The 72,089-nt window shown below is 41.6% G+C and overlaps 2 protein-coding genes and 1 pseudogene across 6 annotated transcripts in view; 1 reads left to right on the forward strand and 2 right to left on the reverse strand.

Annotated features, from left to right (window-relative positions):
* The first annotated feature begins 2,326 nt into the window (after window positions 1–2,326).
* LOC112073142 (N-acetylgalactosaminyltransferase 7) lies at window positions 2,327–34,664 on the forward strand. 2 transcript variants are annotated; one of them, XM_024140488.1, is made up of 12 exons: window positions 2,327–2,628; window positions 3,638–4,086; window positions 24,509–24,675; window positions 27,762–27,892; window positions 28,101–28,180; window positions 28,543–28,725; window positions 29,910–30,027; window positions 30,279–30,401; window positions 30,944–31,162; window positions 32,928–33,026; window positions 33,116–33,244; window positions 33,494–34,664. In XM_024140488.1, the coding sequence occupies exons 1-12, from the start codon at window positions 2,506–2,508 to the stop codon at window positions 33,629–33,631; spliced, it is 1,959 nt and encodes a 652-aa protein (XP_023996256.1). In that variant the 5' UTR covers window positions 2,327–2,505; the 3' UTR covers window positions 33,632–34,664. The 2 variants fall into 2 exon arrangements, with proteins under 2 accessions (XP_023996256.1, XP_023996255.1); XM_024140487.2 differs by lacking the exon at window positions 28,543–28,725 and adding an exon at window positions 28,883–29,065 and having other exon boundaries at window positions 2,328–2,628.
* Window positions 34,665–36,195: 1,531 nt separating this feature from the next.
* Window positions 36,196–37,531, reverse strand: LOC112073143 (high mobility group protein B2-like; annotated as a pseudogene).
* A 5,323-nt stretch (window positions 37,532–42,854) lies between these two features.
* The window catches only part of LOC112073144 (scrapie-responsive protein 1), a 35,008-nt gene continuing 5,773 nt past the window's right edge, over window positions 42,855–72,089 (reverse strand). Inside the window, exons 1-3 of one of the 4 annotated variants that reach the window (XM_024140489.2) lie at window positions 55,513–55,848; window positions 44,540–44,797; window positions 42,855–43,851 (exon numbers count right to left, since the gene is read on the reverse strand). In XM_024140489.2, coding sequence (XP_023996257.1) covers window positions 43,797–43,851; window positions 44,540–44,787 — 303 coding nt within the window. In that variant the 5' untranslated portion in view covers window positions 44,788–44,797; window positions 55,513–55,848 and the 3' untranslated portion in view covers window positions 42,855–43,796. Of the gene's footprint in view, window positions 43,852–44,539; window positions 44,798–45,414; window positions 45,525–46,692; window positions 46,809–55,512; window positions 55,849–72,089 lie in introns of those variants that run through there. The other 3 variants (XM_070440047.1, XM_070440048.1, XM_070440049.1) reach the window with 3 other exon arrangements.

A 72,089-nucleotide genomic window follows, 5' to 3' on the forward strand; every position in this document is an offset into this window, starting at 1 on the left:
TACCACGGCCAAACCGGAACCCGGATGACACAGGGTCAATTGTCGCCACTATGGGACTCCCAATCAAACCCAGATCGAACACCGAGGTGAGCAGATCTTGGTGACACTGTAGCACTGATGATCAGTGCCTTTGACCGCTGCTGTGCACTCGAAGCCCATTGATGCCCATTCCGATTTGCTCTGTCTCCATGCCATTATTATGAGCGTCACTGCCCTCAGCAGCTTGCACCTATCTCATCTCTGGCAACAACACTGACGTCAACAATACGTTACACCGCCAGATATTTAAGCAGGTCTACAGTATGCTTTTGAAAAAGTTTCACATCTCAAATTCAGTGCATGTTATTTTGTGCGTAAATGGAAAATCCGGCTTGCAGTATATGACTGAAATAAAAAATTCATGTCATATTTGAAACAACCATTAGGCCCCAGAGCTACCAAAAAAAACATTTTTCAAAAGGCAGCACTGTTCAAAAATGGTGACGGTAAACTAGTGAATATCAGTGAGGTTGGCATTCACATGTTCAGTTATGTTGCCCCTGGTTGGTTCCATGCATGATGGAACAATCTGTAATGGTTAGTGCAATCCTGGGACGTGCCTATCTTAAACCAGAACCACAACCCTTACCAAACAACCCCAACCCTGAATGTAAAGATTGAGATGTCATATTCAATGAGGTGACGTAAGCGTTGGGACGTGCCAGGATCCTGGACATCAAGGACCTATCTGTAATAGCAAAGACTTGTATCTGTGGTTATAGCCTASCGAAATGTGGCAATGTTTTATAGCTATGCAAATACGATCCGCTAATCAAACAAGCCTGCGGCTTCCTGGTTTTGATTGCTCCACATCCGTGTGTCACTCTACCTTTTCAACCTGCGTTCTAATTTCTATAAGATAGAAATCATAGGCATGTCTTACATTCAGTGTTGATTTTAGCATGTGAATCTTGGTGGGGCAAAAAAATACAAATGTGGGATGCATGCCAGAAAAGCCACTACAAAACACAACACAAAAAAATACATGAATTGCACTATAACGGTGACAAACTGTTAGGGCCTACATAAAGCTATCCCAACAGCAGAGTCCCAACAGCAGTCCCAACACCTTACCACTGTTACACCTGTCTATCGGCGAAGCCTTGTCTGGCAGCGAAACAGTTCATTCAGCCTCATTTACTGCCTTTAAAAAAAACATAGATGATATGGCTGACTTGCTTAAACTAATGTGGTTTTTACTGACAATTGAGATGTACAAACTATGGCATAAGGGGACAACAAGCGGATAAGAGGCCATCCGTAATTTCGATTTAAGACATTAATGAGCGAGCTATTTTGTTTAGCACTTTTGAAATGTACAGCAACAGAATTCAGAACATGGGCCGTTCTTACAGTGTTCTCCCTGTACACCAAGTCAGAACCGTAGGATAAATAAAGGAGGCATATAAGCAGACAATGAAAGCTCTTACAATATTCAATGATTACATTTCTCAAGAACAGGTTATAGGCTACATGTTCACCACCAAGTCAGATCAGTAGGTGAAATTAAGAGGTGAAAATAGATCAAATTATTAAGGTGAGGCACATGGGCTACTAACAGCTTACTACACAACACTTAGTATTACTTTCTTAGCTACAGTATACATATCTCACTGGCATATTACATAGTTTATTCAGCAGCATACAATACATTTTTGGACTTACCTTGTTGTGCTGTGCTCACTTGAACAGGAAGGTGACGCGTCGGTCTTTCGTGGGCAAATTTTGGCATCAAACTTTGTCATCAAAGTCTGGCATTCTCAGTCCAATCAAAGATACTGTAGATATAATGTGATTTGACGTAATTTTATCTGTGGCCAGTGACCTTCAGCCTTCATGGATGGGCACTTCTAATGTAACTCTRTGGCAGCACCCAAGGAGCTTGAATTTTCTAGCTCTACCTTTAGACTTGGCTGTACGTAGTGTCCCCATGAGTGACAGAACACTGAGCCAATCACGGCGCAACGCTCCGTATTTTCTGCTGGCTTGCCCCACCACCATAGAAAGCACTGAGCTAGGCTGAAACACCTGCATTTTGGAGCTGCTTTACTCAATAAAACAAAAAAGAGACCATGTTTGTATGCGGCTTTATTAACTCAATGATATATATATATATATTTCTTTTTAACTTTGTTTGCAAACTGATATGTGACACATTAATGCCAAATATCATGCAAAACAGGAAAGCCCCCCAAACAACAACAAAAATGTGAAGCTCAAAAGAGTCCCACCTGCCCTGAATGACGGGTCGCCACTGCTTATATTATAACTTTTGCTCGCTCGCAGTAGAGGGGTGTGACAGACAGACAGAGAGAGAGCGCAGATAATGGTACATGCCGACGAGAGGGATTCAATCAGGAGAGGCGCACGGTTGGCTCAATTTGGGATTCGAACTGGTTTTGGCAGGCAGGGGTGCCACGAAGTAACGAGGTTAGCTAGCACCTTGTAGATGGTCTTATTTTCAAAATGAGGTTAAGAGTTGGATTTATTCTTCGTAGTGTAATAGTTATTGCCACATTCTTAGGGYTTGTGTTGCTTTGGTCTTCCCTTTCGCCGAAAGAGCACGACGAAAATCCCTTTGCTAAACGGGTAAGTTTTCAATTACAACCAGCTTTCTATTGGTCAAACGTTATTTTATATGTTTCATGTGTTTTGTTGTAGCTATGCATTCTATAACATTTTTGGCATGTAATTCTGGCTAACGTTACCTAACCATGTTGCTAAAGTCGCTAACGTCAGCTAGCAAGCAAGTMTGAGTCGTTGTCATGGAGATTGTTAGCGTTTGGGTCTATTTTAGYTAGCTACTGTAACGTTAATAGAGTACAAAAATGTCATTGGGACTTGATGACAGTCTTGCTAACTACCATTTGCTTATACATTTTGGTATCTAACGTGAACTAGTTAATCAGCCAGCTAACGTTAGCTAGCGTTCCTGCATTGAACCCCACTCATTCCTGAATGTCCGCCTGCGTTAGGTCATATTTAAATGCTTTGACGACAATATCAAACATAGCCGGAGGGCTTTAGTCTGGTAGCTGTCTCTCGTTCAAATTGTCTCCTGTTGTTCACGAATTCGACAATAGCGATCATTGTATGAAAAGAAATCACCAMGCTTGTAAAAACGTTATGTTGAAATGACACGTAGCCAGCTGGCGAAACGAATGCCTGGGAAGCTAGCCATCTACGTTAATGCATACCTGAAGCTAAACTCACACCTGTCAAGACTCGCACCGAAGCTGTAATTGCCTTTGTCGAATAAGTGATACTGTGTTAAAACAAACAATGCCGTGTAATTTCTTGGTTARCTATGCAATGTTCCTAGCTATGTTTACTGTGAACCACATAAACGCATGTGCATACCGTAATGTGGCCAGTGAAGGAATTCGACTTTAAGCTAATTGCTGGGGGACTAGTTAGCCAATTGAGCTGTCAAGTAGGGCAGATTAAGACCTTTGCTGATCCTGCAAACCTAGATGAAGAGCATGATCATCTAACCCTTTTACGCTTTGTAAAAGCTAGTAGCTACCGCTGTCAGCTAAACCAYTTTAGGCCTTGGAAAAGCAATAGGCCTAGCTAACTTCTTTCTGATTCTATGTAGGAGGGAGATGCCCCTATCCTCTTGCCTAAGAATGACATTGCTGACCAGTTCAAACCCGTGGTCCCCTGGCCCCATGTGGAAGGGGTCGAGGTGGAYCTGGACTCCATCCGACAGAAGAACAGAGGAGACGACAAGCTGGTTCCTGGCAAACCAGCCGGYGGTGCTCAGAACCAGCAGAATATCATCCAGAAACAGTATGTCACCTTCAAGCCCCACACCAATGTATACTCGGCACCCGTCCTAAGGAAGGGGACCCTGGGAAACTTTGAGCTCAAGGAGCCGGAGCCCCACGGGGTGCAGGATGGGGCTGGGGAGGGGGCGAAGCCGTTCGTCCTGGGAGCGGAGTACCACGAGGCCGCCCAGGCCAGCATTAAGGAATTTGGCTTCAACATGGTGGCCAGCGACATGATCTCCCTAGACAGGACCATCAGCGACATTCGCCATGAAGAGTAAGTAGTATTAAGGCCWRRGCCCAATCCAGGCAGATAGACAAGGTGCTGGGTCATWGTATMMWTTTTTTTTAGACCTAGGCCTATTGGAATGGTTTGTGTGTTATGGCATTTGAATTGGAATGAAGAAGGAATCTGTGACATTCACCATAAAGAGTARTTACAGTAGYAGGCCKTAGAGCCCAGGTAGATGGYTACTGTATGKATTGGTGGTACTGTGTTGTATAGACTAGTAGTCGTCCCTATTAAGGATGTAGCTAGGCCTATCGGAATGGTACGTGTGTTAAGGAACTGTCATCAACTTAATGTTTTTTTCTCTTCTAAATATGTCTCACTGGGTGTTCCAGTTGAATGTTACTTCATCGTTCCTTTCACGAATGTTACAAATGTATTTTTTAAAAGATCATAATGTATCCATGGCTTGACATTAAGGTCTGAAAGGCACTTGGAAGTCAGGAGTCTTTTTTTTCGTTTTTTTGGCCTGATGATTATGATCACTTGCCTGAAAAATGTGAATGAACTATTTACACACAAATGCCATACTAGCTGCCCTTTACCGACACAGGGGAGGAATCAATATAAAGTATAGAATATAAAGAATTTTAGTTATCAGCAAAAAATAATTATCAGAGCAGGCTCAACTTGCCATAAATTGTCTGTCATCTGCCATAAATTGTCTTTCACTTAAACAATAGGGGGGAGGAACCAGAAAGATCAGTTAGGCTATTGGAATTATTTTTACAGTTTTGGTTTCACCTGCTCAATATGGCAACCTAAAAGGAGGCTCAACTTGCGTCACTGTTCAGAGTTCCCTAGTCAATGGGGCAACCCTTTATGTCAATCCYGGTACATGTCATTTAGCAGACACTTTTATCCAAAGCAACTTTGTCATGCGTGCATACATTGGAATCTAACCCACTATTCTGGTGTCGCAAGCACAATTTTATACCTGAAGSGCTGGTATGACAAGGGTGYGGGTCAGGCTTTTAAAGGTTGGTTGTGCAATGTTAACAGAACAAAGGCCTACCACCAGACCAATAGAAAAGCAATTCTTTGGTAGTCAAACTATTCAGTTGGTCCATTATCAAAACTGTATATATTGTGTGTCACGAACTCACACCTTGAGATCCGAGGCGTGGCTTCTCTATTCTGTTTGTAGTGTTTGCGTCATATTGACATTTATTTTGAGAAGAGTTACCAATGCTTACATTTACACACACATTAGGCTATAGGCCTAGGTGTTCTATTGAAGATGTGTTTATCAAGTAAAGTCTGTATCAGCCACATTCTACCAATTTAGAATGTGGAAATGTAGCATCATTCTTCTAATAATGGTAAGAATTTWATTTTTATTTATTTTATTTAACCTTTTATTTAACTAGGCAAGTCAGTTAAGAACAAATTCTTATTTACCAAACCACATGACCTTTGTTTTGGAGGTGTTCGGAACACGGTTAAGGKTCGAGAAAGCTTGTTGGACACTAAGAAAGCTTTGTTGTAGAGCATTTAACACAAAATCCAGGGATGGGCCAGCTGCGTATAAGACCGTATCATCTGCATAGAAATGGATGAGAGAGCTTCCTACTGCCTGAGTGAAGAATGCTGGCTTTCTATGCAACACCTTGATTGAGTTATACACTGTAAGACGCGTTGTCTGAAATGTGCTCCTCAATTTATGACGAGGTAAGCCTATTATACATCACAAATTATACGCGTGGTCTGATGGCTTGCAAGGTTTGTTTCTACTAGTGTTAATTTTGGCAGCAAATGGTGACTGAAATATTCTTCAAACTATTTTTCAGTGGCAATTGACAAGACTATAACTGACMAAAAAAAATGAATTTCAGTTGACTAAATTGAGAATTCTCTGACTACTAAGTGGACTGGGAAAGAGTTTTTGGAGTGATCGCTTCATCTTCGCTAACCTGCCTTTTTTAAGTAGCTACCCTTTGCCTGGTTGAGAAACACAAGCCCAAAAAACAGCATTGAGTTTAATAATAAAATGTTCTAGGTGTGTTTTTCTCTGCCTTGAGTAGGCTATAGAAGAGTAGGCCATCTTTGAATTTGTAGTCTCGCTCAGCCCTCCCACCCTGGGACTAGCCCCTCCCTCTCCAACTGCATCCTGGACTTCCTGACCTGTCGGCCCCAGGTGGTGAGGGTAGGCAACAACACCTCCGCCAGGCTGACCCTTGCACGGGGCCCCTCAGGGGTGTGTGCTTTGTCCCCTCCTGTACTTCCTGTTCATCAACGACTGCGTGGTCGTGCACGACTCCAACACTATCAAGTTTGCTGAAGACACAATGGTGTTCGGCTTGATCACTGATGGAGAGGAGTCAGCCTACAGGGAGGAAGTCAGACTTAGCAGTGTGGTGCCAGGACAAAACCTCTCCCTCAATGTCAGTAAGACCAATGAGCTGATCGTGGACTATAGGAGAAAGGAGAGAGCACGCCCCCAGCCACATCAACGGAGCTGTTGTGAAGTGGGTTGAGATCTTCAAGTTCCTTGGCGTCCATATCGCTAAGGACTTAACATGGTCCGCACAGTCGTGAAGAGTGAACTGCAGCGCCTCCCCCCCCCCCTCAGGAGGCTGAAAAGATTTGGCATGGGCCCTCAGATCCTCGAAGTTCTACAGCTGCACCATCGAGAGCATCTTGAATGGCTGCCTAACCGCTTGGTATGGCAATTGTACTGCCCTTGACCGCAAAGTGCTACAAAGGGTGACGCGGACAGCCCAGCACATCACTGGGGCTGAGCTCCCTGCCATCCAGGACATCTATACTGAACAAAAATATAAATGCAATGATTTCAACAATTTTTTTGTTATTCAGTTTTACAGTTCCTACAAGGAATTCAGTTAATTGAAATAAATTCATTGGGCCCTAATCTATGGATTTCACATGACTAGACAGGGGCGCAGCCATGGATGGGCTTGGAAGGGCATAGGCCCACCCACTGGGGAGCCAGGCCCAGCCAGTCAGAATGAGTTTTTCCTCACAAAAGGGGTTTATTACAGACAGAAATTGTTCTCAGTTTCATCAGCTGTCAGGGTGGCTGGTCTCAGCCGATCCCACAGGTGAAGAAGCCGGATGTGGATGTCCTGGTCTGGCATGATTACACGAGGTCTGCTGATGTGAGGCTGGTTGTACGTAATGCCAAATTCTCTAAAATGACATTGGAGGCGGCTTATGGTTGGGAATTCTCTGGCAACAACTCTGGTGGACATTCCTGCAATCAGCATGCCAATTGCACACTCCCTTAACTTGAGACCTCTTTGTGTTATGTGACAACTGCACGTTTTAACGTGGCCTTTTGTTGTCCCAAGTACAAGGTGCACCTGTGTAATGATCAGGCTGGTTAAATGAAAACAAATTTGTGCACACAATTTGAGAGAAGCTTTTTGTATGCAAGGAACATTTCTGGGATATTTTATTTCAGCTCATGAAACTTGGGACCAGTACTTTACATGTTGCAATTATATTTTTGGTCAGTGTGTATATATCAGGCAGTGTCAGAGGAAGGCCTGAAAAATTCCCAAAGACTCCAGCCACCCAAGCCATAGACTGTTCACTCTGCTACTGTCCGGCAAACAGTATCGCGGCATTGTCTCTTGGACCAACAGGCTCGGAGACCGCTTCTACCCCTAAGCCATAAAACTGCTAAATAGCCAGACTACTAAATAGTCAATTAATGGTAACCAAACCATCTCACACTGTCATTCTCACACCGACACAACACAAACATACACACTTTTACACTCATTTGCTGCTGCTACTGTTTTTTTATTAGACTCTTATCTATCCTGATGCCTACCCTGCCTTAATGTACATATCTATGTCTAATACCTCTTACCTCTCGTACATTGACCTGCTACTCCCTGTGTATATAGCTCAATTCTTGTGTATTTTATTCCTTGTTAGTTACTATTCTTTTTTTAAACTCTGCATCGTTGGGAATGGTTCGTAAGCTAGTATTTTACGGTTACGTCTACACCAGTTTTATTCAGTGCATGTGGTAAATAAAATTTGATTTGATACATTGAATTTCAATCTACAATGTTCATACTTCTTTCAGTGGAAYGTGGCCCTGTTAACATTACCAGTGGCCTATATGCGAACATTTTGGTGGCACAGAAAGAAAAAGGTTCACAAATCTTGCTGCTGTGATTGCACACTGCTATTTCACCCAATACATATGGGAGTTATCAAATTTTGATGTGTTTTCTAATTCTTTGTGGGTCTGTGTAATCTGAGGGGAAATATGTCTATGGTCATACATTTGGCAGGAGGGTAGGAAGKGCAGCACAGTTTCCACCTCCATTTTGTGGGCAGTGTGCACATAGCCTGTCTTCTTGAGCCAGGTCTGCCTACGGCGGCGCCTCCCAATAGCAAGGCTCTCGCTCTCTGCACTTGTCTGTTTTTGTATGTAATGTGCAACATCTATGCAGGCTGAATTGGGAATTTACATAGGCAGATAATTCGTATATAATATTATTCTTACTGTATGTGTTTGTCATTTCTGCTGTTGGGAAGAGAATAGGAAGTTATGCAGAAAAATGTTGGTAGGACAAAGCTATAGGTTTGTGCACATGAAAGTCAGTGATTTTATGTTTGCTATAAGTTAGCTCATTGTGCAAATGTATTTGTTTTCAATAAACATTGGAGACYAAATAGTCAACAATCTAAGCCAACCCGGGCTGTTTTGCCCGATTTAGTTGCGGTTTTGTTGCTTAACAACCAACCCGTCTATAAGGAATGAGGGGAAAATATATCAAAGTTGCTTGGCGACATGGACAAAAATCCATATCACAATAAATTGACTGAATTATCACTAAACGATGAGTTGAACGATAAATGTATAACTTTTTTACATTTCCATGAACTACTACTTTGAATGCTGTAGCTATCAGTTGTCCCGTGTTTAGCAATCACCCGTGTTGGGGTAATGCCTTAACCTGTTATATATGTAATCAGACTGATTTTTATGAGTAACGGAGTGAAGTAACGCATTTTCAAATTGGGTAATATTGTTAGTTAATTTATCAAACAACGCCTGCGTTACTTTCAGAATCATATCKCTACCGCGCGTGTTTCCATGATCCRATCTCGACTTGTTAGTTCTTATGCGAGCTAAGAGGCTGTTTGGAGAAATGTCATGACAGCTGCTGTCCGTAGAATTGTATAGAGGGCGCACCTCTGATCTTTGCCATTAATCGCTTMTGTGATGGCAAWGCCCATAGCGGGTTTTCCTGTCTAGTGGAAATGATCCCCTCTATACATCTCTATTGGTCTGTGGCTGTGCAGTCCTATAACCAGACCTGGCTGCTCGTGAGATTTTGACTGTAAATACAGTGCATTTGGAAAGTATTCAGACCCCTTTTTCCACATTTTATTACAAATATTTACATAAGTATTCAGACCCTTTACTCAGTACTTTGTTGAATCACCTTTGGCAGTGATTGCAGCCTTGTCGTCTTGGGTATCACGCTACAAGCTTGACACACTTGTATTTGGGGAGTTTCTCCCATTTTTCTCTGCAGWTCCTCTCAAGCTCTGTTGGATGTTGAGCGTCGCTGCACAGCTATTTTCAGGTCTCTCCAGAGACGTTAGATTGGGTTTAAGTCTGGGTTCTAGCTGGGCCACTCAAGGACATTCAGAGACTAGTCCCGAAGCCAGTCCTGCACTGTCTTGGCTGTGTGCTTTGGGTTGGTGTACTGTTGGAAGGTGAACCTTCGCCCCAGTCTGAGGTCCTGAGCACTCTGGAGCACTTTAAAAAAAATCAAGGATCTCTCTATACTTTGCTCCGTTCATCTTTCCCTCAATCCTGATTAGTCTCCCAGTCCCTGAAAAACATCCCCACAGCATAATGCTGCCACCACAATGCTTCACTGTAGGGATGGTGCCAGGTTTCCTCCAGACGTGACGCTTTGCATTCAGGCCAAAGAGTTCAATCTTGGTTTCATCAGACCAGAGAATCTTGTTTCTCATGGTCTGAGAGTCTTTAGGTGCTTTTTGGCAAACTCCAAGCAGGCTGTCATGTGCATTTTACTGGGAAGTGGTTTCTGTCTGGCCACTCTACCATAAAGGCCTGATTGGTGGAGTGCTGCAGAGATAGGAGAACCTTCCAGAAGGACAACCATCTCCACAGAGGAATTCTGGAGCTCTGTCAGTGACCATCAGGTTCTTGGTCACCTCCCTGACCAAGTCCCTTCTCCCCCATTTGTCAGGGTGGCCTCGGGTACGCGCAATGCCGCCGGGGGTACGCCAAATAAAAATGTGATTCACATTTTCAAACATTCCATTTAGATTTTCCAACGGGGCAAAACATTTGGGTGACTTTTTTAATTTTATTTTTTTCACTGCCAAAAATGAAATGTAACCATCTAGTGTTCAGCTAAATAACAACACAATGTCAAAAGCAGGTATCCTAGTCAAATAATAAACATCCAATCACATTAACCATTACTCTCTCGTGGGAATTCCACTAACAGTCCGTATGTAGCTGCTGCTCATTCCGTTTGCTCAAAAATGTATAAATGGTTAAGAAAAGTAAGGCCATAGAGACACGTACCAGCTCTACTGGTAGTACTGCTACTACCAGCAGTACTATACCTGCACCACTATACCTGCACCTGTCGACGACACAAGTTGTTCTGCTTCCACGTGCACATCCAATGCTAACACCAGTAATTCTACATTTGTTGTTAGCCCAGCTAGCATGAACGCTGACAGTTGTGAATCTGATGCTGCCGATGAGCTACTGCCCCCTTACCCGGGAAAGCACCGAACAGACAGGGACGTTGGACCATTGAAGAGGCGCAAATATGATAACTACATTGATTTGAGGTTCACTTATATTGGGAGTAGTGCCTTTCCTCAGCCACAGTGTGTTATGCGTTTATGGGGGGTCAATTTTAAGGAAGACATCCTCTTCTGGAAACCACGACAACAGGAGAGGATACTTTTAAAGTGCTGGACAGCTTTGTGACATCAAATGGACTTTGGTGGTCAAGATGTGTTGGTATCTGTACTTATGGCGCAAAAGCCATGACAGAGAGACATAGTGGAGTGGTAACGTGCGTGCAAGCAGTTGCTTCCGACGCCACTTGGGTACACTGCAGCATCCACCGAGAGGCTCTTGCTGCCAAGGGAAATGCCTGACATCTTTGTTAACCTGATGAGGACAGAGGGCGCTGTTTTCACTTTGGGGGAAATTCGTGCCCAATTTAAACGGCCTCGTACTCAATTCTTGCTCGTACAATATGCATATTATTATTACTATTGGATAGAAAACACTCTAGTTTCTAAAACCGTTTGAATTTTGTCTGAGTAAAACAGAACTCATTTGGCAGCACACTTTCTGACCAGGAAGTGGAAAGCTGAAAATGATGCTCTGTTCAAGGGCCTGCCTATAAATGGGCATGATACGTATGACTATACGTGCACGTCATACACCTTCCCCTAGATGTCAAGAGGAAGTGAGAGAAGAAATGAAGTGTTTTATCTTGGTCTGAGGTGGAATAAATCCTCTTGGAATGACGTGTCCGCCATTTCCTGTTTTCTGAAAAGCGCGAAGTTGGACCTGGAATTGCCTTCTGGAAAGCTGTCGTTATAGGCGAATACTATCTCCGGCTTTGATTTTATTTGATACATGTTACAATATCATCGTAAAGTATGTTTTTCAATATAGTTTTATTAGATTATTGAAATTTTTTCGGGACGTTAGGCGTGTTGCGTTGTCTGTTTGTTGACGATGGAGAGCTTCGCGCCACTTGGCCAGTGTGCTTGCTAATTCAAGAGGGAAAAACAATGTTCTAATCCAAACAACGACTGTTCTGGACAAAGGACCCCTTGTACAACATTCTGATGGAAGATCACCAAAAGTAGGACCCATTTTGTGATGCTATTTCATATTTTGTCGAACTGTGTACTAGTAGTTTTGCGCCCAGGTTTTGGACTCTCTCGCTATAATGTAAGCCTTATGTCGTAATGAAGATATTTTTAGAATTCTAACACTGCGATTGCATTAAGAACTAGTGTATCTATCATTTCTATACAACATGTATTTTTTTGTAATGTTTATGAATAGCTATTTGGTCAGAATAGGTGAGAGTCTAATAGAAATATCCGCACATTCTGGGAAAAAGATGCTACGTTAGCATAATGGATAACCACTGATTTCAGCTCTAAATATGCACATTTCGAACAAAACATAAGTGTATGTATAACCTGATGTTATAGGACTGTCATCTGAGGAAGTTTATGAAGGTTAGTGATTAATATATTTTGCTGGTTTATTCGCTAACGTGCCTATTGCTATCGCTAACGTGCCTTGATGAATGAATGCGGTTGTGTGGTAGGCTATTGTAGTAAGCTAATATAATGCTATATTGTGTTTTCGCTGTAAAACACTTAAAAATCGGAAATATTGGCTGGATTCACAAGATGTTTGTCTTTAATTTGCTGTACACCTGTATTTTTCAGAAATGTTTTATGATGAGTATTTAGGTATTTCACGTTGGTCTCTATAATTACTCTGGCTGCTTCGGTGCTATTTCTGACGGTAGCTGTGATGGTAGCAGCAATGTAAAACTGATTTATACCTCAAATATGCACATTTTTCGAACAAACATAGATTTATTGTGTAACATGTTATAGGACTGTCATCTGATGAAGTTGTTTCTTGGTTAGTTTGGTGGTTCTTGTTAGTTTGGTTGGTTTCGTGCATGCTACCTGTGCTGTGAAAAATGTCTGTCCTTTTTTGTATTTGGTGGTGAGCTAACATAAATATATGTGGTGTTTTCGCTGTAAAACATTTTAAAAATCGGACATGTTGACTGGATTCACAAGATGTGTATCTTTCATTTGCTGTATTGGACTTGTTAATGTGTGAAAGTTAAATTTCTAAAAAATATTTTTTGAATTTCGCGCTGWGCCTTTTCAGTGGAATGTGGGAGGAGTTCCGCTAGCGGAACGCCGGGGCTAGAAAGGTTAAAGCAAGGCCCCTTGACTCTCGTATTTTCTGCATTATGCAATGATATGGGCAGCGATCATGTAACGCTTTTACAACGTACAGAAGTGCGCTGGTTATCAAGGGTTAAATTATTGACACGTTTTTTTWAAATTGAGAGATGAGCTGAAATTTTTATTTATTTTACTGACCATATTTTTCACTGGTCTGACTGTTTGCGTGATGACAAGTTTCTCACACGACTGGCCTATCTGGGTGATGTTTTTTCTCGCCTGAATGATCTGAATCTAGGATTACAGGGACTCTCCTCAACTATATACAATGTGCGGGACAAAATTGAGGCTATGATTAAGAAGTTGGAGCTCTTCTCTGTCTGCATTAACAACAACACACAGGTCTTTCCATCATTGCACACAAAAGAAAATCATACAAACTAACTCAAGCTTACGGACAATGTCAAATGTGATATAGCGAAGCACCTGAGTGAGCTGGGTGCGCAATTACGCAGGTACTTTCCCGAAACGGACCACACAAACCACTGGATTCATTATCCTTTTCATGCCCTGCCTCCAGTCCACTTACCAATATCTGAACAAGAGCGCCTCGTAGAAATTGCAACAAGCAGTTCTGTGAAAATGTCATTTAATCAAAGCCACTGCCAGATTTCTGGATTGGGCTGCGCTCAGAGTATCCTGCCTTGGCATATCGGGCTTTTAAGACACKGATGCCCTTTGCAACCAAGTACCTATGTGAGAGTGGATTCTCAGTCCTCACTAGCATAACTAAATACAGGCACAGACTGTGTGTTGAAAATGATTTAAGACTGAGACTCTCTCCAATACAACACAACATTGCAGAGTTATGTGCATCCTTTCAAGCACACCCTTCTCATTAACCTGTGGTGAGTTATTCACTATTTTTGATGAACAAATAAGGTTTTGTATGTAAGATGACTAAATAAAGAGCAAAATTATTTATTATTATTTGTTCCCTGGTCCTATAAGAGCTCTTTGTCACTTCCCACGAGCTGGGTTGTTACAAACTCAAACTCATATGTTTAATAAATGTATCGAATAGTGTGTGTGTGTGGCAGGCTTACAATGATGGCAAAAAAACATTTGAGAGTGCGCTGACCTTGGTGCTAGAGGGGGTACGCAGCTGTAGCTGTTCAAAGGAGAGCTCTACGGACAATTCCTTCGACCTTATACGTGTGTGTGTGTGTGCCTTTCCAAATCATGTCTAATCAATTGAATTTACCAAAGGTGGACTCTAATCAAGTTGTAAATATCTCAAGGATGATTAATGGAAACAGGATATACCTGTGCTCAATTCTGAGTCTCCTAGCAAAGGGTCTGAATACTTATGGTTTTTTTTTTATATACATTTGCAAAAAAATCTAAACCTGTTTTTGCTTTGTCATTATGGGGTATTGTGAAGATTGAGGAAAAACATTTAATCCATTTTAGATTAAGGCTATAACGTAACAATGTGGAAAAAGTGAAGGGGTCTGAATACTTTCCGAATGCACTGTAGGTAGGAGCTCCCTATGAGTGTCAAACAAATGGTGAGATTTTGTTTTTTTAAATGAAAGTAATGCAAAGTAGTATAGTAGTAACGCATTACTTTCCACACAAAGCAATATTGTAAAGTAGTTCATTAAACAAAAGTAATGTAATGAGTAATATTACTTTTTCAAGTGACTTATCCTATTAGCTGCTGCATTTAATTTCAAACTTCATATTTCTCTACTTTAGTGTAATTATCAATATCTGTAAAATGCCCTCTAATTTATTTCCAGCTCTTATCACACTAGGCCTATGTATACTGAACAAAAATGTAAGCGCAACATTTAAAATGTTGGTCCCATKTTTAATGAGCTGAAATAAAGAATCCTGGAAATTTCCCATATGCACAAAAAGCTTATTTCTCTAACATGTTGTGCACAAATTTGTTTACATCCCTCTTAGTGAGCATTTCTCCTTTGACAAGATAATCCATCCACCTGACTGGTGTGGTATACAAACAAGCTGTTTTAAAAAGCATGATCATTACACARGTGCACCTTGTGCTGGGKACAATAAAAGCCCAGTCTAAAATGTGCAGGTGTGTCACACAACACAATGACACAGATGTCTCCAAGTTGAGGGAGCGTGCAATTGGAATGCTGACTGCGGGAATGTSCACCAGAGCTGTTGCCAGATAATGTAATGTTAATTTGTCTACCATAAGACGCCTCATGTCGTTTTGGAGAATTTGGCAGTACGTCCATTCAGTCTCACAACCGCAGACCACATGTAACCACGCCAGCCCAGGACCTCCATATCCGGCTTCACCTGTGGGATCATCTTAGACCAGCCAGTTGATGATACTGTGGGTTTGTACAACCAAAGAATTTCTGTACAAACTGTCAGAATCCGTCTCAGGGAAGCTCATCTGTGTGCCTGTTGTCCTCACCCGGGTCTTGACCTGACTGCAGTTTGGCATCGTAACCGACTAGTGGCAAAATGCTCACCTTCAATGTCCACTGGCACGCTGGAGATGTGTACTCTTCACAGATGAATCCTGGTTTCTACTGTACCAGGCAGATGGCAGACAGTGTATGGCTGTCTGCCGTGTGGGAGAGCGGTTTGCTGATTGTCAACGTTGTGAACAGCGTTCCCCCATGGTGGGGTTATGGTATGGGTAGGCATAAGCTACAGACAATTGCATTTTATTGATGACAATTTGAATGCGCAGAGATACCGTGACGAGGCCCGTTGTCGTGCCATTCATCCTCCACCATCATGTTTTAGCATGATAATGCACAGCCCCATGTCGCAAGGATTTCTACACAATTCCTTGAAACTGAAAATGTCTGCATACTCACCTAAACGCGTCACCCATTGAGCATGTTCGAGATGCTCTGGATCGACGTGTACGACAGTGTTGCAGTTCCTGCTAATATCCAGCAACTTCACACAGCCATTGAGGGGTACAACAACCTTCCACAGGCCACGATCAACAGCCTAATCCACTCTATGTGAAGGTGTCGTGCATGAGGCAAATTCGTGTTCACACCAGAGACTGACTAGTTTTCTGATCCACGCCCCTACTTTTTAAAATTGATCTGTATTTCCAGTTGTGAAATCCGTAGTTTAGGGCTTAATTTATTTCAATGAACTGATTTCCTTTTATATGAGCTGTAACTYGGTAAAATTGTYKACATTTTTGCATGTTGCATTTTTTTATATTTTTGTTCAGAGTTTATCATAGCATTGGTAAAACTATGCGACGTGATGGGAATCCCTGTAGCAACACTGGTTAGTAATGCATTGATGGAACTCTTAAGGTCATGTGACGATGTAATAATATGAGGGGCAGTCTACAGTCAGTGGGAGCCCTACCATAGAACATCAGCATACAGTGGGGCAAAAAAGTATTTAGTCAGCCACCAATTGTGCAAGTTCTCCCACTTTTAAAAAGATGAGAGAGGCCTGTAATTTTCATCATAGGTACACTTCAACTATGACAGACAAAATGYGATTTTTTTTCTCTCCAGAAAATCACATTGTAGGATTTTTAATGAATTTATTAGCAAATTATGGTGGAAAATAAGTATTTGGTCAATAACAAAAGTTTATCTTCAATACTTTGTTATATACCCTTTGTTGGCAGTGACAGAGGTCAACGTTTTCTGTAAGTCTTCACAAGGTTTTCACACACTGTTGCTGGTATTTTGGCCGATTCCTCCATGCAGATCTCCTCTAGAGCAGTGATGTTTTGGGGTGTGCTGGGCAACACGGACTTTCAACTCCCTCCAAAGATTTTCTATGGGGTTGAGATCTGGAGACTGGCTAGCCACTCCAGGACCTTGAAATGCTCTTACGAAGCCACTCCTTCGTTGCCCGGGCGGTGTGTTTGGATCATTGTCATGCTGAAAGACCCAGCCACGTTTCATCTTCAATGCCCTTGCTGATGGAAGGAGGTTTTCACTCAAAATCTCACGATACCATGCCCCATTCATTCTGTCCTTTACACGGACAGTCGTCCTGGTCCCTTTGCAGAAAAACAGCCCCAAAGCATGATGTTTCCACCCCCATGCTCACAGTAGGTATGGTGTCTTTGGATGCAACTCAGCATTCTTTGTCCCCAAACACGACGAGTTGAGTTTTTACAAAAAAGTTATTTTGGTTTCATCTGACCATATGACATTCTCCCAATCTTCTTCTGGATCATCCAAATGCTCTCTAGCAAACTTCAGACGGGCCTGGACATGTACTGGCTTAAGCAGGGGGACACGTCTGGCACTGCAGGATTTGAGTCCCTGGCGGCGGAGTGTGTTACTGAGGTAGGCTTTGTTACTTTGGTCCCAGCTCTCTGCAGGTCATTCACTAGGTCCCCGTGTGGTTCTGGATTTTTGCTCACCGTTCTTGTGATCATTTTGACCCACGGGGTGAGATCTTGCGTGGAGCCCCAGATCGAGGGAGATTATCAGTGGTCTTGTATGTCTTCCATTTCCTAATAATGCTCCCACAGTTGATTTCTTCAAACCAAGCTGCTTACCTATTGCAGATTCAGTCTTCCCACCTGGTGCAGGTCTACAATTTTTTTCTGGTGTCCTTTGACAGCTCTTTGGTCTTGGCCATAGTGGAGTTTGGAGTGTGACTGTTTGAGGTTGTGGACAGGTGTCTTTTATACTGATAACAAGTTCCAAACAGATGCCATTAATACAGGTAACGAGTGGAGGACAGAGGAGCCTCTTAAAGAAGAAGTTACAGGTCTGTGAGAGCCAAAATCTTGCTTGTTTGTAGGTGACCAAATACTTATTTTCCACCATAATTTGCAAATAAATTCATTAGAAATCCTACAATGTGATTTTCTGGATTTTTTTYCCTCATTTTGTCTGTCATAGTTGAAGTGTACCTATGATGAAAATTACAGGCCTCATCTTTTTAAGTGGGAGAACTTGCACAATTGRTGGCTGACTAAATACTTTTTTGCCCCACTGTATATACAGAAGAGCAGTCCAGCCAGCCAAAACACGCGCAACAACATAAATCCAATTAACCTGCATTATGGCTTTAGTTTATATCAGAGCAGATTAGAGAACAGTCATAGCAGAACAAATGAGGAATGGCGGCTAGGCTGTCCCATGGCTAGGTCAACCCAAGGTTCTCAAGCTGAGGGGAAACCTTTTGGATTTCATTTGMATGGAGTTGTTTTGGATTCMGTGTATAAAGGAACGTATCAGATCGCCTAGTCCTCCCAACCCTGGAAGTRGAATGYAGCTACAGATTCWTTTCATTACTGGAGATGCGTGACTGATAGCCTATACTATTGGGATAGGGACATGTTGCCAGTGGTCTGGTTCTTGATAAGACTGTTACSTAGGTTTTATTACTGTACACTAGCTGATTACAGTATTCTGTAGAGTTGTTTGTGTAGCAGTACATTTCAGGTACTGAGTGAAGTTTGGTATAATGAATATCCAGCTGAACAGAAAGGAGCAGTCGTAGGGCAAGTCAATCGGGTTTATTACAAGTTGTAACGGAGACGCCTCCAGCACAGAGTAGAGAATGTCTAACTGGCCTCTTGGAGACAGGCCCTTTTTTCTTCTAATCAGACAACACCAACTGTTCTGGAAACACCAGCCCGAGAGGCTCGCAGTTCAAAACCAAGGCAGCGGCTTTGTCAGCTGCTACAGAATCGGTGTCCCCAGAAGGTCATCAATACAACCGTGAATAGTCAGTGTGTCCTTGTACCTCCAGTCTGGCGTCAATCACTATCAACCGATATGAGCATAATCCATAACAAGTCTAGTGACCAACCCCCACCTTGAGTGTCACAACTAGAACACTGGAAATGTGTGTTACAGAAATATGCTAAACATTGTTTCACAAGCATTTCGCTACACCCACAAGCATTTCGCTACACTCGCATTAACATCTGCTAACCATGTGTATGTGACAAATAAAATTTGATTTGATCACTCTTAACTAAATATGATCTTTAGTCTGCTTTTAATTTTCCAATTTATATATGGCCAAACCAGGGGAGAACGACTGCCCCCTCTCATTGAAGCCATGGAAGTTCAAGGCCAACAGTGGTACGGCAGGCATTGTTAGCAGAAAAACGGATTCCCCAATATAGTGAATGTGGAAAAATTGCCATCTTTGTAATTGTTTCTAATACACCAAATGTATGTTCTTGAACTTTTTATTTTATTTTTTTATCGCACACAGAAGTTTAAGGGTAATTKAGTTGCTAATGGCAGCCTGCAGTACCCCGGTCGGTCTTCAACTTGAGTTACTCGATGAGAGGGAGCAGCGTCACTTCCTGGAGTAGCTCAAACGTTTCAGGTTATGTCTCCATGAGACGCCGTCTTAACAGATTTGAATTAGCTTCAATGCGCTATTATGTCTTCACATAGGAATGAAAGGTGGCACCTCATCGTTTTGTCTGTGTGCACATTGGGCCACACACACTCACTGATTAACTCACAATGGACTAATACTGTGTGGAGAACAAACAGGCAAAGGTGTATTTCTCCAGCCTTTCATCTGGCTGCAGGGCCCAGTGGGAACACAAAGGGCACCTTTGAACAGTCAGCATGAGACAGKACAGGCATCCCTGGTTGGACGCTACAGTACAGGCTTTAGGTTATGTGGCTGGGCTGCTGACATCCACGTGGACTTTACTATAGCCTAGTCAGTATGGGAGATAATGGATGCTAGACTAAAGAACATGATGACTGATTGTGGCTGGGCCCCCTTTTTGGTTTGGTGCTTCCTAGGAATGTAGGACAACATACTGTCGACTGATTACATTAACTGTAGTAGGTGTGAGACTGTTGCTGCACCCAGACCAGGGGTGTAGTGGAGGGTGAACGTCTCTTTTGCAACTTTCTATTTGTGAAATGGCATTCACGCACTTTAACCACTACATCACTGCCCCAGACCTAACTGTTGATATTAGACTGCATGTCTAGACTGCATTGCCTAGTTTGTCTACATATCATGGAACGGTTTACATATATGGGCAGCTGTACATTTATTCTGTCAGTTTGAGGCTGTTGACAGCCATGTGAACTGCACCGTGTTAGGAAAATAGAACTTGTGTGGACTAACCAGTTACTGACAAAGTGCATCACTTGTAGTGACTTGAGCTGCTCTATACAAAGACGGTCCTGATTGGCACACTGCTATTCACGCCTTTCTGTGGATCAGTGCACAGCAGATGTAGGCAAAGGTGTCACTCACTCCATTAGGGGGGGCTCCCGAGTGGCGCAGCGGTCTAAGGCACTGCATCTCAGTGCTAGAKGCGTCACTACAGACGCTCTGGGTCGAATCCAGGCTGTATCACAACCGGCCSTAWTKGRSWSYCMRWTASGGCGRCRCACAATTGGCCCAGCGTCGTCCAGGTTTGGCCGGTGTAGGTCGTCATTGTAAATAAGAATTTGTTCTTAACTGACTTGCCTAGTTAAGTAAAGGTTACATAAAAATGTAAATAGTGTAGAGAGGCTTTGCCACATATATATATATATATATATATATTTTGCCAAACATTACACATTACCAAACATTGTAAAATATTTATCTGGAATAGAAAGCTGTTTGGTCAATTTGAACATTATTACCCTTTTTAATAGATGTTCACGATCATTTGTCAATATTTATTTAGCTTAATCTGTGTTTGATTACAGAAAACCCATGTGGCTGAGGTGGATTGGTTGTACTTCAGTTGTGCAATCAGGATGTGAATGGTCTCAACACAGGATCTGTAGTTCCTGTTTTGGCCACAAGATGGCCCRCTGCAGTCATTATTGAGCAGCCTTGTCCATTACACTTAATTTTAGCCCCGTTCAGGACATTGGGTAAGACTGCAATTCAGTGGCAGGAACTCTCTTGAGTTTCATGGCAGATAACGTTAGACATTCTCACCTCTCTGCAGAGGGGCTGAGTTGTGTTGCCTATATGTGCATGCTTGGCCCCAGTCCCATAACACGGTGGGAAGAAGCCAAGGATGTTCAGTATTTTCACCACAGCTCCGGCTCAGCTGCCCTCCTCCAGGTGCTGTGTGAGTAAACAAAAACAACTCTCTGATGAAGCGCGAGCCTGTATCAATTAGACTAGTCCCGAGACACAGCCGTAGGTCTACAGATAGGACTAGTTGTCAGCCTGGTATAAATAGTGAACCGGTTAAGCGCTCAGTCTTTTCCGCGCTGAACAGTTCATATCGTGTTTCTGCAAAATCTGAACGTATCCAATATCCACACATGACACTAGCACTACAACACTGTTAAAAGTTATTCACTTCTAGAATTTTTGTAAGCCTTATAAAAACATTGACGTTACACCCTTAGCCTCCTCCTTAAATCACGACTTTAAACACTTAATCGTTTTTAGGCTGTGATTTTCATAACTTCTCTGTTGACAGATCATAGCCCTTTTTATTTAGGATGCGTGTGGTACTTTACATGTGACTTGGCCGTGGCCTACATGTTCCAGGCTTCATGTTTGTGTGTGTGTGGTTGAGAGGTAGGTTAGTAGCTATCTGTCATACATTAGTGTTTCTCTGGGAGGGTGACTGGGTTAGAGCTGCCTAGCGTGGAGGGATCTTGTCAGCAGAAATATGATGAAACGGTCTCCATTTAAGATTTCTGCGAGGCGCTTCACTTCAAGGCTGCGGCGGTGTTTTATAGGCAGGAAGATGGCTGACCTTCGCGCAGCACAGGACCCTCTTTCCCTCTACACACACTTGTTTTAGCTCTAGATCTCCTTCCTATACTRTTTGTCAGGCGCACACACACGTACTGTAACTCACACGAAGCCCCAAGAGCGACAAGTTACCTTCACAGACTGTGAGTTTAGGCACCAGTGTTATTCATTAGTGTTGCTCTTATCTACCCCTCCGTAGAGCTCAGCACAGGGAGAACTGTTGTCTTTATAGACGCGTGATGAATGTTTCCACACACAACGATCACTCTTCAAGCCTCCAGTCTGCATCCTGACAGATATGTTGGCTAATAATCTAAGCTAAATTTTGCGTAATTTATGTTTACGTCGTCTGTCCACGAGATGAGTTGGCGAAATGCTTGCAAAATCCGTATGGAAGTTTTGCGGTTTGTAATTCCATGTGGAGAAATTCATGACCTTTTACCAAGAGTAGTGAGTTCAGTGTGTTGTCGTGCTGAGAACTAAAGTCTCTGGAACAGACCTTCCCTCTCACACAACAACAGCAGCCCAAGCCATTCAACTGTGCCCGCTCCCTTGAGTTAATTAACATCAGGTCCAAGACCATCACTGGATATGTTTCTATTTGTGTCGTTTCAGATGGGAATGAGCGAGGCTTTCGTGGAAACTCATGTAGGCTAACCGCTGTTCTGCAATGGATTCCTGTTGGACTTTTTTTCTCTCCAGAAAACACTCCGCACTGTCAGAGCAAATTACCCATAGGCCTGGTGAATATTCATGAAATGAAGTGCAGCAACTTCAAAACTGTTCTCAAATGCAGTAGATTTGAATACAGCCATAGAGCTTACCCCATGTGTGGACTATTGCACAGTGTTTACAAGAAGCTGATATGACTAATGCTTTCCTCCCCTGCCCTTCTAACTCATCTACGCCTCTACTCAAAACACAAGCCAGCATACTGTAGCTGAAGGATAAGCCATTAGTTACACTGTTAAACACGGAGATGGGTTGGGGGATGGTAAGAGCACTGAATCCCAGTTCAGTAGAAGATCCCCCTCTAATCTTTTCTTTCACAACTTTCTATAAGCCTCTCCAGGGAGACTTCTTAAGTGGCACCCTATTCACTATATAGTGCACACATTTTTTTGACCAGAGCCCTATGGGTCCTGTTTAAAAGTAGTGTACTATATAGGGAATAGGGTGCCATTTGAGACGCTACACGTCTGTCTTTAGTGCCTCCCTCTTTTGGCCTTTCCTAGCCTTTATTTACTGTTGAAGCTTTTTTTGTGCAGGTCATAATGACGTGGCAGTCCAAAACCTCCCTGGCTGTAGAAGTGAGTGACGTGAGGAGGTGCCTGAGGATCTTAATCTGTTTTGAGGCCTGGGGAGGCTGAAAGACACTTTCTCTTAATGGAGCTGTGAGCTCTCGGGTTATATTAAAGGTTTGGTCAAACAGGACTGTAATCTGAGGTGTTTATCTGAGTTTTGGTGGGTGAGAACCAGGAGGACAGGCCAGAACAGGAGCCGTTACTGCAGGGGAGATGCGATGGGAGCAACACACACACTAACACAAGGATTAACATTTGCAATGCAAAACACATCCAAAACATACACACGTCACAATGCACACAAACCAGCCAGGMATTTCTTAGAAAGAGAACATTTTACATGCCAAATGTTATTATCATCCTAAACAGGAAGGACGGGTAGGCAGACCTGTGCGATTCACCATAAATGAAACCTCCCAGAGATGCTCTGTAAACTGTTCTCAGTTCAGTCTCTAAGCCTTAACAACCCCTCCCAGGTACTCTAGATCTGCTGTGCTGCAAACTGTTTTCAGTTCAGCCCAGACCTGACCAACCTCTTACTGCTCACTCTGTCCTGAATTCCGCATATCACTGATAACGCTGAAAATTCTTGGGTCAAGTAACCTCAGACGCCTCGACGCTCCGTCTTTTCCTTTCAGGTTGTCCCCGATTGCTTTGCTAGTGCCAAGGGCTCAAACCAAGGCTAAAAATAGACCCTCAGAATGCCACACCAGTGTCTGGCCCGGCCTCTCGCTCTCKCTCTCACACACACACTCAGCTGTATTAACAGGGCAGTTGGATGGCTAGTTGTAGGGCAATTGGCTGGCTTGAAGCTGATACGTAGGCATGGCATGTGGCAATGGAAGGTAGTGAGTACTGTTGTTTTTGCAGTAGAAGAGCAGCAGAGACCTATAGTGAGTGAGTACGCTGAGAATGAGGAAGTGAAGTCCAGGACACACACACACACACAGCGCACTCTGCCAAAAGGAAACCACACAAAGCAGGGCTGCCTTCCTGCCTCACAGATGGTCTGCCTGTGGAGGAGGAGGGGGGAGGGGATTGGGGGTTGTGACAGAGGCCTAGAAGAGCTCTGGGTAGACACAAAGGAGAAGGAGCTAGGCAGCTGAGCTTAGTGCTATCATGTGTTAGAATTGATCTAGCTAGCAGCAATTGCTGGTGAAGCTAAGCTAGCCAGGTCTGTGTCTATTCTGATGTCTTCAGATTGCATAGTGGAATCTGTTGCGCCTTTTGCCTCTTTAAAAAAAATATTTAAGAAATGTGTACAGTCCTATGTCACTCCAAAGCAGTATTTTCTAAATGTATGAAATGCTATACAAACTTGGTCAAAAGATGTTACTTTCCAGCTTCTGAACATAGCCTAATCTATATAAATATTCCCTGTTATCCACTACATGTACAGTATGTATGTGTGTATGCCTACAGCCATTTTAATTCTTCCTCTCCTCCTACTGTAGGTGTAAGTACTGGCACTACGACGACAACCTGTTGACTTCCAGTGTCATCATCGTGTTTCACAACGAGGGCTGGTCCACCCTGATGAGGACGGTCCACAGCATCATCAAGAGAACGCCCAGACGATACCTGGCCGAGATCGTCATGATCGACGACTTCAGCAACAAAGGTAGCATTGGTTTGAGTACAAGTAATTACAACACAGGGCTGATAGGGTTTTGTCTTTGTACCAATATTGTCTTATGAACTAACGCTCGCCCCCTTACTAACTCTGACTTTGCTGACAGCTACATTATTGATGTACTTACTGTGACGTGGTTGTCCCACCTAGCTACCTTAAGATCAATGCACTAAGTCGCTCTGGATAAGAGTGTCTGCGAAAATGACTTGCATGGAAATGTTTGTTCCATTTTGAATTAGCCAATCAGGTTAGACTASAAGGCTTCATGACATCACTCTACTGCAGTGTACCAGCGCTTCACTGCTGTACTTGTACATTTCCTCACAAGCCTTAGTGCATAACATGTCTATTCTTGGTTTAAGGTTAAAAGCACCCTGCTTTGTTTCAGCTAGGCTAGTAGATAACTACAGTTGGCTGTAAGCAGGGGACCCCCACTCCAATTACCAAGTAAAACGCCCAGCAATTGAATCAGCGCTCTGCAACAACACTTTGCCATTGTCATGCTAAATTATCACCGGCTATGAAAAGCATTGGAGTGGAACAGCCTTTCGCCCCCAGTGTCTCCCTTAGTCTTCCATTGCTTGGGCAGGGCCTCACAATGCAACACCATTCAGTTGTACTGTGAGTGCCTAGTCCACCATGCAGTAGAACTGTGAGAGCCTAGTCCACCATTCAGATGTAGAACTGTGAGAGCCTAGTCCACCATTGTGAAAAGCTGGCTGAGTAATTCCCCTGAAGCAGGGGCACCACAACACCAAAAGATACGTAATGGACACTGACTTCATGAGAACATCAAGAGCTCAGAGAATTCATCTCGTTAAGCATGCAGCCTGCCACCGATTGCTATTACCAACACCTGTTAGCATGCAGATGGTTTGAAACACTATCACAAGCACTTCATTGCCAGTAAAGCTAGTCTGGCCATTGGAAACAGGGTTTTGAAGGAGAAAGATACCACGTTATTGCTCAGGTTTCACATCAGTTGTTGCTCATTTTGTTCTACAGCAGGCAGCCACAGCCAAACATTACACAAGTAATTATAAAGTTTGTGACTAACTCACAGACCGCAAGCAATATATAGCGATGCCAGGGGCTCATCGTCTTTGCACTTCTGATGTTATGGAATTAAACTCAAGGTTATTGTTTAAAATAGTATTCTAGGGTCGATACAGAAATATCTCTGTATAGTTAAAGCATGAAACCGTCTTGCTGCAGATAGGTACTTATCACAGTGGTAGGCCATGCCTTTTCTTACTACAACAAAAGCGGTACCTGCTGCGTGCCGACCCGGTAGCGACGAACCTGCCGTTTTTACTTGTAGAATTGCAATTCTCGTCAGTGGCCAACAACTTGACTTTGAGCCAATCAGAGAGCACAAACCCCCAYGTGGGAGAGCCGACAGGAGTGACAACAAAGATGGGAAGAGGGCGTTTTCTACGTACAGCCACAGTTAAGTGTCATGAGCCAGTCACACTTCATATGCAATGTTAGCTAGCTAARTGCACAGACTCAATGCACACAACACTAAATATTTCCTGTAAGCTAGCTAACCACTGGAGCAATATTGACATAAGGAAATCACAATGGATTAGTTTCCATGAAACCGCTGCCTTTGTTAGCTGCAGTGTCCTTAGCTAGCTACACTAAATTACCAGAAGTATATGGACACCTGCTTGTCAAACGTCTCATTCCAAAAACATGGGCATTAATATGGAGTTGGTCCCCCCACATTGTTGCAATAACAGCCTCCACTCTTCTGGGAAGGCTTTCCACTTGGAACATTGCTGCGGGGACATGCTTCCATTCAGCCACAAGCATTAGCTAGGTCAGGCAYTGATGTTGGGTAAATAGGCCTGGCTTGCATTCCAATTCATCCCAAAGGTGTTCGATGGGGTTGAGGTCAGGGCTCTGTGCAGGCCAGTCAAGTTCTTCCACAACGATCTCGACAAACCATTTCTGTTTGGAACTCAGTAGTGAGTGTTGCAACCGAAGACAGACGATTTTTACTCACTTCAGCACTCTGCGGTCCTGTTCTGTGAGCTTGTGTGGCCTACCACTTCGCGGCTGAGCTGCTGTTGCTCCACTTCACAATAACAGCACCTACAGTTGACCAGGACAGCTCTAGCGTGGCAGAAATTTGATGAACTAACTTGTTGGAAAGGTGACATCCTATGATTATGCCACGTTGAAAGTCACTGAGCTCTTCAGTAAGGCCATTCTACTGCCAATATTTTGTCTGTGGAGATTGYATGGCTTTATGGTCAATGTTATACACCTGTCAGCAACAGATGTATGTTGCACCAGCTTGCAAATATGCTGACATTAGCTAGCTAACGAAACGGAGCTAGCTAGCTATGTTGCATCATCTAGCGAATATGCTAACGTTAGCTAGCTAGTTAAACTTTTGACCATGGGCTGGTACTAGCTGTATGGGATTATGGAGAATGAATTTAATTGTTTCTTCGTCATCTTGCTAGGTAGTAATCTAGCTCTGGCTAGTATCAACAAGGGATTTCTGCAAAATTGCAGCATTAGCACAGCTAGCTAGCTAACATTGGAATCTAGGCCATAAACTTAGCAACACACTGACATGCAGTGTCAAACAACGCTTCTGCCACCTTCTGGTTTAGAGTATTTTAACAAGGCTGACGACTTCAAGGTCTTTGCTGTGTGAACAGGAGATTGACTGCCGACACTCTGTTCAGAGGTGCTAAGTACTGTCGGMCGGCAAACGTTTGATAATCCTACCGGTGTGTCGGCTATAAACTTCTAGTGACGATTGTAGTATATAATCTGCGCGACCAAGTCACTACCCACTTTATATTTGTAAATACAGTCATAGCACAATAATGATCTAATACTGTGGGATATCCTATGGTGTACATATCAGGCTATTACTAGGAATACTACCTCTTCTATTACTTGTTATTGATTTGAGTCTTCTTGATTTATTGTACTGCGATGTTCTGGGGCCTAGCACACAAGCGTTTCACTGCACCTTTTGTACCTCCTGGTAAACTGTGTACATGACAAATAAAAGTAGGTTTAATCTCACTGTCCCTGTCGGTCTCCAGTGCACYTGAAGGAGAGACTAGAAGAGTACATTAAGCAGTGGAACGGCCTGGTCAAACTGCACCGCAATGAGAAGCGAGAGGGCCTCATCCAGGCTAGGAGTATAGGAGCCCATGTAGCCACCCTGGGACAGGTAGGTTACAGCTACTCCATCAYCTCTACACTTACTGTGTGTGGATGAGACAAAGGGGAATGAGTRAATGGATTGATCTGGAGCCACTAATCTAGATTGACATCCATATAGATGGAAAGATATGGAATGGCAACAACTCCTCTGTCAAGCAACTGTTCTCTCCAGTGTCTGACGTGTTTGGCCGCTGTGTGTGTCCTGTCGTCTATAGGTTCTTATCTATTTAGACGCTCACTGTGAAGTCGCTGCCAACTGGTACGCCCCTCTGGTGGCCCCCATATCCAAGGACAGGTATGAGTGGTCTGCGGCTGTGATTTTGAATATTTCTACTTCATATGTGATGACTTGTTCTACTGTAATAATGAAAAATATTCTGACCCATCCATCAATGAATGGTGCAGGTCATGAATCCTCTCCACCAGAAACATCTCTGTATTATGTCACAGCATAACTAGTGATATACATTGACGTATATACAACCTAATTCATGTGCAGATGATTGTATTGAAAATGTATAGATGGGTGTATCCATCCATGCTGAGTATGCAAAGCTGTTTATCTATGCTAAATATTGATCAGTAATTAATATCCATTTAGTGCAGTGGTCTGCCCCACTGTAACATCTTGTGTGTATTCTCATTGCCTGTTTCCAGAACGGTATGCACTGTACCTCTGATAGATTATATAGACGGCAGTGATTATACCATAGAGCCCCAGCAAGGTGGTGATGAGGACGGGCTGGCCCGGGGAGCCTGGGACTGGAGCCTGCTGTGGAAGAGAGTGCCTCTCTCCAGCAGGGAGAAGGYTAAGCGAAAGCATAAGACTGAGCCTTATCGGTAAACATCCTGCTACCATCCATGCCTTGCATGTCCATCTAAAACCCAGATGTATTGTTTGTTTCCCCCCTGTGTGTGTGTGTGTGTGTGTGTGTGTGTGTGTGTGTGTGTGTGATGCATGAAACCCTCCATCTCCCCACCGGCTGTCCCTATCCAGAACGGTGTGCACGGTCCCTCTCATAGACTCCATAGAAGGGAAGACATTCCAAATTGACCCACAAGGGGGAGGGGACGAGGATGGCTTTGCCCGCGGAGCATGGGACTGGAGCATGCTCTGGAAGCGTGTGCCCCTCAGTAGCAGGGAGAAGGAGAAGAGATTAACTAAAACTGAGCCCTATCGGTAATTTTATCGCACTAAAAAAAATCTGCCCTGCTTGCAACATCAACCCCTAACTGAGGCACAAATTATGCACTAGAGTATACAATATGCTGTCTGCATGTACAGTACTATTTGCTTGGCCTTGGCTTGCTCATACTACTGCTTGGCACTTCTCTATAGTGTATAACTGTATGCTGACTATGAAACACAAGTGCTACCTCATAATGGTCTGTAGATGTAGCAATAATCAGAAAGCTATGTAATACCCATGAATTACCAACTGTAGCACTCAATGTGGTTTATTAATTTCTCTAACTTGCTCTAGTCCCAAATTTCATGCTCTGGTCCAGGCCAAAGGAATCGCCTATGGCCTGGACCAATTAAAAGTATAAATTTGTCCGAACCCTGAATGCTAGCAGTCTCTGATACCTGGAAGGAATTTTGACAGATGCCACTGCTTGTGCCTTAGAAATCAACGCTTAAGTCTTTGAAATTAAACTCTTTGAAATCTCTCACTAATGTCCTGCATTCTCATTCTGTTTTTCTTGGTGTGATTTCCTCACCAATAATCTCTTCGGTCTTCTCCACAACTCGGTATCCTACCATGTTATTCTATTGTTTGAGAAGATAAGTCAGTAATGTTTCACCTTCGATGGCTAGCATGATATTTGGTCATTTGACAGTAAGGATKGTTTGGGAGCACTCTTTGGGTCAATGTTCTTGTTCACTCTTTTTGTCATAATGCTTATTTTTCTCCCTATTTCATCATGTATCCACCTTCTTCCCTACTACATTTTTAGCTCTTGTCCCCCTCTGGATGAGACTCYTGTGGATTGTGGGTAATGTAGTTTTGGGCCTTTCTCAGGTCTCCTGCCATGGCTGGGGGGCTGTTTGCCATTGAGAGGGACTTYTTCTTTGAGCTGGGCCTCTACGACCCAGGACTGCAGATCTGGGGAGGGGAGAACTTTGAGATATCCTATAAGGTAAACATTAAGACCACCTAAAGCTCTCAATCATCTACGAAAGATTTCACATCATAATAAAATACTTGGGCTATTGTTTGGTCCTGTATTGATACTGTTACTAATCATGCATAATGATTAGTAGCTGTTATTTATTTGCTGTGAATTTCAACTATGTTATCTCTATTGTACTGGTATACTATTGTATTTTCAGCTTTCTATGTACCATCTGTGTAACTCCAGCATGTTCTATTGTCCTGATCTGATCTCAGATCTGGCAGTGTGGTGGCCAGCTGCTCTTCGTGCCGTGCTCCCGCGTGGGCCATATCTACCGCCTACAGGGCTGGCAGGGCAACCCACCCCCTGCCCACGTTGGCTCCTCGCCCACACTTAAGGTCAGTGTGCCAAGTCTGTCAAACTAAGCTCCCAGGCTGCCTCTCTTAGCCTGCTCCCAGATCTGCATTCAATCTCTTTCCAACTCCTATGGTGATTGTCACAATGACTGTAAGAGTTGGCAGGGCAACACAAACAGATCTGGGACCAGGCTAGCCCACTCTGGCAAATCCCTGGCAGCTTTTCTTGGCTCCTTTGAGCTGACCTGGCACCATCTGCTTATTTACTTGGATTCATCCATGTAAACTAATATGGTTCAGCCAGTTTCAAATGTCTACAAGGGTGACTAGATTGAATGATATATTGTGCTAAGCACAGTTCATGTAGGCCTACAGCCGTTTATCAAATGGTCAGTAGTGGATTAATTATATGGGTATCATCATATGTATCGGTCATCTRYATTGTATCATAAAACATCAGCAATCTTAKGGAAAAACACCATATGAGAAGTAGCATATGGATTGACTGACTGATGTCCTYCAAGAGGTGTTGTCCTTCATGGAAACGAATAATTGGTGTTTTATTCTGATYCTCCCTGCTCCAGAACTAYGTGCGTGTGGTGGAGGTTTGGTGGGACGACTACAAGGACTACTTCTACGCAAGCCGGCCGGAGACCCTCACCCTGGCCTAYGGGGACATCAGCCAGCTCAAGAAGTTCAGAGAGGAGCACCGCTGCAAGAGCTTCAAGTGGTTCATGGAAGAAATTGCCTATGACATCCCCATGAACTACCCACTGCCCCCCAAAAACGTGGAGTGGGGAGAGGTAGGCTAAAGTATTGTCCATATTTAGTTTTTAGTTTATTCATACTACACAATGGTAGCTAACATCTGAATTGTAGTCTTACTTCATTAAAATATCAACATATGCATCTGTTGAAGAGTAGTGTGTTACTGTCTGCTACATGACCAAAAGTATGTGGACTCCTRCTCGTTGAACATCTCATTCCAATTTCATGGCCATTTAGTGGAGTTTGTCCCCTGCTTTAACAGCCTCCACTCTTCTGGGAAGGCTTTCCACTAGATGTTGGAACGTTGCTGTGGGGACTTGCTTCCATTCAGCCACGAGCATTAGTGAGGTTGGGTAAATAGGCCTGGCTTGCATTCCAATTCATCCCAAAGATGTTCGATGGGGTTGAGGTTAGGGCTCTGTGCAGGCCAGTGAAGTTCTTCCACATCGATCTCGACAAAACATTTCTGTATGGACCTCGCTTTGTGCACGGGGGCATTGTCATGCTGAAACAGGAAAGGGCCTTCCCAAAATTGTTGCCACAAAGTTGGAAGCACAGAATCATCCAGAATGTTGTATGCTGTAGCCTTAAGATTTCCCTTTACTGGGACTAAGGGGCCTAGCCCGAACCATGAAAAACAGCCCCAGACCATTATACCTCCTCCACCAAACTTGACAGTTGGCACTTTGYATTTAGGCAGGTAGTGTTCTCCTGGCATCTGCCAAACCTAGATTTGTCCGTTGGACTGTCAGATGGTGAAGCCTGATTCATCGCTCCAGAAAACACGTTTCCTCTGCTCCAGAGTCCAATGGCGGCGAGCTTTACACCACTCAAGCCGACGCTTGGCATTGCGCCAATGGTGATCTTAGGCGTGTGTGTTGCTGCTCGGCCATGGAAACCCATTTCACGAAGCTCCCGACGAACAGTTATTGTGCTAACGTTACTTCCAGAGGCAGTTTGGAACTCGATAGCGTTGCAACTCGCCGGTCCCGTTCTGTGAGCTTGTTTGGCCTACCACTTCGCTGCTGAAGTCATTGTTGCTCCTAGAAGTTTCCACTTCACAATAACAGCACTTAGTTGGCCTCCCGAGTGGCGTCACTACAGWCCCGGGTTCGATCTCAAGCTGTGTCACAGCCGGCCGTGACCGGGAGACCCGTGAGGCAGCGCACGATTGGCCCAGCAGGATTTCCTTGTCCCATCGTGCTCTAACGAATCCTTGTGGCGGGACAGGTGCCTGCAAGCTGACGTCGATCGCCAGCTGGACAGTGTTTGCTCCAACACATTGGTGCGGCTGGCTTCCGGGTTAAGTGGTTTGTCAAGAAGCATTGTGACTTGGCTGGGTCTTGTTTCGGAGGACGCATGGCTCTCGACCTTCGCCTCTACCGAGCCCGTAGGGGAGTTGTAGCAATTGGACAAAACTACCAATTGGATATCACGAAATTGGGGAGAAAAAGGGGTTAAAAGTACAACAAAAAATCAATATAAAAAAATGTACTTGCAGAGAAGTACGGAGAAGCTTACGGAGAAGCTCTAGCAGGGCAGAAATTTGACTAACTGACTTGTTGGAAAGGTGGCATCCTATGACAGTGCCATGTTGAAAGTCACTGAGCTCTTCTGGAAGGCCATTCTGTTGCCAATATTTGGAGATTGCATGGCAGTGTGCTCGATTTTATACACCTGTCAGCATCAGGTGTGGCTGAAAGTCAAATCCACTCATTTGAAGGGGTGTCCACATACTTTTGTGTATATGTAGTGTATGTGCATTTGGAATGTATAGTGAACATTATTGCTTTGTTCCAGGTCCGTGGATATGAGACCAGCTACTGCATTGACAGTATGGGCCACACCAACGGAGGCAATGTGGAGATTGGACCCTGTCACAGAATGGGTGGGAACCAGGTGAGAAAACCCTTTGTGTCATTTGGGATTATAGACTTTATTTATTCCTAAACATTATTCCTCATTTACTGATAAAACACCTTTTGTAGCTTTTCAGGATAAATGAAGCCAACCAGCTCATGCAGTATGACCAGTGCTTGACGAAAGGACCAGACGGGTCGGCGGTGATCGTTACACACTGTAACATGAACGAGAACACAGAGTGGAGATACTTCAAGGTATGCAGCTGCATCTAACTTCATATATAAGAACCTCCTTAGATTGGTGCCATTGTTTCAATATATGATTGCTTCATAAGATGTGGTAAACAGTTGGAAAGAGAATCCAGCCTTGTTACCAATACAGTATTATGAGTTTTTTCCTATCGTGCTCCAGCTTGAGATGGTACTGCTGAACATAGCTTATTAGCATGTATGTGTGAGGGTATATGTAGTGTAAGTGAACTCACTGTTTCGTTTCCCTCCCAGGACCTCCACAGGTTCACCCACGTCCCCACGGGGAGGTGCCTGGACCGGTCGGACGTCCTCCACAAGGTCTTCATCGCAGACTGTGACACCAGCAAAAGCACACAAAAGTGGGAGATGAACAATATTGTAGCGGTTTAAAGCTACAGAGGGTACTTTACTCAACAGGAAAGGGCATCGAACACTGCACTTCAACTGTCTGCTGCATTGAGAGGTTGTGTACGTCTGAAATGGCACACTATTCCCCTATATAGTGCACTACTAAAAATGACACCAATACCTAAGGGCCCTGATCAAAAGCAATGCACTATATAGGGGATAACTGTTCTCTCTCAACCATGTCCCACGGAAGATACGCCTCCGTACACACACTTGGATAATGGACCTTTTTTCAGTTGTAGATGTTTACATGTTCTTGCTCTCTTCTCTCGATCTTTACATCTTATTGGGGTATTTGGGCTATTACTCAGGGGTCTGAGAATTTTTCTAACTTTAAAAAAAACATTGGTTGAGGATTCATTAATCAATGTGCAGAATTGAASATTCAACATTTTAAAACCACTTCTAGTAGTCGTGTAATAGGCTGCCCACTAGCTAGGTTTTTAAGAATCCTGTTTTTGGAAACTGCAATGGATTATAACCTGGTCTCAGATCTGTTTGTACAATGACCCATAGGTGTTTAATTGGCAAGAAAGCACAAACAGATCTAGGACCAGGCTAGATGGATAAGTCCACTCATGAGTCTTGGTCAAGAATGAACACTGGATGTTTTGAAAGGACTTACTACTTCAATGATGTTGGTCTTAGGCACAGTGAAATTCCAAAAGCTTGAATWGAACATGTTGGCTCTAACTGGTGAATTTCAAATGGCTATATAAAGAAAGGGTTTGTGTTTTTATTGTTGTTTTTATATATTTCCAGCTTGGTATGTAAATGTTGTTGAATGATGACCACAAAGCAACCAGAATCAGACACCAATTTGTTCAAAGCAAAATTTTGAAAATGTGTTTTCTTTGGTGTGATATGTATGCATTTTTTATAATGTAAATAGGTTTATTTCTAAAACATAGAGCTATGCAGTGAGCCTTGGATGAAGGTGTACATATCTAACTTGTAAAAAAAATATTGGCTCGAACTGTACTCATGGCAATAAATTTAACCTTTTTACCAATGACTTTTGCCYCTTTTCCTTGAAATTACAATTTTATAGAGAAATGTATATTTCTCCAAGTTGTAGAATAGGGATCTTTTTTTATTATGCTCAATTGCAGCTATGTTGCGATAGGCCTATTGTATTCATGCATCTTTTGAACCTTCAACCTTGTGTTCAGGTCTGATTACACTAAATCCAATGTCTATGGCTAAATCCCCCAGATTTTGGGGTCCTCACCCCTCCCCCAGATAMAMATGRKMYCATKTKTATGTTATCTATCCAAAAGAAAATGCCTCAACCCTGTCTGGCCATATGTCAACCACTCCAACTGCAGTGGATTTGAGACCTGCATTTCCCTCAGACCATCTGTGCCCTATTGACTTATTAGCTGGTAACCACAAGGTCTACAACCAAAGGTGAAAGTCAAYCTTACAGCGAGCTAGTCTGATCGGGCGGCAGGTAACCTAGTGGTTAGAGCGTTGGACTTGTAACCGAAAGGTTACAAGATCGAATTCCCGAGCTGACATGGTAAAAATCTGTCATTCTGCCCCTGAACAAGGCAGTTAACCCACTGTTCCTAGTTAAAGGTAAAACCTGAGTTTTTATACTGAAAATATATAAATGCAACAATTTTTAAGATTTTACAGTTCATAAGGAAATCAGTCAGTTGACAAATGCATTAGGCCCTAATCTATGGAATACAGATATGCATCGGTTGGTCAGTATACCTTTAAATAAGGGCATGGATCAGAAAACCAGTCAGTATCTGTGACGCATAGAGATGATCAAAATGTTGGTGAGTATGCAGGCCATGGAAGAACCGGGACATTTTCAGCTTACTGGCATTGTGTACAGAGCCATGCATCATGCTGAAACATGGCACGACAATGGGCCTTGATCTTATCACGGTATCTGTGCGTTCACATTGATAAAATGCATTTCATTGTCCATAGCTTATGCCTGCCATACCATAAACCAGCTCTGTTGACATCAGCAAACCTCTTTCCCACAGGGTAGAGCTGGAATTGGTGGCTTATGGTAAAGAAGTGAACATTGAGGGTTTGTATGCCCAACTGCACTAACTTGAGATGTGGCATTGTTGACAAACTGCATATTTGAGCAGCCTTTAATGTATTGTTTAATATGCCATATGACAGGTGGATGGATTATCTTGGCAAAGGAGWAATGCTCCCTAACTGGGTGGTAGAGAAATACACAGAAAATTAGCTTTTATTTCAGCTCATTAAACCCAACAGGTTGCATTTATTTTGTTCGTTATACTTAAATGGCCCGAGTATTAAACTATATCATTGAAGTTTTAGTGCAATTTAATAGGTCACTATCTTGAAACAAGTAGCTAACCAACATGGAGTATTTGGCTGCTTTTACACAGCCAATTCAGCTATTTTTTTCCCAACCAAGTGGGCTTTTAAATGATCAGATCTGAAAGACCAGTTCGTGGAGTGTGAAGGGAAAAAAATATTGGACTAGTTGTCTAATCACATCCCTAATCTAACTTGTCATCAACAAGGCAAGGAAGTTAATCATAATATACAAAACAAAATTTTATTATAAAAAGAAATCATTCTACACTGAAACTCCACGTTAAAAACGGCAGTGGAAACGTCTACACATTTTCTTGTATTTCTTAAAAACGGCAGTGGAAACGATATCAATATAGGGCGGAAAAGAACATGTCACCATCATCCAAAGACAAAACAAGCAGTGCTTTGAGAATAAGAGCTGTTAATTTACAAGACAGCACAATATGACCCCTGTATGCATTATTGCAGCCATTGCACATCACTGTACATGTTCTGAAAAATCCAAAATGCTATAAATGTTACATTGTAAGGTTCACATTGTTTTGCAAATACTCCAGCTCAAGTTTCCAGGCAGTTTAGTCGTCATCCTCGTCATCATCCTCTTCCTCATCATCCTCCTCTTCGTCATCATCATCGTCATCATCATCCATGGGCGCTGCCTTCTTGCCAACAGCTGGCCTGCCAGGGCCACTCTTAGCAGTTGCACCTGCGCCTCCCTTAGCCTTGTAGGCAGCAACATCCTACAACAAACAATTTCAGTTAACATGAGTTGATTTCATGACGAGCTCCTACAACGGTTCTAGTCGGTCATAAGTGATAGTTGAAGTGGACCTTACCTTCTCATACTTCTCCTTCAGTTTGGGCCTTTGCTTCATGTGGCACTTGTCTTTGGGAGTCTGCTTGCCCCACAGCAGACCCAGCTGCTTGGCGATGTCGCAATGCCCATGCCTGGGTTATCAGCCTTGATTCTCCACGGTGTTCAGCACAGAACACGAAAAATGCAGAACTATTGGGGATAGAATGTTGAGAACACATTTAGTTTCAAAATCTGAACAGAACGCTACAGAAAATGATACAGTTATAAGTGGAGTACTTACGGTGGCCTCTTGGGGGCATTGGGGTCCTTCTTTCTCTTTCCTGCTGCCTTAGATCCCTTGGGGGCACATAACCCTCATGTCCTTGTCATAACGGACTTTGTCACCCTTGGCCATGTCCTCAAACTTCACCTTCTCTTTTGCAGACATGGTCTGGAAAAGAGAAAAACTGCATTAGTCACACCACTCATTGCAGCATCCATGTGCGCCAAATCCCCACCATTTGATAATTGATTTGCTAACTGTTACGTAGCAACTTGCCCCGCCCCCGGAAAAAAACAACTTTTACATGGCGGCCGCTCAGTCAGAACTTACCCCCACCTCTCTGAGCATTTCTTTGAGAACTCGGAAAAGTTCACTGAAGTTCCTGGGTGTTTTTCTTTGTTCTTCCCGGCACGTCGCAACAAAGAACGCATAGGAAGAAGTCTTTCCCTCGGCTTATTAGGATCTTTACCCGGCATGGCTGCTATACTCTGAAAAGAAAAAAAAGAAATAGGCAAAAATTGATTAAAAATCTCATCAATTATAAATAAACGTCAAAGATATGTATTCGGATGGTACCACCGAGTAAACGGGCCACAAACCACTCCACGGACAGCCCAAGGACGCGAAACCGCGCTAATCCGATTGAGTTCCTGCTTCATTGTGGCTATACACGGCTAGGACAATAAGCGTCCCTCCATTTTGTTTCCCGCCTAAACCAAGTCTCCCAACAAACGCAATAAGTAGGATCAAACCATTTAAACATTGATACATTGGGTCATCAGAATGATACCCGTTAGTCATAGATAAACACCGAAAGGCTACCTAAACCATTTCTGCAAGGCTGATCAAAGTTAGTCCAGTAACGACGCTAGCTAGGCTAGCTCAGTCAATGGCAGCAAGTATGGAATGCATCGTGCAACATCGCCAACTAACGTTAGCTAGCACGATGTTAGCATGTTATGTCTGAAAGARGTACCCAAAAAGTATTTTCTGAACGGAAAACATTTTTTAAATGTTCCTTATCATACTGAACATTCTTGGCTACAGCCAGAACAATACATTCTTTAAAAATGTGTTAGGGCATCAAGTTAGCTAGCTAAATAGCAACTGCATCACAGCACGCGCTTCCCAACTTCGCTGGCTTAGTTGAGTAAAATAGTTAACCACATATATTCTTCAGTAAGCATTTGAGAGGTTTTGCCTTAAGTTCAAAAGCATTCCAAAAACAAACTTTACATGTAGAAAATCACGAAAGATTTGATAGGCGTAGAAGTTCTCTTACTCACCTATTATCCAGCCACACAAGTACAATGAGTGCCAATGTTAAGTCCTTCGCACTGTTTTGTGAGTGAGAGACAGTTCGCACAAACTTGATTAAATGTTTTCTAGAGCTCCTCCCGCTTGTCATATACGGTTGGCTGAAATTACGCATTTCGATTTGAATCTGGGACGCAGGGCATGAACGGTGTTTGGATTGGCTGAAGGTCTATATTTTGAGACTATCAAGGTTGTCTGTGGTGGGTTAATGAAAAACTCATGTGATTGGCCGGAGTGGGGATTTAAAATAGATGGCGCCAAAAGCCTWAACGCTTTGAAGGAGGTTGTGTTGTTGGATGGCCGTTCCCACTGGGTCAGTGCTATCCAAGATCATTGGGACGTCCCTACCCTAACCTTAACCCTTACTTTAACCTTACCTAACCTTAACTATTAACCGACTGTAATTATTTAAAATGTTAACTGCAATGGGGGTGGTAGTGACGTCCCAAGGATYATATTAACAGGATCCGTTGCCACTGCTAGCCCGTCAGATAATTAAGGAAACAATAGAAATGAACAGTTATTGATGAAAATAAAAACACAATAAAATGTTTGAGCTGCGAGATAACAGATGCCAGTAATCAAGGTGATGTCATGAAATTGAAACAAAACTTACAAAAAAAATCACCAAAATTAAGGCCATTCAGATTTGAGCAACAACATGCGCAGACATTTGAGCTAGATTTCATATGCAATGCAAATAAACTGTATGTATTCATGTAAAACGTTTTCAAAATTTCAGACAGTGTTACAATGTTACTACAGAAAGACCCCACACGCCAGTTATACGTTCTGCTGAGCTCTTATAAATGCTCAAATGTTTCCATGTGCAAGTGTCCATCTAGCCAGTCAGAATGTAACAGCAAGCTCCACCATAAACGTAGAACAGAGCACAAAGGCCAGCAGGGGAACAGCTGTCAGCTGCGTTGCAGATGCGAACCCCAGTGTGCTCCCACGCTTTGTGTTGTACTACCGAGCCGCAGACATTGTAGCAATGTCTCTGCAAAATAAAGCCACGCCACGCGACTGAAGCTTTTGTTTTCAAACAGTCTTAAATCAGGATATCATTGCAATATTGGCCTAGTGGTAGCTTTATATAGCCTAGTTAAGCCTATAGCCTAGCCTAGCCTAGCCTATTGTTGCAGCCTGGTCTCATAGACTAGACGTAACATAGTATATGTAATTCCGGGTCACTCAAATTAATATGATATGTTACTTTTGGTATGCTTACATAAGACACATTTTGGCTTAAGGCAAAAACGTGTAGGGTATAATGCAAAAGTCTAGCAACCCAAAGGTTGTGAGTTCGAATATCATCATAGATAACTTCAGCATTTTAGCTAATTAGCAACTTTTCAACTACGTACTACTTTTTAGCTACTTTTCAACTACTTAGCATGCTAACCCTTCCCCTAAACCTAACCTTAACCCTTTTAGCTAACCCTAACTTTATCCCTTTAATCTAACTCCTAAACATAACACTAACCCCTAGCTTAGCTAACATCAGCCAACTAGCTAACATTAGCCACCTTGCCACCTAGCTAGAATTCATAGCATATCATATGTTTTGCTAATTCATAACATATTGTATGTTTTGCATTTTCATTTCACAAATTCGTAACATATTGTACGTTTGCATTTGTTAAATATGAATTGTAACGCGTAACATATCATACAAAATGGGTGATGGACATCACAAATTAATAMATACCATACGAAAATAAACATATCATACCAAATAGAGGGTACAGAATAATACTTATTCTCTGAGACCAGGTTGCAGCCAGCATTATAATTTCCCCCTAATCGATCAGTGCAGCAATCAATACTACAGACAAGTATGTATATTCTCACAAATTGATGTACATTATCGCATCAATGTGTGTTTGCTAGCTACTGTCCCAATGTCCTTAGCTGCAATTTCAGATAGACCTACTAGGCAACATACCTGAGCTATTTTGATGCATCAGCAATAAATGTACCCATTTTATAACTAATTAGTCCAGGTGTGTGGCGWGCTCGAGCTTGGTGGTCTATTGTTGGGGTCAGCTTTCTAGATTTACTACGTTAAAGTAGTAGTCCAATGTCTAAATCATTTATGGAAAACTTCTCCTTGCTCTACACTCTTTAAAAAAAAGGTGCTATCTAGAACCTAAACGGGTTCTTCGGCTGTCCCCATAGGAGAACCCTTTGAAGAACCCTTTTTGGTTGCAGTTAGATCCCTTTTGAGTTCCATGTAAAACCCTTTACACAGAGGGTTCTACATAGAACCCCAAATAGTTCTACCTGGAACCAAAAGGGGTTCTACCTGGAACCAGAAAGGGTTCTCCTATGGGGACAGCCGAAKAACCCTTTTGGAACTCTTTTTGTAAGAGTGTAAGCCTAAAACAAACCTATKGCACTTCTCTTGAAAAATGAAAAGGGCCTACTTTGTTGCTAGCATTAGCAATTTTCAGCCRTCTTCACTGTTGTTCWSTCAGTCAGGCTGCTTCATGGTAGAAACTAGGTGGTAGCCTATACAGTTACAACCTGAAGTTACTTTTTTTGTAGCAGGTTAGGAGAATTTATGCAGCAGCTCAGGAGAATTAAGGTAGCAGGTTAGGGGATTTAGGAAAGGTTATMAAAAAGGTTAGAGTTAGCTATCATGCTCTCCTAACCGGTAATGCTTTTGAAAAGTAACTTCCGGTCGTAGCTGTACTCCATCAAGTCACAACCCTGCTTCATTCCTCCTGTTCTGTTTTGCATTCTCACAGCCAGGGCCTCAGCGGAACTGGAGCAGTTCAGCTCAAACTGGTTTAAGTGTGTCAGGAGGAGTAAAAAGTAAACAGTGTTGTTGGGTTTGTGTGTCAAGATTGATTGTGAGTGTCTTTTCTCCTGCAGGCCTCAGCTGCTCAAGTGTCAATGAGGCTGAGCGTCCATGTTGCCACTAATGTTTGAATGCCGCCATAGCAAGCTGCACTTTGGAGAGAAAGATCCTAGAACGGTCCAGGATCTCCCAGTACAGTAAAGTTTTTTATTCTCATTCCATAGCACAATAGTAGTATGCTTATGTTATGACATAGTCGGCCTTGTTTACGCTTGCCAACAAGTGACTAATTTATTATAATTAGGTTGGTCTCTACATTTGCCCTATTTCCACATGTACAAGTGTGTATTATACACGTGACATTTAAATGAGCTTTTTGCATACCCACTCCCCGAGTCACCTTGGAGGTGGGGTCACAGCAAGGATAAAGCCATTATTGACGGAAACCTTGGGCAATTAGGGTTAAGTGCCTTGTCAAAGGGCACAGACAGATTTTTATCGGTCGGCACAGGGATCAAACCAGTGACCTTTCGGTTACTGGACCAACACTCTTAACCATAGGCTACCTGCCACCCCAGAGGCCTACACCAGAGCTGGCAATATTGGAAGAGTCACAAATTAAGCACTGAAAAAAAAAAAAATTGCAGAGGTGAATGTGGCTAACTATATGTAAATGTGGACAAATAGCATACCAATGGTTAGATATGAAATGAAAGATAAGGCCACAAGACAAAAGATGTAAAGTAGATGCTCAAGGTTTCCTTTCTAGCCTCACCAACACAGCCGTTCTCACCCAGCCCCATAGTAAAAGCACATAGCCTCACAAGCAAAAGGAGCTGACAAGACAATCAGCATTAGCATAAAACTGTAAGCCCCCCAGTTGTTTACCAATGGGCCCAACTGACAAAACACCCTTTCACATACTCACTGTACCCGAGATTCTATTCATACTGGATCCTCATTGTGGGAAGCAGATGACTTTATCCATGGGGTGTCAAACATAGGTATTTAAAGGTGGCAGGAGAGTGCACGCTCGATTCCTCTCCAATTACCATCCTCAGTGCTGAGTGATTTTAGACATAGGGGAAAAACAGGATAGCAGTTTATGGGTGGTTTATGTGTGTTCACTTTGAACTGAGGGCTGAAGTACTGAAGTACTTTGGGCTCCCGAGTGGCGCAGCGGTCTAAGGCACTGCATCTCAGTGCKTGARGCRTCACTACAGACACCCTGGTTCGATTCCAGGCTGTATCACAACTGGCCGTGATTGGGAGTTCCATTTGGCTGGTGTAGACCGTCATTGTAAATAAGAATAAGAATTTSTTCTWAACTGACTTGCCCAGTTAAATAAAGGATAAATATATATATATTATGATTAGATGCATTTGTGCGATTTGACATCCTTCGCTGTGGGCCTATTCTACAGTTACTGGAATCTATTATTAGGAGAATAACAGTGAAACCGTGAATAAATCTTACCCCCTCAAGAGCCTTAATTCAGTTTGTTTACTGCATTGAGCAGTAGAACAATCTCTTCTAATTACAACAATATTAATCAGTGATGTTTTCTAACTGACTGACAAAAGCAAGTCTATCAAAAACAAACTGAAACATAACAAGCTCACAAAGGAAACRTGAGCTACAMAGGTGGTTTCATAATACAACAAGTAAGGSYTGCAGGCAAAATAACACTCAAACCGATCTGTTTATTAATATTCTCACATACAGTGGTGTAATTGATATAAAATCATTGGATAAGTACAGGGAGATGTCGTGGAGCAGTAGAACAACTTGTTAAAACAGCTACACCAGTCTAGGTTATCTGTAGTGCTATGTTATTTACATTTTGCATTTACATTTTAGTCATTTAGCAGACACTCTGATCCAGAACGACTTACAGTTAGTTAGGCCTAGTAACACACACAATACTATAATCCTTTCGCAAAGACATTTACAATACAGTTGTACAGCCTACTTGTTTCAGCCATGYAAAATCATGCTTCATAGGCTCATCACAACATCACATTTTTTGATCCTGCTGACATTTACGGCATTTAATAGCCTTGAATATAAAATGGAATGTCTCTCAAGAATGGCATACTATTAACTATTGAATAATATTTTGGCATGTGCAACAACTCAATATAAAGGCACACTCGTGGTATTACTGTACTATGACAGTTGCCAAATAGTGAGATCTGTTTACGTTTGGGTGTAGATAATGGGGAGTGTCGCATCATTGCAAATGCCAAATGAAGGGTCTGCCAAGTCAGATATACAAGTGGCAAAGGAGGGACACGGGCWGCATTTATTGAATTGTCTTCACAGATAATAAATATACTGGGTDCTGTATTTGAGACTGAAAATAATGCATTTTATTTGTAGGCCCAAGWATTGTGAAAGATGGGCCTCTTTTTTTTCAGCTTCAAAGCTTGTGCTTTTGTTTTAGCTCCAGCCTTCTGAACYTGTCGTTGTTGTAGCTGTCTCCAAGTGAAGAATGAAATGCATGTAATTCTGTAGTCCGGATTGGATGGGCCCATCCCCCYTGGCCCCATTTACTCTTTACTCTTGTTTCAATTCAGAAGATTGCACCGTCCGTGTTCACTGTCCATTCAAWCGACTGATGGCTCAGATGGTTTTGCATGGAATTATAAAGGAGATTTTGGGTCCAAAGAAGACATCCCTGGAACAACATAAAAAATAAAAACATGTGTTTAGTATTTTGCCCTATTAGCCTGGAATCCAAGAMTATGGTAAACTGTCCATGACTTTCTAGTGGATGGACCATGTGGTTCAGGAGASAATGGCCTAGTTAATGAARGAAGCGTCTAGTCAAGAATGGCATTATTTTCAATTGATAAACTGATAARCTGTGATTGCAAACTGATAAGCTCCGTGTATCTGTTTGATTTCCAGGCATATAGTGCCTCTTTAAAGGAAAAACAATTCTCTGTAGTCAACAGCTGACTAAAAACAGAGCCAAAATGCATAGGCCTAGCCATAGYGTATTTGCATTACATGAGCAAAGGCCATGACGTAAAAACAGCACGAATGACCTTTTAACTGACCAGTGAAACAWAAGTCAACTCCACATCACAGTTCACTGCACGGCAGCAGGCACACGTGCCTGACTGTATTAATAGGTGGATTATGATAATCACAATGTAGGCAGTGTTCACTGGGCAGCCTGTGACTGGATCCAATTCGTTCCCAACTATAATTGGCGCCTAACTGCCCGCCGGCCTCCATTCGGCCTCCAGTACACATAACAGCACCACAGTCGTCCACTGTTCCAGAACTGTATTAATATAGACTGTATATGTGTGCTGAACATGGGCGCCGCCTACTGGCGGAGAATGGAATTGCTGTACCTTGGGCAGCAGAGGAGCTCACTGAAGTTACAGTAGCACACCATGTCGCATTTGTTCCCCTCCCAGAAATGGTTCTGCAGGGAATCGATGGGTCGCATGKTCGCAACTCCGTTGGAGATGCCAACATTGCGACAGTCCCTGYCCTTCAAGACTTTCTTGTAGCAGGACCAGCGGTTTGATGGAATGGCCTCGCTGCCCATTGCCAAYAGTCCAACCAAGAGAATAGCAGCAATGAGTAGTGCCTTCATTWTGATCAAGCTGTAAATAGGACGACATAATGTATATAATTGGTTAGAATGTCTCCAAAGTCACCCCAGTTATTAATATATAAATACGTTTTAACATTAACTACAAATCCAACCCACAAAAAAATATATTCCCGTTAGGGCCATAGGCAGTGTCTGAGTTTTAGTGAGGTCCAGAGGGGGTGGAGGGACATTTTTTGAAAGTTGAAGTTAATTTATTGCATTTCTTTCAAATAAAACAAATCTAAAATGCTATTTGGAGAAGAGCAAATACAGACAAAAATGTACCCAGCCATTATCACATTGGTTGCTGTAGCTTCATTTACCTCAGTTGATCAACAAAACACGTAGCCTATTAGTTCTACAATTTGCCACTACACATTAACTCAGCACCGAGATGAAAAACTTCAATATGTACAGAGGGATCTGTTAGAATATTTATTTATTAACAAAACGCAAACAAATATGTTTGCTTTACAGAACTTTTTATTGCAATGTCCTGCAATTCTACACATTTTGCTTTGAGCCGTGGAAAAATGTTTGCAGTTTAAAAGCTAATTTCCTGCAATTGTACACATTTTGCCATGACTTATGCCATGTTAAAGATGTAAATTCCCACGCATAGAGGACCTGCGTGGTTCTGGTACCGGTTCCGACCGACACTTTCGTTTTAAAAATCGATCTGTGGACACCATAGACCGAAATGGCTTGCATCGGCGAGCGTGAACGTGGCGTTCATAACAACTCATTAGTTATCTCTTGCCTGTGTGATTTAGGACAGAGAGGGAAGACAATTGGAAACACATTGGAAAGAATTAACAAAAAACTGAGGCAAACTAGAATGCTATTTGGCCCTAAACAGAGATACACGCATGTCAGAATACCTGACCACTGTGACTGACCCAAACTTAAGGAAAGCTTTGACTATGTACAGACTCAGCGAGCATAGCCTTGCTATTGAGAAAGCCACCGTAGGCAGACATGCCTCAAGAGAAGACAGGCTATGTGCACACTGCCACAAAATGAGGTGGAAACTGAGCTGCACTTCCTAACCTCCCTGCCCAATGTATGACCATATTAGAGACACATATTTCCCTCTGATTACACAGATCCACAAGAAAGAATTTGAAAACAAACCCAATTTTGATAAACTCCCATATCTACTGGGTGAAATTCCACGGTTAGCCATCACAGCAGCAAGATTTGTGACCTGTTGCCAAAGAAAGTGGCAACCAGTGAAGAACAAACACCATTGTAAATACAACCCATATTTATGCTTATTTATTCCCTTGTGTACTTTAACCATTTGTACATTGTTACAACACTGTATATATACATAATATGACATTTGTTAATGTTTTTTATTGTTTTAAACTTCTGTATGTGTAATGTTTACTGTTACATTTTTATTGTTTTTATTTCACTTTTGTATATTATCTACCTCACTTGCTTGGCAATGTTAACACATGTTTCCCATGCCAATAAAGCCCCTTGAATTGAATTGGAAGAGAATAGAGATGCCCAACTCGGCGGAAAGATGTCTCCTTTCAGTAGGTGGCGTTTTTTCGTTGTTTCGCCCACCAAGCAAAGAGTTTTGTATGGAAGTCAATGACAGTGTTGAATTTGGTCAACCAAAAAATGTATGGCTTATTTGCTACGGTAGGTTATTTCATCCAATAATAGTTTCCTAATGCTTAAATTGTTACGAGTGTACTGATATAAGGAGGGCACGTGACATCCCGGCAATTTTGAGAAAAAACACTTTATATGTTGTTGTCTCGAGAGGCTACGCATATTCATTTGCATGAGGCCAGTAGTGTAGCGTCTGTCTCCATTGAATACAGGCAGTTGACGTCAACAACCCTCATCGAATTTTCAAAAGAGATTACAATAATTAGATGTATCCACCAATCCAAAGCAAGAATAGGCGGATCTAGACGACACACTATGACGCTTTGTGGACAACGACTTCCATTGTTAGGACAGCGAGACATGTGTCTTGTCAGTATATCCATAATCTTTGTTTAAGATGTGAAATGTGACACCACTTGAWGCTGGGATGTCCCTTCTACCATTTCATTYGCTCTTCCGACTGTCCATCAACTCCTGTCTAAACCGTACATCACAGCCGCTGACAAAGCACATGCCTTAAAATTCTGACATCGTAGCGCAACAGGATAGAGTGGTTTCGTCGCTCGAGCACATCCAGAGATCGATTTATAACCAACTTTATCACAGTAATCTAAAAAGATTAATAGATTTGAAACAAAAAACACTTTTTGTTTGTCCTAGACAGATGTAAGATGAAAGGCGAGTTCAGGAAGCCAAGCTAGAGCTCTCTTGTGTGACGTTCACAGCGGTGGGGGCAGACGTTTTGATCAAGAGARACCTGMATAATACTAGACATACAAATATGTATTTTTACAGTTATAAGGAAGGTGAAATCTTATAGTTATTATTTTTATAACTATAACTATAATTTCATTATACTATATTTCAAGTGTTATTCATACAGTTTTGTTGAATAGGAAATACATACAAAATAAGAATCATATTTTTACTTGTGTACTTGAGCTTGTGTCCTCAAAAGTGACTACACCTCAGCAATTTATAACTATTTTTATCAGAAAGGTGAGATTTCAACCTTTCTTGGAGTAGGCAGCATTACTTATGTCCCTCTCATGATAAATCATTTGTTTTGGGGATTACGTAGATTACATTTTAGATTACATTTAAGAGATATCTTAAGAGATATCTTTAAGAGATATCTGAGTGAGCGTGAATAATAAAATCAATGGGGGCCCCCTGGAGGTCAGGGTCCCTGGGCATGTAATTCAGCCATGATTACTAAAAGTTCATATAGCTGGCTAGACTAATTTGACTAATTTACCAATCTTCAAAATGTTAACTGATATGGACTAATTGAGTGACTGTCAGTGAGTGACATATAAGAAGAAYTGCTGATGCACAACCAAATTTCGAAAATTCACCAATTGTACAATTCTAACTCTCAACAGTAAGTTGAGATCCCGTCTTCTTTGTAAGCAACTCCACTGTAGATTTGGCCTTGTGTTTTAGGTTATTCTCCTGCTGAAAGGTGAATTCAGCTCCCAGTGTCTGTTGATAAGCAGACAGAACCAGGTTTTCCTCTAGGATTTTGCCTGTGCTTAGCTCCATTCCGTTTCTTTTTATCCTGAAACCCCCACCCCCACCCCACAGTTCTTAACTATTTCAAGCATACCCATAACATGATCTAATAAAATAAAATTGTATTAGTCACATGAGCCGAATACAACAGACCTTACAGTGAAATGCTTACTTACGAGTCTCTAACCAACAATGCAGTTAAAAATAATACAGATAAGAATAAGAAATAAAATTAATTAAAGAGCAGCAGTAAAATAACAATAGTGAGACTATATGGGGGGGGGGGGGGGGTACCGGTACAGAGTCAATGTGCGGGGGCACTGGTTAGTTGAGGTAATATGTACAGTTGAAGTCGGAAGTTTACATACACTTAGGTTGGAGTCATTAAAACTTTTTCACTCCACAAATTTTTGTTAACAAACTATAGTTTTGGCAAGTCGGTTAGGACATCTACTTTGTGCATGACACAAGTCATTTTTTCAACAATTGTTTACAGACAGATTATTTCACTTATAATTCACTGTATCACAATTCCAGTGGGTCAGAAGTTTACATATACTATATACATATACATATACTAAGTTTACATACATATACTGTATATTTAAACAGCTTGGAAAATTCCAGAAAATTATGTCATGGCTTTAGAAGCTTCTGATAGGCTAATTGACATCATTTGAGTCAATTGAGGTGTACCTGTGGATGTATTCAAGGCCTACCTTCAAACTCAGTGCCTCATGGGAAAATCAAAAGAAATCAGCCAAGACCTCAGAAAAAAATTGTAGACCTCCACAAGTCTGGTTCATCCTTGTGTAACAGTATAACTTTAGTACGTCCTCGCCCCGACCCGGGCGCGAACCAGGGCCCTCTGCACACATCGACAACAGTCACCCACGAAGCGTCGTTACCCATCGCTCCAAAAAAGCCGCGGCCCTTGCAGAGCAAGGGTAACACTACTAATACGTTTCAGAGAAGTGACGTAACTGATTGAAACGCTACTAGCGCGTACCCGCTAACTAGCTAGCCATTTACATCCGTTACACTCACCCCCCTTTCAACCTCCTCCTTTTCCGCAGCAACCAGTGTTCCGGTCACGGCACCAATGTAACAGTATAACTTTAGTACGTCCCTCGCCGACCCGGGCGCGAACCAGGGACCCTCTGCACACATCAACAACGGTCGCCCACGAAGCATCGTTACCCATCGCTCCACAAAGGCCACGGCCCTTGCAGAGCAAGGGGTAACACTACTAATACGTTTCAGAGCAAGTGACGTAATGATTGAAACGCTACTAGCGCGTACCCGCTAACTAGCTAGCCATTTCACATCCGTTACACTTGGGAGCAATTTCCAAACGCCTGAAGGTACCACGTTCATCTATACAAACAATAGTACACAAGTATAAACACCATGGGACCACGCAGCCGTCATACCGCTCAGGAAGGCGACGCATTCTGTCTCCTAGAATGAACCTACTTTGGTCGAAAAGTGCAAATCATTTCCAGAACAACAGCAAAGGACCTTGTGAAGATGCCAGAGGGAACAGGTACAAAAGTACCTATATCCACAGTCAAACGAGTCCTATATCGAAATAACCTGAAAAGCCGCTCAACAAGGAAAAGGCCACTGTTCCAAAACCACCATAAAAAAGACAGACTACAGTTTGCAACTGCACATGGGGAAAGATCATACTTTTGGAGAAATGTCCTCTGGTCTGATGAAACAAAAATAGAGCTGTTTGGCCATAATGACATAATTATGTTTGGAGGAAAAGGGGAGGCTTGCAAGCCGAAGAACACCATCCCAACCGTGAAGCAAGGGGTGGCAGCATCATGTTGTGGGGGTGCTTTGCTGCAGGAGGGACTGGTGCACTTCACAAAATAGATGGCATCATGAGGGAGGAAAATGATGTGATATATTGAAGCAACATCTCAAGACATCAGTCAGGAAGTTAAAGCTTGGTCGCAAATGGGTCTTCCAAATGGACAATGACCCCAAGCATACTTCCAAAGTTGTGGCAAAATGGTTAAGGACAACAAAGTCAATGTATTGGAGTGGCCATCACAAAGCCCTGACCTCAATCCTACGGAAAATGTGTGGGCAGAACTGAAAAGGCGTGTGCGAGCAAGGAGGCCTACAAACCTGACTCAGTTACACCAGCTCTGTCAGGAGGAATGGGCCAAAATTCACCCAACTTATTGTGGGAAGCTTGTGGAAGGCTACCCAAAACGTTTGACCCAAGTTAAACAATTTAAAGGCAATGCTACCAAATACTAATTGAGTGTATGTAAACTTCTGATCCACTGGAATGTGATGAAAGAAATAAAAGCTGAAATAAATAATTCTCTCTACTATTATTCTGACATTTCACATTCTTAAAATGAAGTGGTGATCCTAACTGATCTAAGACAGGGAATTTTTACTAGGATTAAATGTCAGGAATTGTGAAAAACTGAGTTTAAATGTATTTGGCTAAGGTGTATGTAAACTTCCGACTTCAACTGTACATGTAGTTAGAGTTATTAAAGTGACTATGCATAGATCATACAACAGAGGTAGCAGCAGATGTAAAAGGGGGGGGGGGGTGCAATGCAAAATAGTCTGGGAAGCCATTTGATTAGATGTTCAGGAGTCTTATGACTTGGGGGTAGAAGCTGTTTAGAAGCCTCTTGGACCTAGACTTGGCGCTCCGGTACCGCTTGCCGTGCGGTAGCAGTGAGAACAGTCTATGACTAGGGTGGCTGGAGTCTTTGACAATTTGTAGGGCCTTCCTCTGATACCGCCTGGTATAGAGTTTCTGAATGGCAAAGCTTGGCCCCAGTGATGTACTGGGCCGTTCGCACTACTCTCTGTAGTGCCTTGTGGTCAGAGACCGAGCAGTTGCCATACCAGGCAGTGATGCAACCAGTTAGGATTAGAGGTCGACCGATTAATCGGAATGGCCGATTAATTAGGGCCGGTTTCAAGTTTTCATAACAATCGGTGATCGGCATTTTTGGACACCGATCATGGCCGATTACATTGCACTACACGAGGAGAATGCGTGGCAGGCTGACTACCTGTTATGCGAGTGCAGCAAGGGGCCAAGGTAAGGTACTAGCTAGCATTAAACGTATCTTATAAAAAACAATCATTCTTAACATAATCACTAGTTAACTACACATGGTTGATGATATTACTAGTTTATCTAGCTTGTCCTGTGTTGCATATAATCGATGAGGTGCCCGTTAATTTATCATTGAATCACAGCCTACTTCGCCAAATAGGTGATTTAACAAGTGCATTCGCGAAAAAAGCACTGTCTTTGCACCCATGTGTACCTAACCACAAACATCAACGCCTTTCTTAAAATCAATACACAAGTATATATTTTTAAACCTGCATATTTAGTTAATATTGCCTGCTAACTAGGGAAATTGTGTCACTTCTCTTGCGTTCTGTGCAAAAGTCAGGGTATGTGCAGCAGTTTGGGCCGCCTGGCTTGTTGCGAACTGTGTGAAGACCATTTCTTCCTAACAAAGACAGTCAACTTCGACAAATGGGGGATGATTTAACAAAAGCACATTTGTGAAAAAAGCACAATCGTTGCACGAATATACCTGACCATAAACATCCATGCCTTTCTTAAAATCAATACACAGAAGTATATCTTTTTAAACCTGCATATTTAGTTAAAAGAAATTCATGTTAGCAGGCAATATTAAACTAGGAAAATTGTGTCACTTCTCTTGAGTTCATTGCACGCAGAGTCAGGGTATATGCAACAGTTTGGGCCGCCTGGCTCGTTGCAAACTAATTTGCCAGAATTCTACGTAATTATGACATAACATTGAATGTTGTGCAATGTAACAGCAATATTTAGACTTATGGATGTCATCCGTTAGATAAAATACGGAACGGTTCCATATTTCACTGAAAGAATAAACGTTTTGTTTTCGAAATGATAGTTTCCGGATTTGACCATATTAATGACCTAAGGCTCGTATTTCTGTGTGTTATTATATTATAATTAAGTCTATGATTTGATAGAGCAGTCTGACTGAGCGGTGGTAGGCAGCAGCAGGCTCGTAAGCATTCATTCAAACAGCATTTTACTGCGTTTCCCAGCAGCTCTTCGCAATGCTTCAAGCCTATCAACTCCCGAGATTAGGCTGGCAATACTAATGTACCTTTTAGAACATCCAATAGTCAAAGATATATGAAATACAAATGGTATAGAGAGAAATAGTCCTATAATATAATAACTACAACCTAAAACTTCTTACCTGGGAATATTGAAGACTCATGTTAAAAGGAACCACCAGCTTTCATATGTTCTCATGTTCTGAGCAAGGAACTTAAACGTTAGCTTTTTTACATGGCACATATTGCAGTTTTACTTTCTTCTCCAACACTTTGTTTTTGCATTATTTAAACCAAATTAAACATGTTTCATTATTTATTTGAGGCTAAATTGATWTTATTGATGTATTATATTAAGTTAAAATAAAARTGTTCATTCAGTATTGTTGTATTTGTCATTATTACAAATATATATAAAAATCGGCCGATTAATCGGTATCGGCTTTATCTGGTCCTCCAATAATCGGTATCGGTGTTGAAAAATCATAATCGGTCGACCTCTAGTTAGGATGCTCTCGATGGTGCAGTTGTAGAACCTTTTGAGGATCTGAGGACCCATGCCAAATCTTTTCAGTCTCCTGAGGGGGAATAGGTCTTGTCGTGCCCTCTTCACGACTGTCTTGGTGTGCTTGGACCATGTTAGTTTGTTGGTGATGTGGACACCAAGGAACTTGAACCCTTACCACCTGGGGGCGGCCCGTCAGGAAGTCCAGGATCCAGATGCAGAGGGAGGTGTTTAGTCCCAGGGTCCTTAGCTTATTGATGAACTTTGAGAGCATTATGGTGTTGAATGCTGGCTGTAGTCAATGAATTGCATTCTCACATGGGTGTTCCTTTTGTCCAGGTGGGAAAGGGCAGTGTAAAGTGCGATAGAGATTGCATCATCTGTGGATCTGTTGGGGTGGTCTGCAAATTAGAGTGGGTCTAGGGTTTCTACGATAATGGTGTTGATGTGAGCCATGACCAGCATTTTAAAGCACTTCATGGCTACAGACGTGAGTGCTACGGGTCGGTAGTCATTTAGGCAGGGTACCTTAGTGTTCTTGGGCACAGGCACTGTGGTGGTCTGCTTAAAACATGTTGGTATTACAGACTCGGACAGGGAGTGGTTGAAAATGTCAGTGAAGCCACTTGCCAGTTGGTCATCGCATGCTCGCAGTACGTCTGGCCCTGCGGCCTTGTGAATGTTGACCTGTTTAAAGGTCTTACTCACATTGTCTGCGGAGAGCGTGATCACACAGTCTTCCGGAACAGCTGGTGTTCTCATGCATGTTTCAGTGTTATTTGCCTCGAAGCGAGCATCGAAGTAGTTTAGCTTGTCTGGTAGGCTCGTGTCACTGGGCAGCTCTGGGCTGTGCTTCCCTTTGTAGTCAGTAATGGTTTGCAAGCCCTGCCACATCTGGCGAGCATCAGAGCCAGTGTAGTACGATTGTATTGACGCTTTGCCTGTTTGATGGTTCGTTCGAGGGCATAGCAGGATTTCTTATAAGCTTCCGGGTTAGAGTCACGCTCCTTGAAAGAGGCAGCTCTAGCCTTTAGCTCAGTGCGGATGTTGCCTGTAATCCATGGCTTCTGGTTGGGGTATGTACGTACAGGCACTGTGGGGACAACGTCATCAATGCCCTTATTGATGAAGCCAAAGACTGATGTGGTGTACTCCTCAATGCCATCGGAGGAATCCCGGAACATATTCCAGTCTGTGCTAGCAAAACAGTCCTGTAGCTTAGCATCTGCTTCATCTGACCACTTTTTTATTGATCTAGTCCCTGGTGCTTCCTGCTTTAATTTTTGCTTGTAAACAGGAATCAGGAGGATAGAATTATCGTCAGATTTGCCAAATGGAAGGTGTGAGAGCTTTGTATGGGTCTCTGTGTGGGAAAACCTCCCTGGTCTTTGTGGATGAATCTGTGTTTCAAATTCACTGCTCAACTGAGGGACCTTACAGATAATTGTATGTGTGGGTTACATAGATGAGGTAGTCATTCAAAAATCATGCTAAACACTATTATTGTACACAGAGTGAGTCCATGCAATTTATTAGGTGACTTCTTAAGCACATTTTTACTCCCGAACTTCTTTAGGCTTGCCATAACAAAGAGGTTGAATAGTTTTTGACTCAAGTCATTTCAACTTTAAATATTGTATGAATTTGTATAATAAAACATATTTAAGTCCACTTTGACATTATAGGGCATTGTGTGTTGGCTACTGACAAAAAAAAATCCAAATTGTATAAATGTTAAAGTCAGGCTGTAACTCAACAAAATGTGGAAGAAGTCAAGGGATGTGAAAACTTTCTGAAGGCACTTTAAGTATGACCCTGATTCACATAGTGTTACGATGTTGTTCCTTGTAGAATTTGAACCTAGCATAAGTTGGACATCCTCTATAACATTTTTCAATTTGCAACAATATTGATACTGGACATAAATATTGCATTTGTCTGTTATTTCAAAGATTGGTGGATATATACAGCCTATTTGCTATGTCGCTTATGCCACTAAATAATTCACCCTTGTGCTTTAAATAGATTCAACATTATTTGCATTTAAATTATATTACCATAACCCAATTATTGCAAAGATTTCCACGGTACAATGATTGCAGTCTTATAAACTTCACTTCTGTACATTGCAGTTATAACTAGTGCTGAGCAATAAACCGACATTTTGGCTCAATTATTTGAATTCCATTTCGTTCGTTTTTATCTGTGCAATGCACAAATTGCAGTTTCTCGAGAGATAAGTCAGATCCAGCCTGAACTGTGTGATGTAGTAGGGAGTTGTAGTTTCCAACAGGCCAATATCCTRCATATTTCAGAGYGTAAATCGTAGTAATTAACTACAATGACCATAATCCACYGCGCATCTACTTGTCYTGTCTATCYTTCTTTTGTGSCTGCTACSGTAARCGGCAGAAGAATGCGCGATYGTGAGGGGATTTAGAGAGCAGCTGATGCTTGACAGGGTATCGCTACCTGAAAAACAYTGATCTAAGTGATYKAWAGTTCGTRTTCAGTCATARAAGTMTGCCTTATTTACTCCGAAGAGATACAAATTAGTGATTTTGTCAGACAGAATATTCAGCAGCTCTAWAGRRATGAGATSATGACTTGGAATTRAATAATACAATCATAAAATAAAACAAATGAAATATACACAACAACTGAAATATGTTATTAAAGTAATGTGAATACATTATGGTTAATAAGTGATAAGCAGTAATGGRCAGTCACTACCATCATGGTACTTTTATTAATTGTTTTATTCTGTGTTGTTACAGCATTCAAACCAAATAATCGAAACCGAAATCGAAAACTAATGATTATTTTTTAATCATCGAATTATAATAATTAATCATTCATCACTAGTTATAACTCGTGTTAATTTACTTCTAACTCCCCATCATTATTATATTTCCAATTACATAACATTATCTGCTGATTAAATTAGCCCCTACCTTATTTAGTGCTCTCCCCAGGAACGGCAGTTGCTTCTGACCCGTTTTCATTGGGTACATTTAGTAAGTATAAAACAGAAAACAGAGGAGTCTTTATCCCTACTCTACCCCATGCTAAGAGTATGACCATCTCTCCCCTCTCTCCTCTCAGCCTGTAAACCAGAGAAATAACCAAGGGCATTGATTAAATCCGCACTCTGCACAAGCACGAAAATAACGCCATGCTTACATGCAAGTACGGTAGAGGGCTAAGTGAGGAGGCCAGCATTGGGGAGTGATCCAAACCAAACCTCTCAGTCTCAGACAGATTTAGTTCATATATGCTGTGGAAAAGTACATGAACGGGGTCTGAATCATGGTTTTACAGTCTAGCGAACAAGCAGCGGTTATTCACATCCAGAAAAACATATAATACCAATTTAGCAGCCTTGAAGTAGTAGGCTATATTTTTAGTATATGTGTTTTCAATGTGTTTTTATTTTATTTTAATTGGTTGTATATCAGCCATTTTGCATTTCAATAGAGAACCATCCAAGAGCGAATGAATGAATGCCTGATACTGAATGTTGCCTTTCATTGAATCTCTCTAAAGCATCTGAATTGCTGTGAGTGTTGCAATCAGATGTGGTGGATGCTTGTACGGTTTAAATGGAGTGTCTGTCTGGGTATAATGAAATGCAAGTGATGCATGCAGTAAATGAACCAGTTGGAAGGCAAATGCAAGTTTCTCTATAGCTGTAACCTTTGGCTTGACTTGGCTCCTTCCCTTGTTGACACGCAGAGGAGCTCCACTGACTGCTRATAGAGCTGGTTGGCTGTGAAAGTATCCGTCACAGCCAAATTTAATAATTTACCTAGTGTGTTAAATCAATTGCTTCTTATTGGACGGCAGCACAGTTTTATCCATTGCAGTTYCCACTTTAAACAAATCAAGCGGTATTTACTTTGTGTTATACAGCTACCGAAAACTGAGAAATGGCCTTTCGGGGCTCTGAAAGCATATCATACTCAATAACAGATGGCATTTTGCGGTTGACGCTTAATGATGGCACTGTAGTGGGTGTTTCATGCTCTTCTATGGATGGGCCTTGTTTCATTGGAGGATCAGATGGGTTGATGTTAAGAATAGTTTATTAAGACACATTTTATATTTTGATTGGCCTATGGTAGCTCAATAAGTATGGGAGACCAGGGATGTTTGTAACACAGGATAGTTGTAACACTCAATATCTCCAATCAGAAACAAGCTAGAATCATGTGACTCACTGCACATGCTCAGTTTAGTCCTCAACCCTCATGAAGAAGCAAGAGGTAAGAAAGTACTTTTTTAACCAAATGTGTTTTTGTGATGGCATCACCTGCTTTGTAGTTAGAGTCACCAAACTTATATGAGATTTATAACCAGGGTGTGTAGATATGTTTGGTGTATAGTGAGCAAAAATATAAAACGCAACATGTAAAGTTTTGGTCCCATGTTTCAAGAGCTGAAATAAAAGATCCCAGAAGTTATCCATCTGCACAAAAAGCTTATTTCTCTCAAATTCTGTCCACAAATCTGTTTACATCCCTGTTAGTAAGCGTTTCTCATTTGGCAAGATAATCCATCCACCTGACAGGTATAGCATACCAAGAAGCTGATTAAACAGCATGATCATTACACATGTGCACCTTGTGCTGGGGACAATAAAAGGCCACTTTAAAATGTGCCGTTTTGCCACACAACACAATGCCACAGATAATCAAGTTTTGAGGGAGCATGCAATTGGCATGCTCACTGCAGGAATGTCCACCGAAGCTGTTGTTAGAGAATTGAATGTTCATTTCTCTACCATAAGCCGCCTCCAATGTCATTTTAGAGAATTTGGCAGTACTTCCAACCGGCCTCACAGCTGCAGACCACGTATAACCACGCAAGCCCAAGACCTCCACATCTGGCTTCTTCACCTGCGGGATCATCTGAGACCAGCCACTCGGACAGCTGATGACTGTGGGTTTGATGACAGCTGATGACTGTGGGTTTGATGACAGCTGATGACTGTGGGTTTGATGACAGCTGATGACTGTGGGTTTGATGACAGCTGATGACTGTGGGTTTGATGACAGCTGATGACTGTGGGTTTGATGACAGCTGATGACTGTGGGTTTGCACAACCGAAGAATTACTGCACAAACGGTCAGAAACTGTCTCAGGGAAGCTCATCTGCGTTCTCGCTGTCCTCACCAGGGTCTTGACTGCAGTTTAGCGTCGTTACCGACTAGTGGGAAAATGCTCACCTTCGATGGACACTGGCACGCTGGAGAAGTTTGCTCGTCACAGAATAATCCTGGTTTCTACTGTACCAGGTAGATGGCAGACAGCGTGTATGGCGTCGTGTGGGTGATGTCAATGTTGTGAACAGAGTGCGTCGTGTTGGTGATGTCAACGTTGTGAACAGAGTGCCCCAAAGTGGAGGAGAGGTTATGGTATGGACAGGCATAAGCTACTGACAACGAACACAATTGCTTTTTATCGATGTCAATTTTAATGCACACCGCGATGACATCCTGAGGCCCATTGCATTGTCATTCATCCATCACCATCACCTCATGTTTCAGCATGATATTGCACAGCCCCATGTTGCAAGGATCTGTACACAATTCCTGGAAGCTGAAAATGTACCAGCTCTTCCATGGCCTGCATTCTCACCAGACATGTCAACCATTTAGCATGTTTGGGATGCTCTGGATTGACATGTACAACAGTGTTCCAGTTCCCGCTAATATCCAGCAACTTCGTACAGCCATTGAAAAGGAGTGGGACATCATTCCACAGGCCACAATCAACACAATCACAGCCTGATCAACTCTATGCGATGCAGATGTGTTGCGCTGCTTGAGGCAAATGGTGGGCACACCAGATACTGACTGGTTTTCTGATCCATGCCCCTACCTTTTGTGTTAAAGGTATCTGTGACCAACAGATCCATATCTGTATTCCCAGTCATGTGAAATCCATAGATTAGGGCCTAATGAGTTTATTTAAATTGACTGATTTCCGTATATAAACTGTACCTCAGTAAAATCTTAGAAATTGTTGCATGATGCGTTTATATGTTTGTTCAGTGTAAGTTAGCAATGCTAAAGTTTTAACATGTAGCTAAAATTGAAGTTACCTAATGGCTACACACACCTCTGTCCGTCTCTCTCTCTCTCTCTCTCTCTCTCTTTCTCTCTCTCTCTCTCTCTCTCTCTCTCTCTCTCTCTCTCTCTCTCTCTCTCTCTCCTCTCTCTCTCTCTCTCTCTCTCTCTGCTCTCTCGCATGCACGCACGCACGCACACACACGCCACACACACACACCACAAACATGTTTTTTTTCTTTTTTTCTAGTTCAGATGTTGTTTAGTTGCCAGATGTGGCTGTTTGGTTGAGAAGGGCAGGTAACGGAGCGTAATAAAAAAAAAAGAAAGATTTTATATTATTATTTCATTATTTCTGCCATACAAATTGTTAAACATGGAAAGGTTGTTCTCATGTTCTCAAATAAAGACTTTCAATATTTCGTTGAGTGTCATGATTTATATTTTCAAACTATTACATTTCACCACAGCCCTGTTACAACTGACCCGGGAGGTGGAGTAAATTGTGATATTACACTCCATGTATTTGAGACAGCTGAAGTCACACCGTGTCTGTTTGATTTAGAGAGATGATACCTATACTAATTTGTAGCAGACAAATAGTAGTTGTTTGTATCACATTTTAAATGTGGTATGCTCCAAACAATCTCAGAAAAATTGACAAAAATGCAAAAAGTGTAACAACCATCCCTGGTCTCCCCTACTATTTCTTGACAGCAGACTGCAATCTGTGTAAAATGTGTATATACTGAACAAAAATATAAATGCAACATGCAACAATTTAATTGTAATTGTAATTTATTTGAATTGTAATTGTAATTTATTTGAATGAGTTACAGTTCATATATATGGAAATCAGTCAATTGAAATAAATAAATTAGGCCCTAATCTATGGATTTCACATGACTGGGCAGGGGTGCAGCCATGAGTGGGCCTGGGAGGGCAGCCAGGGCCACCTACTGGGGAGCCAGGCCCAGCCAATCAGAATTGGTTTTTCCCCACAAACGGGCTTTATTACAGACAGAAATACTCCTCAGCACCCCCTCAGATGATCCCGAAGGTGATGAACCCAGATGTGGAGGTCTTGGACTTGCGTGGTTATACGTGGTCTGCAGCTGTGAGGCCGGTTGGAAGTACTGCCAAATTCTCTAAAACGACGTTGGCGGCAGCTTATGGTAGAGAAATTAGCATTCAATTCTCTAGCAATAGCTCTGGTGGACATTCCTGCAGTGAGCATGCCAATTGCACGCTCCCTCAAAACTTGAGACATCTGTGTCATTGTGTTGTGTGACAAAACTGCACATTTTAAAGTGACCTTTTATTGTCCCCAGCACAAGGTGCACCCGTGTAATGATCATGCTGTTTAATCAGCTTCTTGATATGCCACACCTGTTAGGTGGATGGATGATCTTGGCGAAGGAGAAATGCTCACTAACAGGGATGTAAACAGATTTGTGCACAACATTTGAGAGAAATAAGCTTATTATGCATATAGAAAATGTCTGAGATTTTTTAATTTCAGCTCATCAAACATGGGACCAGGACTTTTACATGTTGCATTTATATTTTTGTTCAGTGTAAATGGTATTGATTGAGGGTACCGGTACTCTTCAAGTGATTGTTAGTGATATAGCACCATCTTGTGGTACATTTTCACACTGGCGACTTCACAGAGTTTATCATATTCGTTGGGGAAAAGTTGAATGCCTTTATTATGTTGTTACCTTCTATAATTATTCGTTATGCATGATTATGCATTATACATTTAAGGGGTAATCTGCAGTTGCTACAAATGTAGGATCTTAGTTTGACCATTATTTTGTTGTGAGCATATTCATGCACAACAGGATACTTTAAACTTCAGTTTTAAAACTGCTTCTAAAGTTCGTAATTTCCATTTAGAAATATCAGACTTGATTTACCCTAAGAAAAATCTATCAACCCCAACAAAAATGTCTGTTAAATATAATCCACATAATTCATATTTCCTGTTGCTGCAGGATTATTTTCATGCTGTAGCAAACTGGCTCAAATTGAGTTCCTACACCTGTACATCCATTTGTGTATTTATAAATGAATGTTACAGTGCCTTCAGAAAGTATTCCCACCCCATGACTTTTTCAACATTTTGTTGTGTTACAGCCTGAATTTAAAATGGATTAAATTGAGATTTTTTTTGTCACTGGCATACGCACAATACACCATAATCTCAAAGTGGAATTATGTTTTTAGAAATGTTTACAAATTAATTAAAAATGAAAAGCTGAAATGTCTTGAGTCAATAAGTATTCAAGCCTTTTGTTATGGCAAGCGTAAATTAGTTCAGGAGTTAAACTTTGCTTAACAAGTCACACAATAAGTTGCATGGACTCGCTTTGTGTGCAATAATAGTGTTTAACATGACTTTTAAATGACTACCTCATCTCTGTACCCCACACATACAATTATCTCTAAGGCCCCTTAGTCAAGCAGTGAATGTTAAGCACAGATTCAACCACAAAGACTAGGGAGGTTTTCCATTGGTTTGCAAAGAAGGGCACTTATTGGTAGATGGGTAAAACAAATAAGCAGACATTGAATATCCCTTTGAACATTGGGCAGTTATGAATTACACTTTAGATGGTGTATCAATACACCCAGTCACTAAAAAGATTCAGGCGTCATTCCTAACTCAGTTGCCGGAGAGGAAAGAAACCGCTGAAGGATTTCGCCATGAGGCCAATGGTGACTTTAAAACAGTTACAGAGTTTAATGGCTGTGATAGGAGAAATGGATCAACAACATTGTAGTTACTCCACAATACTAACCTAAATGCTAAAGTACAGTGAAAGAAGGAAATCTGTACATTATAAAAATATTCCAAAACATGCATCCTGTTTGCAATAAGGCACTAAAGTAATATTGTGAAAAAAATGTGGCAAAGAAATGTTACTTTATGTACTAAATACAAAGCATTACTGTATGTTTGGGGAAAATCCAACACAATACATCACTGAGTACCGCTCTTCATATTTTCAAGCATGGTGGTGGCTGCATCATGTTATTATTATTGCACACAGCTGTCAAAGGTGATGCTAACATGTATTGACTCAGGGGGTTGAATACTTAGCTAATCAAGATAAATTACTTTTATTTTCCATAAATTTTTTAAACAAATGCTACAGTATTTTGTGTAGGTCGTTGACAAAAAAAAAATATATATATTTGAATTTGAAACCCACTTTGTAACACAACAAAATGTGTAAAAAGTCAAGGGGTATGAATAGTTTCTGAAGGCACAACAAAATGTGTAAAAAGTCAAGGGGTATGAATAGTTTCTGAAGGCACAACAAAATGTGTAAAAAGTCAAGGGGTGTGTGAATACCCATTGCCCATTGATTCTTGAAGAATATAACTTATAAATGCCTCATAAGCTTAGTTCAACTGTCGTACCCCATCAGAACCAAAATATAAGCTTTTTTTACTCCAATGTTTGTAAACATTCCAAATGTAAACAAACAAACCACATCAAATTGTATTGGTTTACACATATTTAGCTACAAAACACGCTTAAAACTATTTTGATATCTTGGGTGGTCAGTCCTTGCATCCATTGCGCTATCTATGCATTTTAGAGTCGTTACATTTCTCCAGGCCCTTCTCTCAGCTTTTTACTAAAACAGAGGTGGGGTGTCCACTTTGTAATTGTTTCAACTGCAGATTGTCCCTTTAACTCACAAATTAATTTCTCAAACAATATGTAGCCTACATATTCGAGTTGATTATTAAGGACAGAATGGTGATACGCTGGTCTTGCCGCCATCTCCATGGTTCCATAGTCTTCAGTTAGACTGTTTCTCTTCTGACTGGTTGGTTGGTTGGCTGTAGTGTAGAGGGCGAGAGGAGGAAATAAGAAATGCAAGATCATTGTTGTTTTGTCTATGGGAAATTTGATTATTGATAGGTTTTGAAAAAACATTCAGACCTAGGGAAAAGTGGCTTATACAATGTAATCCATCAAAAATGACAAGATAATAACTTGTACTGCCAGTGCCAGAAACTCCAATAGGATCCGTCTTTTCAGTAGGCTTGTGTGTATTGAAGCCATTCTCTGAACCACAAGAGGTCTAGTATATTAGCTACATTTGCTTACACCTCATCCTGCATTAAAAACCATCTGGAAAACTCCACAGCACTTTGTGGAGAAGGAAATTACACCCACGTTTTTGTGTTAAAATAAATGTTCATTCACTAAGAATCATTTCCCCTATCCACAAGTGTTCCTGTGGAGTCAGACAATGTGGCTGCAACTTACATTACATTTTCTATAGGCGTCAATGTAACTTTTACCGCAGGCTTTCTTGTTATCAAGGCCCACAGCCTGTATATGCAACGTCTCCAAGATTTCCCCCTCGGGTTTCTAAATATGCTTATTTATTCAGGGCCTCCAAGCAGTCGCATTATCACGTTGACATATTACAATTCCGTCAAGTGAGCCTGCCCTTGAAATGAGACCATTCACATTTCCTTACAGTTCCAATAAGCAGAGGAAATAGAGGTCTTGAACAGTAACAGAGAATGAGAGAGTCTTCCCAGAGGCTGTACTGGAATTTGAGTCTTGTGTTTCACACTCGTAATCCTAAATTCGAAAGGACTTGACAGTTGTATCTCGTTGTGGTATTGCTTGAAATGTCATCGTCTTTCCTCTGATTTTTGTTATCCGTTTTGTGTTTCAATCTGTTTTATTGAGTTGTTGAGCAGCCACGCCAGGAAAACCGTGTAAATTATATTGAAAAGCCTCAAACATAGTGGATGTTTATTTCTTCCTATAGACATAATTTGAATTATGCTTCTACATTTCAGATGTAAATCATTGTAATACATAAATTACCAGAATCAATACATTTTCAATTTTACACAAAACATAATTGACGGGAAATGCAATTGATTATGGTTTCCTACATGTTGCATTGCGTGTGTAAACTTTTATTACATCAGCAATCTATGGCAACTATATAGTTATGAATTATGACAGGGGCACTCTGGTTTCACATAGTGACAGCAAACACAGGAGGGACTCATTGCTCTTAATTTCATAGAGCACCCGACTGGTGTGGTATCGTGTGTTGGTTGATTTTATGTGGATATCAACCCAAATACTACGTTATGACTGATCCCATATTGCAATATGGGACACCAAGATATTGAGCATCCCCACCTCTCCTCTCATTGGTCAGTTACCACTCAGATAACACCGTCAAAACGAACACAAACAGCAAGTAGGAATAACACTTAGTTGAAATAGAGGAGCTGCTATTCGACATGCGATTATAAAGTTTCTCCCGGGAGGCACCTTCTGCTTGTCAGCAGCACCGTTTCAGCACTTGGAGTCAATGTTTCATAAAAACTATCCCGTTCTATTTACAGCTACTATAATAGGACTGCTGAAGGGAGGGAGTAGTCTCCCAAACGTATCGGTTCCTAAATCACTATTTGTAAATTATTTAAAAATCTACCTCGTGATTTATTTGAGCTGCTTTTGCAACAAAACCAATAGAAAAGCCCCAAAAGTGCAAACCCAGCTCACCTGGCTCTCTCAGATCTAGTGCTAAGCAAACGCTCAAAGTATTGAAAATTTCTCATATATGTGAACCCAGGTATGGTCCCGTCTCAGTTGAGCAGAGCTGACATGGAGCCCCTAGCTCAGCGAAGGTAATCTAGTGTGTAACCCAATAAACCTGTTGCTGGTGGTCGGCAAGAGCTTCATTGCTGCAACAGTCAGAAGAGAGGAAGATTCCCTTTACAAGCAGGGCTTAAGCTGTAAACTTCCTCTCATTATGAGGCTGTGAGTGTATTTAGATGTTGAGAGCAAAGGCTACTGTAGCTAACTCAAAGCGAGGAGAGAGAGAGACGAGAGAGAGGAGAGAGAGAAGAGAGAGAGGAGGAAGGAAGAGAAGAGAGAGAGAGAGAGAGAGAGAGAGAGAGAGAGAGAGAGAGAGAGAGAGAGAGAGAGAGACATTAGCCATTGACCTCAATTTTAGTGCATGCATGGGTGTGTGTAATACCAGCTCTATAGAATACTGTATAATGTATTTTTTTGTTATTGGTTTGTGAAAAGGAAGTGTACCTAGAAGGCAGATGTCAGATGAGGGGGGGGGGTCTAGCAGAGCAGACACATCAAATCATAAATGGAAGTAGAGCAGGGATACCCTCAACAGAAGAGTGTTTCATCTTTTAAAACAAGTCACCCCAACATTAGTGTTTTCACATGCAGACTCCCCTCTAACTCTCCCTTTTAAATGCACTCAGAACTGAGAGCCAGAGAGAGAGAGAGAGCTGGCCAGTAACCAGGCCAGTGCTGCTGATAAATTGTCAGGAATCTTAAAACACTGGTTATCAGCTGTTTGGGAGGGGATGGGGGTGGGATAGGGTTAGATGTGTCTGTGTGGGGGTTGAGCACTGGCTGGTCTATGGGATGGAGTAGTAGTAGACCTGGTGTGGGTGTGTGTGAGTGGGGGGTGGGAGGTGGAGGTCTAGTCTGTATGTTTATGACTTCATGTCACTGCACCAAAACAAGGTGCCTTTATTTTGGCTACCATGGCTATGCCTCCAGTGGATGACAATGTGCCCATCCACAAGAAACGAATGGTCACTGAATGGTTTGATGAGCAAAAAAACGATGTAAACCATATCCCATGGCCATCTTAGTACCCAGATCTCAACACAATTGAACACTTATGGGAGATTCTGCAGTGGTGCCTGAGACAGTGTTTTCCACCACCATCAACAAAACACACGTATGGAATTTACCTTGAAAGAATGATTTCGCATCCCTCCAATAGAGTTCCAGGAACTTGTAGAATCTATGCCAAGGTGCATTGAAGCTGTTCTGGCTATTATGATACTTTATGTTGGTGTTTCCTTTATTTTGGTAGTTAACGTCACCTGTATTTTAGCAATGTCTTGCGTGGAGTAACCTGGTGGACCGTTCTGTACTTTCAGAAGGGCTGGGTTAAATGCGGCAGACACATTTCAGTTGAATGCATTCAGTTGTGCAACTGACTAAGTATCCCCCTTTCCTTTACTTTCTGTGCAATTTTTTGATTAGTCCAGTGCAACCTATTATAGCCAATGTGTGACTAGTGCATAATGTATCAACTACACATAAGTGTCAAATTGGCACTAATTGTTGGGAGCTTCATGACTTCATGAGCTCGGGAGACTAAATAGCCTAAGAACTTGTTACACAAGGGGGATACTAATTATGTATTTTTGGTATGACTTGGTTTGGTCATCGAATTATGAAATACGACGTGGCAGGCAGACACAATAAAATGTGTTATGTTCATGTCTGACAATCTGAGGCGATAGCGACCACCGGTCAACTTCTTGGTGTTCTTTCCCCCCTCTCCCTCTCCGGGCAGCGTAAAAATGCCCCTTCTTTTTACCCAAAGGGCGCCATAAGTGTGTGGTCAGGGTTGATGTTAGCTGCAAACATGATCAAAACCATTCTGCAGCAAGTAATGAAAGCAGTGGGGTGTTGTGGAAGTGTAAGGGCACCTGGAATTTGGGCCACCCGGGAGAGACTTCAGGTTCTCAGCCCTACGGACAAGACGACCAATAAACAAGGGGCCACTCCGTTGCAGATCAATCTGCCACCCACTCATTAAATCAATACGCTACGTAGTCTATGCGCGCTTAAAAGGAAACATTTTGGAAAGAAGTGGTGAGTTGCATGTAGGAAGGAGTTAGCTATCGAAATCATGAATGTTGCGAAATGCTGTTGTCCGTCATATTATAGTAGACTATAGGCCATATCTTAAACTCAATTATAAAAACAAATAAAAAATAAATGAAATCGTCTTCTCAAGCGAAGATGTTTGATTTAAAAGTTGKAACTTTGTCTCCAAAAATGATTAGCCTACATCCCTGTCGCCAAATAAAAACATAAAACCCTAACCATTGTCAACCTAATTCATAATATACCTATGGTTCATTTCATGGAGGATATTAGATCTAATTAGAAATAATATATAGGCCAAACCATACCGCCTGTTGTCTATCAAAAAAAGTGCGCTACCGATACTCACAATGATTCCAAAATGAAATGTTTTTTAAGCCCATAATTTCCATATAGTTTATTAGCCTATAGATTTAGTCCTACGTGAACTATAGCCTCATCGAAATTAGAGAATTCAGGCTAATAAATTATGCCTTGAAACACACTCAAATTTGATTATTTCGAACGAAAATCTGCTAAATTTAAGTGAGGATGCACCAAACATGTAGCTAAGCTCGTTTATTCATTCAATTATGTATTTATTCATCTATTATTCATGTATATAAAAACATTTGCATTTTCTATTTGTTAAAATGGTAGGCCTACTGTTGCAATCTGGGCATGTAATACAAATACCTGTATTAATCATGTCAACGCATAATACAGTATCTCCTTTCAACTTTATAAATATTGTAATAAATTGTATAATTACATGGCATTATCCATATTATTACTAGTTCAACTTGTACTTTATTCAATTTAGATTTTTTTTTTGTGTGTGTCAAGCAGCACGCTAGGGTACTATAGCATAGGCCTAATTTCAAGGAAGCCAATTGCCAGGAAACCTATGGATGAACAATCACAGCATGCACAGACCATGACATCTTAACTTGTTTCAAATGAGAGGAAATGTGGAAATTAAATTAATCAGTAGCACTTATAAATCAAATGACAACATGGACAGAACGACTACTTAGAAAGGACCACGTCATTGGACAGCTAGATCGCTCAAGATTGACTTCGAAATTGGACGTCTGTTCATGTCTTGAGGATGTTGGGAAATGCCTTCAAACCCAGCCACTAGGGGCAACTGTGAGTGCTATTACCATCAAGTAGTAGAGGTAATCCCATGACTCCGGATTCGAAGGTAGCGTGTTCAATCCCAGTGGAAGACACACACTTTTGTTTTAACCCTATCCCAAACCTTAACACTTAACGTCGAAATTTGATGTTTGGAGCCACTTCAATATTTGACGTTTGGATAAATGTGGATTAACGTCAGAATCTGAAGTCAAATTTGGTTCAACCGTGAGATCTTGTTGCAGCCCAGCATTTTGGAACAACTCCTCAAGTTCTCCATCTCTTCAATCTTTGAGATCATTAATTAACTAGACAGGTTAAAATGGACACCTACTCTGCTGGGTTTCCACACACGTTTGAACAGCACTGTGGCCAATCAAAACTGAAGTGCTGTACTACACCAGATGATTATCTCATGTATCATAAGGGAAAGTAAGTGTAGTCTGGTGCTGAGGCAGTTGGCTCTGGGAAACATACTCACAAAAAAAATCGCCTCTGTCCCATTGGCCAGCTTGGCAGCAGCCTCTGTGTCATTGGCCAGCCCGAGAGACCCGAGTGGATTTTCCAGCTCTGTGATTTGATGAAAGGGAAACCTGACACTCATGAGACCAGTGATTGGCCGAGCCATAGAGAACTTTCACAGCCCTCTTTTGATCTGAGTAAAAAGAGAACAATATCTAAGGTGAGGCATTATACAGGCTTAATCTGTGTGGTTTGGACTTCACTACTGCGCTGGCGTCAAATGCCTGGTAGCTGGGGGATTACGGTCGGGGTTATAGGTTATACAGAGCCTTCAGAAAGTATTCACACCACTTGACTTTTTCCACACTTTGTTGTGTTAGAGCCCAAATAAAAAATGGATTGAATTGAGATTTTTTTTGTTACTGACCTACAAACGATATCCCATAATGTCAAAGTGTAATGATGTTTTGTAAAATTTTAAATCTGAAATGTATTTGGCAAGCCTAAATAAGTTCAGGAATAAACATTTGCTTAACAAGTCACGTAATAAGTCACATGGACTCTCTCTGTGTGCAATAATAGCNATGTATTTGGCAAGCCTAAATAAGTTCAGGAATAAACATTTGCTTAACAAGTCACGTAATAAGTCACATGGACTCTCTCTGTGTGCAATAATAGCGTTTAACATGATTTTTGAATGACTTCCTCATCTCTGTACCGCACACATACAGATACAGTGCCCTCAGAAAGTATTCATACCCCTTGACTTATTCATCATTTTGTTGTCTTACAGCCTGAATTGAAAATGGGTTAAATATTTTTTTCTCTCACCCCACAATGACAAAGTGAAAACATTTTTTTCGAAATGTTTGCACGTTTATTGAAAATGGAACACAGAAATATCTCATGTAGGTATTCACACCTCTGAGTCAATGCACGTTAGAATCACATTTGGCAGTGATTACAGCTGAGTCTTTTTGGGTAAGTCTCTAAGAGCTTTGCACACCTGGATTGTACAATATTTGCACATGATTACTTTTGAATTCTTCAAGCTCTGTCAAGTTGGTTGTTGATAATTTCAAGACAGCCATTTTCAAGTCTTACCATAAAATTTCAAGCCGATTTAAGTAACTAGGCCACTCAGGAACATTCAATCTCATCTTGGTATGCAACTCCAGTGTATATTTGGCCTTATGTTTTAGGTTATTGTCCTGCTGAAATGTGAATTTGTCTCCCGGTGTTTGCTTGAAAGCAGACTGAACCAGGTTTTCCTCTTGGATTTTGCCTGCGCTTAGCTCCAGTCCATTTCTTTTTTATCCTGTAAAACTTCCCAGTCCTTAATGATTACAAGCATACCCATGACATGATGAAGCCACCGCTATGCTTGACAATATGGAGAGTGGTACTCAGTAAAGTGTTGTATTGGATTTGCCTCAGATATAACACTTTGTATTCAGGACAATAAGTGAATTGCTTTGCATGTTTTGGAATATTTTTGTTCTGTACAGGCTTCCTTCTTTTCACTCTGTCAATTAGGTTAGTATTATGGAGGACCTACAATGTTGTAAATGAATCTGTGTTTGAAATTCACTGCTCGACCGAGGGACCTTAAAACTTCTTCTTAATAGGAGGTGCTATTTTCATCTTTGGGAAAAAATCGTGCCCAAATTAAACGGCCTCGTACTCTGTTCTAGATCATACAATATGCATATTATTATTACTATTGGATAGAAAACACTCTGAAGTTTCTAAAACTGTTTGAATTATATCTGTGAGTAAAACAGAACTCATTTGGCAGCAAACTTTCAAACAGGAAGTGAAAATTCTGAAAATGGGGCTCTGTGTCAGGGCCTCCCTATTGAATTGCCTTATATTTATGGATCTGTATGCACTTCATACGCCTTCCACTAGATGTCAACAGGCAGTAGAATGTTGAATTGGGTGCCTAGCTTGATGTGAGACCGAATGAGAGCTTTCGGAGTGACAGGTCCGCCCTTTTGGCAGTATTCAACTGCGCACCAGGGAACCCCACATTGTCTTCTGAAATGCGTTAGGTATACACAACGAAATGCTCCGGCTCGGACTTTATTGGATACATATGAGAAAAACATCATAAAGATGGATTTTCAACCGAGTTTGACCAGTTTATTCGACGTTTATTGTGAATTTTGGAATTTTTCGTTCCATGCGCCAAGAGTTCTTGGACATGTGCGCTCCACATGGCTAGCCAAAATTGCTAATTTCGACAGAAGAAATGGACATTCTAAAACAAAACAACGATTTATTCTGGAACTAGGACTCCTTTCACTACATTCTGATGGAAGATCATCAAAGGTAAGAGAATATTTATGATGTTATTTCGTATTTTTGTGGTTTATGTTGGCTCCAACAAGGCGGAGAATTGGTGGGCGCTGTCTCACAATATTGCATGCTGTACGTTGTACTAAAGTTATTTTTTTTAAATCTAACACAGCGGTTGCATTAAGAACCAGTGTATCTTTCATTTGCTGTACAACATGTATTTTTTAGTAAAGTTTATGATGAGTTTTTTGGTTAGATTACGTGACTGTCCAAAATTTCTCCGGACAATTTGGTGCATCATGGCTACGTATTCACAATGTAAAACCACGATTTGTAGCTCTAAATATGCACATTTTCGAACAAAACATAAATGTATTGTATAACATGATGTTATAAGACTCATCTGATGAAGTTGTTCAAAGGTTAGTGATTAATTTTATCTCTATTTGTGGGTTTTGTGAAAGCTATGTTGGCGGTGAAAACATGGCGTTGTGTGTTTGACTTTGTGGTGAGCTAATATAAATATATATTGTGTTTTCGCTGTAAAACACTTAAAAAATCGGAAATATTGGCTGGATTCACAAGATGTTTATCTTTCATTTGCTGTACAACATGTATTTTTCATAAATGTTTTATGATGAGTATTTATGTATTTCACGTTGCTCTCTGTAATTATTCTGGCTGTTTTGGTGCTATTTGTGACGGTGGCTGCAATGTAAAACTACGATTTATACCTATAAATATGCATTTTCGAACAAAACATAAATGTATTGTATAACATGATGTTATAAGACTGTCATCTGATGAAGTTGTTCAAAGGTTAGTGATTAATTTTATCTCTATTTGTGGGTTTTGTGAAAGCTATGTTGGCGGTGAAAACATGGCGTTGTGTGTTTGACTATTGTGGTGAGCTAATATAAATACATATTGTGTTTTCGCTGTAAAACATTTTAAAAATCGGAAATGATGGCTGGATTCACAAGATGTTTATCTTTCATTTTCTGTATTGGACTTGTGATTTCATGAAATTATATTATATGATATCCCTGTGGCGCTAGGCTAGGCTATGCTAGTCAGCTTTTTTGATGAGGAGGATCCCGGATCCGGCAGGGTGAATCGGTAGAGGTTAAAGAAAATTGTATGTGTGGGGTACAGAGATGAGGTAGTCATTAAAAAATCATGTTAAACACTGTTATTGCACACAGAGTGAGTCCATGCAACTTATTATGTGACGTTTTTAGTCCAATAAACGTATTTAGGCTTGCCATAACAAAGGGGTTGAATACTTATTGACTCAAGACATTTCGGCTTTTAATTTGTAGTGAATTAGTAAAAATTATGATTGAAACATAATTCCACATTGACGTTATGGGGTATTGTGTGTAGGCCAGTGACACAAATTTGCAGAATTGAATATCCCTCTGAGCATGGTTCCTAACTCAGTTGCTGGAGAGTAATGAAAACGTTCAGGGATTTCACCATGATGCCAATGGTAACTTTAAAACAGTTACAGAGTTTAATGGCTGTGATAGGAGAAAACTGAGGATGGATCAACAACATTGTAGTTACTCCACAGTACTAAGCTAAATTACAGAGTGAAAAGAAGGAATAAAAAGTGTTTGTTTGGGGCAAATCCAACACAACACATTACTGAGTACCACTCCCCATATTTTCAAGTATAGTGGTGGCTGCATCATGTTATGAGTATGCTTGTAATCGTTCAGGACTGGGGAGTTTTTCAGGATAAAAAAGAAACAGAATGGAGCTAAGCACGGGTAAAATCCTAGAGGAAAACCTGGATCAGTCTGCTTTCCACCAGACACTGGGAGATGAATGCACATTTCAGCAGGACAATAAC

The sequence above is a fragment of the Salvelinus sp. IW2-2015 genome, unplaced genomic scaffold (genome assembly GCF_002910315.2).
Source record: "Salvelinus sp. IW2-2015 unplaced genomic scaffold, ASM291031v2 Un_scaffold2162, whole genome shotgun sequence".
Taxonomy (NCBI): Eukaryota; Metazoa; Chordata; class Actinopteri; order Salmoniformes; family Salmonidae; genus Salvelinus; species Salvelinus sp. IW2-2015.